At 33.3% G+C, this 67,326-nt stretch overlaps 3 protein-coding genes across 4 annotated transcripts; 2 read left to right on the top strand and 1 right to left on the bottom strand.

The window, feature by feature from the left end:
* The first annotated feature begins 23,528 nt into the window (after window positions 1–23,528).
* On the top strand, window positions 23,529–27,311 carry LOC107843696. Of its 2 annotated transcripts, none has more exons than XM_016688062.2 (4): window positions 23,529–23,586; window positions 24,241–24,287; window positions 25,705–26,334; window positions 26,877–27,311. In XM_016688062.2, the coding sequence occupies exons 3-4, from the start codon at window positions 25,741–25,743 to the stop codon at window positions 27,087–27,089; spliced, it is 807 nt and encodes a 268-aa protein (XP_016543548.1). In that variant the 5' UTR covers window positions 23,529–23,586; window positions 24,241–24,287; window positions 25,705–25,740; the 3' UTR covers window positions 27,090–27,311. The 2 variants fall into 2 exon arrangements, with proteins under 2 accessions (XP_016543548.1, XP_047253265.1); XM_047397309.1 differs by lacking the exon at window positions 26,877–27,311 and adding an exon at window positions 26,413–26,682.
* Window positions 27,312–27,599: 288 nt separating this feature from the next.
* On the bottom strand, window positions 27,600–31,414 carry LOC107843695 (small RNA-binding protein 11, chloroplastic). Its single transcript, XM_016688061.2, has 4 exons — window positions 31,193–31,414; window positions 28,243–28,311; window positions 28,045–28,151; window positions 27,600–27,958 (listed from the first exon to the last, which is right to left on the bottom strand). Exons 1-4 carry the CDS (start codon window positions 31,380–31,382, stop codon window positions 27,854–27,856), a joined length of 471 nt encoding a protein of 156 aa, XP_016543547.1. The 5' UTR covers window positions 31,383–31,414; the 3' UTR covers window positions 27,600–27,853.
* Window positions 31,415–41,071: 9,657 nt separating this feature from the next.
* On the top strand, window positions 41,072–43,160 carry LOC107845117 (casparian strip membrane protein 1). The gene is made up of 3 exons (XM_016689375.2): window positions 41,072–41,481; window positions 41,681–41,804; window positions 42,553–43,160. Exons 1-3 carry the CDS (start codon window positions 41,183–41,185, stop codon window positions 42,766–42,768), a joined length of 639 nt encoding a protein of 212 aa, XP_016544861.1. The 5' UTR covers window positions 41,072–41,182; the 3' UTR covers window positions 42,769–43,160.
* Window positions 43,161–67,326: the final 24,166 nt, after the last annotated feature.

Raw genomic sequence — 67,326 nt, 5'->3', positions numbered from 1 at the left:
AAAAAGATTTTCTTTGGTAATCATAGATTTCACTTTGTATGGGGATGTTAAAGCTAAAAAATTCAAAAATATTTTCGTCAATTCTTTTGACAAATTGTTATTTTCTTTTCTTCTTAAAGTTTCGAGGAAAAAAAAAAGAAAAAGAGTTCAATTGGCCATTTTGGCATGACTTCACGAACTACGCACACCTGATTCTCCCCTTTCGGGGGTGAGATACGTAGGCGCCCTTCTAGGGTTCGGTGATTTTTTTCAAGAAAAAAAAAGAAGAACTGGTTTTGAAAAATCGTTGAACTCTAACGCATTTGCTATGTCTTGTCCAGTTAGTTTAAGGTGGTTGATTTGTGGCATTTTGGCTGGTCCTCCATATTGCTCCAAGTCACAGTGAAAGTTATGGGCAACAAGGATACCAAGTTTGTTATCACTAATCAGATAGGGAGTTTGGGGAATGAGAATGTATGAGCTAATGAAGAGATTCGGAAATTGAGACAACAAATGATAGAAATGCATCGAGCTTGGGCTAATAGGTTGCCGCCTTCTCCATTTCTAGCAAATAATCTGGAATATCTTTCTAGTTTGCCTCCAGTGTCACATGCACAATTTCCTATTTTGGTCGACACGCCACAACATACATCAGGACCTACTCCGGGGCAACAGTATCCAAACACTTCCAATATTCATAACCTCACTCCTCAATACAAAATTACCACATGCTCGGCTCCGCCTGCTATTCATGCTTTTTTAGCCCTACTCTGGTCTGAAGCTCCTACTTTTAATGTCAATCCAACGGTTGTGATTCCTCACTCTACAAGCGACCCTATATTGAATATTCTTAGTGATCATCGTTATGCTCCCGAGCCCACATTTAAGTCGACTGGTCCTTACGATTGCCCTCAACCGCCTGAATTTCCTCCTAACACTGAGAAGCCTGTTATGACAGAAGAACAAGAGGAAATAGCCAGAAAATTAAGAAGTTTGAAACTGACTATGAAAAACTTGCAAGGACTTGGGGGGTACAAAAGTGTCTTATATAAAGATCTGTGCATGTTCCCAGGTGTACATCTTCCTCTTGGTTTTAAAATGCCGAAGTTTGAGAAGTATGATGGACATGACGATCCTGTAGCACATTTGAGACACTATTGCAACCAACTAAGGGGCGCTGGAGGGAAGGAAGAATTACTCATGGCATATTTTGGTGAGCGTCTTTCAGGTCTAGCTTCAGAATGATTTGTTGACCAAGACATCGACAAGTGGAATAGCTGGGATGACCTGGCTAATGAATTCGTGCAACAATTTCAATACAATATGGAGTTGATTCCTGACGAGAAATCCTTAACTAATATGAAGAAAAAGAGTACTAAAACTTTCAGAGAGTATGCGATTAGATGGCGTGAATAAGTTGCTAGGGTGAAACCGCCAATGAAAAAAAGTAAGTTAGTGGAGGTGTTTATTCAAGAGTAGGATGAAACATATTATAAACACCTGTTACCTGCATTAGGCAAGCCATTTATTGAGGTCCTCAAAATGGGGGAGATGATAGAGGATGAAATTAAGATTGGTCGCATTGTGAGTTTTACAACATTGAAAACGACTACTCAAGCAATTCAAAAAGGTTTAGAAAGTGTGGGAGGAAAGAAGAATGAGGAAGATGCATCTGCCATTGCTGTTGGACAACAGACATGGGCAAGAGGACCACACCATCGTTGCCCACAGGCTCAAACCCAAGTTTATGCCCAAGCTCCACAGAATCTTTACCAAAATCCATTATATCCCATTCCCAACCTCCATATCAAGTGTATAATGCGTAACCTTATGTTCAACCTCCATCTTACCCACACTGGTGTGCGCCAACTCTGCCGAGTCATCCTCCAACTCCACATACATACAGAAGCCTTTCTAGGCCTGATTTTCAATTTAAGCCAAATAATGAAATAAGACAGAAGTCGAGGGATAGCTTCACACCCATTGGAGAGTCGTATGCTAGTTTATTCTAGAGATTGGTACAGCAGGACATAATCACTCCTCTCCTTGGGTATACTCCTGACCCATATTCAAGAAGTTTTGATCCTAATGTACAATGTGCAATCATTCCGATGTTCAGGGTCACAGTATTGAAGATTGTCGTGCTTTGAAAAGAGAAATTGAAAAGATGATTCAAGATAAATCAATCATGGTGCAGAACATTGACAGTGAGGGAAGCTCTAGTCATGCTGATATGGAAATCAGTGGCTAAGTTGTCAGGCTGAGCAATTGAGAAGTCACCCATCTCCTTACTAGGAAGGGGTTTGGTAGCTTATTTTGTTTTATTTTTTGTTCTCCGAATTATTTCAAGGTTGTAGTTCGGGATCTGTCTTGTTTTGTCCTTTTGTTGTTTATGTTCAAACCCTTCTATCTTTTGTTTCGACTAAATGAAGTGTCTCATTTTCCTTTGTGTTTTAAATATGTGTTGTATGTTTGTTTTCTTTACATAGTACATTTTGTGTTGACTCTAGTGATATGACATGCTAGTGAAATTTTCAATCAGATCTTAAAATCCAGTTTAAGCATGAACATTGAATCAGAGGGTTAAAATTAGAAAAAGAGAGCATATGAGAAAATAGATAGAGTGCTGAGACATTTGGTGAAAAGTTAAGGCAATTATTTTGAGAATCACAAGACCAACTTGGTCATCGATCGAAAGGCAAGTCCCAATTAGGTCAAATAGTGGACGTGTGATCTTTATATCAAGAGAAAAAAGAAAATAAGTAGCTCCACGAAAGCATGAGTCATTCAATGTGAGGAATGTATAACAAAGGCTGAGTTTGTAGAAGAAGTAGTGACGCACAGACTCAATCTGCTTAAAAAGTTGTCGCAAATGATCTTCATCTCTCACTTTCATATTACATGATATGTACTTGCATTTTTAAGGATTGATATGATGAAGGTATTTCATTCTGCCATCCAAACATCATGTCATCATTTGTTTTCCCCATTTGAGCTTTAGTCCTATTTTACTCTTTTGGAATCAATATAGTTAGCAAAGCTCAAAAGAAAAGTATCGAGCAAAATAATAGATTCAAAAAAAGTTCAAAAAAAAAGAGAAGAAAAAAAAATATGTCCGAAAAGAAAAAAAAGTGTCAAGACAAAGAGAGTCAGAAAAATCCAAAGAGCAAAGAGTCAACAAAAGAAAAAAATTAGAATCAAGTGAAAGAACAAGCTGCCAGAACTACGCATGACCTGATTCTCCTCTCTCGGGGATGAGATACGTAGACTGCCCTACTAAGGGCTCGGTCCAACCAAATAAACAACTTAGAATCACCCAGTCAAAAGAAACTGGGGTATGAGTTAATCCTCATTGTTTGAGCCGATTCCAAAAGTTGTAAGTCCTAACCCACTTCAAGTGTCGTTTGGGCCTCACGCCATCCTTTCTTTCTAACCCTATTCAAAAGCCAAGTTACAACCAAAGAAAAGACCTTCAGATCAATCTTTGGGGATGTTAAGGCAAAGCATGCAAGGGATATGATGATGCATTTAGGAACTACCAGTCTTTCTTAGCACAAGGAATTAAGAAAGAATTAAAAATGAGAGAGTCTTATTGGTGAAAACCACCACGGGCACCGTGAGACGATTGTTAGTTGGTAGAAATGAGAATAAGAGAGTCTCATTAGTAAAAACCCTCACAGACGCCATAAGACAATGGTGAGCTGAGGGAAAGACCCTTCAAAGTGTCACTAGCCAAATGTGGTCTGAATGCAATTGGTCTAAGAAAACAACTCATTTTCAAGGTCATTAACTCAACAACAATTGGTAGAAAGTTGAATAGAAAGATTAGGTAGTTTAATCCAAAATGCATGGCATAATCATTAGATTTGACTGTCATTTTTAGAAAATTTTTCATTTCTTTGTTTCAAATGGGGACACTCATTGTTTTTTCTTTCTTCTCTTTATTTTATTTTGTTTTCTTGAGTCAGTGGTCCAAATAAAAGTCATTGTTATTTTTCTCTTGTTTTTGAGTCAAGTCCATATCAAAACAAGTGAGAAAAGATTTCAAAACTGGCTACCAGCTTCTTCAATTGCACAATGCCAGACAAAGTCAGCATCTGAAAAAGACATAATTATGAGTTGAAGAAGGCATGCAGAAAGCTGTCAACAGACAAGCTGGGGAACTTATGAAAATACCAAGGTTTGAAGGATTTATCTGAGAAGCATGACAAAGCAGAGATACTGTGTTTATTTTAGAGTCACTCTTAATAATCTGAGTTTGGGTCAATGACACGACAAAGCAGGGGCAAATGCCAGCAATCTGAAATAAAATGAAGGGAATGAACACTAGAGCAAATGCCTAGAAAGCCAAGTGCTGCAAGCTACCACTAAGTTTTTAACTGACAAATTTTCTTTGTTGAAATAGGGGTAGATTCGCTTCACTTAATTCAGCTACCATTGGAAATGCACATCCGTGGGATTTTACTTTCTATTCAGGACCCTCCTGAAAAATAGGATTTTACTTTCTGTTCAGGACCCTCCTGAAAAATAGGATTTTACTTTATGTTCAGGACCCTTCTGAAAAATGAGACTTTACTTTATGTTCAGGACCCTTCTGAAAAATGGGATTTTACTTTCTGTTTAGGACCCTTCTGAAAAATGGGAGTTACTTTCTGTTCAGGACCTTCCTGAAAAATAGAATTTTACTTTATGTTCAGGACCCTCCTGAAAAATGAGATTTTACTTTCTGTTCAGGACCCTCCTGAATAATGGGATTTTACTTTCTATTCAGGACCTTCCTGAAAAATGAGATTTTACTTTATGTTCAGGACCCTCCTGAAAAATGGGATTCTACTTTCTGTTCAGGACCCTCCTAAAAAATGAGATTTTACTTTTTGTTCAGGACCCTCCTGAAAAATGGGACTTTATTTTATGTTCAGGACCCTCCTGAAAAATAGGATTTTACTTTATGTTCAGGACCCTCCTGAAAAATAGGATTTTACTTTCTGTTTAGGACCCTCCTGAAAATGGAAGTTACTTTCTGTTCAGGACCCTCCCGAAAATAAGATTTTACTTTCTGTTCAGGATCCTTTTAAAAAATGATTTTACTTTTTGTTCGGGTTCCTCCTGAAAAATGGGACCACGCTTTCAAAAATGAAATACTGCCTTATGATAATCCTTGTGTGGGAAATTCGAGCAATATTTGTAAGGAGACGCACTTCCTTATTTGGTAAATCCAGCAATATTTGTGAGAAAACACACTTTCTTGTCTGATAATTCAAGCGGTATTTGTAAGAAGATGCATTTCCTTGTGTGGGGAATTCAAGCAAACATTTATACGGAGATGCACTTTCTTGTTTTATAATTCAAGCAACATTTGTAAGGAGACGCACTTCCTTGTTTGGTAATTCGATTGGCACTCGTAAGGAGACGCACTTCCTTGTTCGGGTAATTCCAGCAACATTTGTAAGGAGACGCACTTCCTAGTTCGGCTAATTCCAACAACATTTATAAGGGAACGTACTTCTTTGTTTTGATAATTCAATCAATATTTGTAAGGAGACATACTTTTTTATTTTGTTAATTCAAGCGCTATCATAAGGAGACGCACTTCCAAAGGAGACACACTTCCTTGTTTGATAATTCGATCGGCATTTGTAAGAAGATGCACTTCCTTGTTTGGGTAATTCCAGCAACATTTGTAAGGAGACGCACTTCCTTGTTCGGATAATTTCAGCAACATTTGTAAGGAGACGCACTTCCTTGTTTGGTAATTCAAGCAATATTTGTAAGGAGACGCACTTCCTTGTTGGGTAATTCATGTGATATTTATAAGGAGATGCACTTTCTTGTTTGGGTAATTCAAATGACATTTGATAAGGAGACATACTTCCTTGTTTGGGGTAATTAAAGCAACATTTTTAAGGAGACACTTCCTGGTTTGGGCAATTGAAGAAACATTTGTAAGGAAACGCACTTCCTTGTTTGAGTAATTCAAGAGGCATTGGTAAGGAAATGCACTTCCTTATTTTGATAATTCAAGCAACATTGGTAAGGAGATGCACTTTCTTGATTGGGTAATTCGAATTTTGCTTTTTCGGTGATGCACTTTCTAACTTAAGTCTTGATTCCTAGAAGATGCACTTTCTAGTCGAGTTATCGCACTTAATCCTAAGGAGACACACTTCCTTGCTAGTTTTCATTTGTCAGGCGGCACACTTTTTAGCTTAAACTTGTATCTCTAGAAGACACACTTTATAGTTAGAATCCCTCACTTTAATTCTTAGGAGATGCACTTCCTAGTCTTGGTTATTTGATTTTACTATTAAGAGATGAATTTCTTAGTCAGAGTCTTAATTCAACATTGCAACATGCAAGTAGGTATGATGTGACTTTTCCAAAAGTCTTCTGATGATAAACTGGGGCAAAAATTCAATTTCTGTTTTTGAAACTTTACTTTTCTGGCAAATAAATGGAATTTCTCTTTATAATAATATTTGTTTGGGATAATTTTCTTTTTAGTTTTGATGTGATTTCAGGAGCCTGCCCGAAGCACAGGGCGAATAAATGGAAAACTAAGCAACAAGGTGAAGAAATTGAAATTTAAACAGATTGAAAAATAGCAAGTCAGGAGCCCGCCTGCAGAACAGGGTGAAGAAGTTGAAAGGCAAGCAACAAGTTGAAGAAATTGCAAGTCAAGAGCCCGCCTGAAGAATAGGGTGATGAAGTAGCGAGTCAGGAGTCAAGGAAAGCTGCATAGATAGAGTTTTGTAATTTTATTTATTTTTAACTTGTAATTTTAATTTTTGATGTAATGACAGAGCCGTGGACCAGAACCTTGATAGGACCTCACACGACCCTCCAACTCGGTAGTCCTTCTTCCTTCTATTTTCTTCCTTTGAATAATGGTCGGGTCAAAATTTGATCTCGTTGTCTACTTTTTTTTTTTTGAAAACACTCGGTGTTTACACCCAAAAAGGGGCATGATGTACACACCTAATTTTGTCCCTCCCGAAGTACAATTTTATTCATTTTTAGCTCACATTATCATGCACCCTCACCCATGTAATTATCCCTCCATTAAATAACAAAAATAATAACCCCTAACTAATTTTATCTTAATCTAACAACCCCTCCCTATTAAATTTTAATACCTCACATACCCCACCTCACCACCTACCCCACCTAACCCCTACCCCTACATACTATCCCTCTTTCACAGGATACATACAAAAAAAGACTCACTGAAGGCCCACCACTATCAAAAATAGGGGGAATCATCACATAAATACAGAGATATATACATAGGGGGGCTGGATCATCATCTTGACCAAAAGGCACACAGAAGAGGCCATTTTTTAGGGATTTTTTTCTTTTGCTTCATCTTCATCATCTACACACATACCTGCACACACTAGAAAATAGATATCACAGAATCGTCACTGAAAATAGTACATACACAAACTTTCTCTATTCCTGAATACATATAGCCACGCCTAGACAGGCCTCGATTAAAATTTTGGAGAGATGGAGAACGGGTAGAGAAAAATTGAAACAAAATAGAGAGGATCGGAGAAGAAGATAAAAAGAGAGGCGATAGAGAGAGACTGAGCGAGAAAGAGAGAATAAGAGTAAGATTGAAGCAGCCAGCAAATCGGGGAGAGAGAGAAATCCAGAAAAACCTACAGAGAACAGCGTCACCAGCTTTACTCCGACTAAACTCACGTCGGAATGCCATTCTCCCCTTCATTTTCTAGCTTAAATCTCGTCGGAATTCCATCCGCAGCTCAAACGGATACAAAAATCTCGTTCTAGATTCCAGTTTTGGTAAGATTCGATTTAGTTTTAGGATTTAGAGCTGAGAATACTGGTTTCAGGTTTGTTCGTCCTATTTTTTTGGATTTAATTCGATTTGGTGTTCGTCTTGACATTTTTCTGTTGATTTTGGTCTTGTCAATCTGTTGGGGTTCGAACGAAGGTTTCGAATCGAGGTTCTTCGACGAGGATTCTGTTCTCTCATTGAAGTATTATTGAATTTCAAAACCTTTGAATCGAGGTCCAATTCTATATCTCTTATCTTTCTTTTTCGTGAATATTTTTGAATGGTGTGATTTTTGGTTGAATTTGGTTGAAGTGATTTTACTCGCCATTATCTGATTGTTAATCCTAGTGTGAAGTATGTTAATCACGTAGTTGATTTGGGGTTAAGTTGGATTTTGGGGAAAAAGATCGAAAATTATTAAAAGCAAACGTTGATTTATGTTGGTTCAGCCATGATTGCCTGATTCGGAATGAACGTCGACTACGTTAAGCTTGATAGTATCATGTTTTAGGCCGTGGATTGTTAGGCAAGCAATAAGTTGGGTAAGCAAATTTAGGAATAACGATTTGTTGGACTGTTTGAATATGTGCGTGAATGGTACTTTCTACTTTATTGCACGAAAAGTTTAAATTGTACTCATTTGACAGGGGAATACCCCGAAAGATTTGTATTGATTTCTTCGAGGAATGCCCCGAAGTAGCATGTACGCAAAGGAGGCTCGTGATCAAGGCCCGGAATGTCGGGTGGAGTTTAGTTTAGGATTAGTTTAGGATATAATAGGTTTTATATTTCAGCTCCTCTTTTATTTTGGATTGTATAATTTAGACTGAATATTATTTTGGTTTGTTTTGAGTTTTGTGTGATTTGTTTGTTTGCTTGTTTTGTGCGCTTATGTGGTTTGTACATTTGTAATGTCAAATTAGCCGATATACCCCACGAAGCGACCGTGGTCGAACCACGGGATTAAGGGGTGCCTAACACCTTCCCCTCGGTCAACAGAATTCCTTAGCTGGAATCTCTGTTCGCGGATCAGATTTTTTTAGAGTCAAATCGTTTTGAAAAGGATTTTCCAAAGGTGACTTGGCACACCGGATTTTGTCAAGTGGCGACTCTGAGTTTTGAATATAAAAGGTCCTTTTCGAAACAAATCTTCATTTTGTCACTTTAAATAAAAACTCTTTCGAACCTTAAAATGATTCTTTTTTTTGAGTTGAAAAAAGGGGTGTGACAAATGAGATAGATTATAAATTTTTTCAGACTTATCACAAATAACCAAAGAAGAGGGAGCGAAAAATATTGTGAGGGAGCAAACAAGTTGCGGATTAGTCCAAGGTTTGAAAGAAACGAATAAAAAATGAGTAAGTTTAGCTACTCGAATTTATGAGAGACAAACCAACGCCTTTAACGCTAGGAGATTTTTAAAGTATTTTTTAAATATTTGTCTTAATAAAGAATTTGGTGTACACATATTTTCGAGATATTTTAAAATTCAAGGATGCAAAAATACACTTTGGTTAATATTTTTTTAAAATTAATTTTCACACGATTTATTTAATATAAGATAATAGACAAATTTTAGTATAATTAAAAATGAGCGAACTAAGGCCTACTAACATAATATGTCAAAATAGTTTAAGTTAAAATAAGTCAATAAAAGTGACCGTGCTAGAACCACGAGACTCGAGGGTTCCTCACACCTTTTCCTTGGTCAACAGAATTCTTTATCCGGTCTTCTGTTTTCGCAGACCAACAAAGAGTCATTTTCCTTTGATTAGGGATTCAAAAAAGGTAACTTGGAACACCATAAGTCAATTCCAAGTGGCGAATCTGTAAGAAATTAATCCCTATTCAATACTGTCACTTTAATTGGAAAAATCCTTCGAACTCGATCCCCTAGATCTTAAAAGGGGTGTGACATCTCTGACGACTCTGTTGGGGATTAACTAGAATTCGAGCTTTTGGTATTGAATTATACTTGTTTTAATTATTGTTGATATTGTGTTTATTGGCCTTATGTGCTATTTGTCGCTTATTTATCGCTTTGATATTATTTGGACTGTATTATATATTGTTTTCTCTCGCGTACCCCCTCCGAGTCTCTGAAATAGGATAGAGGGAATGCATCATATGCATCCCACTTTCATTTTGAGATAGCCAGAGTGTCAAGGCACCTGGTGAAGGATATAGTCACATATGTTAGGCGGGGTTCGGATTGACAACGAAGGCGGTGTTGCCCTGCTACCGATCAAGTTGTCCCTCCCCGATTTGAGTGTCCGCTCAGGTAAGCCAGTCTAGACACCTATCCTTATTAGGTTTTAACTTAGAAGAACTGAAAACTTAGAATCTGATTATCCCTATTAAGTGCCGCTTTATTTGTATCATATGTATTTGACTTAGCGGGACTCGACATCGTTTTTGAAAGAAAAATTTTATTTTTAAATAAGGAAAATTTTTAAATATACAGCAACATAGTTTTTACAATCTTTATGAACTACGAGGGTCTGATTCTCACTCTTTATTGAGATACGTAGAAAGCCCTTTTTCGGGGTACGACCCTATCTTTTGAAAAATTATTCATAGATTTATTGGAGAATGTTTTGAAAATATGATTACTTTCATAATTATTTTTCTTATTCTCAAGTTCAATTTATATATATATATATATATATATATATATATATATATATCTTAATAGCCCAGAATTTTTAGGGATCATGAGGCTAAGTTTTACAAAATAAAAAAAATATATAAATCTCAATAGCCCTGAATCTTTAGGGATCATGAGGCTAAGTTTTTACAAAAAATATAAATAAATCTTAATAGCCCTGAACCTTTAGGGGTCTTGAGGCTGAGTTTTGTATGACATAATTTTCAAGAACTATGCACACCTGGTTCTCATCTTAGTGAGATACGTAGGCAATCCTCAATGGATTCGGTGATCTTAAAAAAATGATTGTATTTCCTTCTAAATAAAAAAAATGCAAAAATAATTTTTTTTTTTTATAAATTCAAAAATAATAATAATAAATTGTTTCTCATTATTCAAATAATTAAAAAAAAGGATATGTTTCTTTGTATCTTCAATTTTTTTCGAACTACGCAAGATCTGATTCATGTCTTGGCATGATACGTAGGCAACCCTCCAAAGGGTTTGATCATAACTTTTGATAAAATATGCCTAGAAAAGCCGGGATTAAACACAAAGTCTTCCATGATAGGTTGGAAAATGCATATAGAAGCATGACATATAACTTGGCATTATAATGTATTAAAAATATAACACTCACCCGTTTGCTACTTGGTTACAGAAAGATAAAGTAATTGGTCGTTGGTTTGTGGTTTAAACTGGCATCACATCCGTATAATACCAGATACAAGGGTAAAACAAAAATAACCCGCAGAGAAGGTATAGGGTCTGACAGTGAAGAAGACCAAAATTAGTTGATTTCGCAGGAAGTAGCATCAATGGAAGAAATAAAGTCATCAAAACAACAGATGGCAGAGAAGTACCAAGCTTGGTTGAATGGACAAGCCCCGCCTTCTTCAATCCCTGGACTTTCGACTTCGAATGATCCAAATTCTGACCCAGCTTGAACTAGTGATCAATTTTCCCCACCAGGATTTGGCTTATTTGCTAATATGTCTGGAGTTGTTGATACTTCTACTATGCACCCACCGAATTCGTCTGTCACAAATAACCCAATTTTTACTTCTGTAGCACCAGCTGCTACGGGTACTCAACCGACAGTGCCAAATAATATAGGAAAACCAAGTCATGATATGTTATATCCTCCTGAAATGACTTTCAAATCTCAAAATCCACCTTATCATGTTCATCAACACGATACTCCTATCGTGATTGAGAAGATTGCTAAGAATGAGGAACAGGAGGAGATGACTAGAAAAGTTAGAAGCTTGGAGCAGAGTATGAGAAATATGCAAGGATTAGGTGGACCAAAAAGTGTTTCATACAAGGATTTGTTTATGTTTCCTGATGTCCATTTGCCGATAGGGTTCAAAATGCCAAAGTTTTACAAATATGAAGAACATGGTGATCCTGTAGCTCATTTGAAAAAGTTTTGCAATCAATTAAAGGGAGTAGGAGGAAAAGAAGAATTATTGATGGCTTACTTTGGAGAAAGCCTTACATGGATAGTTTCTGAATGGTTCATTGATCAAGACATTTCCCGTTGGCACGTATGGAATGACATAGCTCGGGATTACATTCAACAATTTTAATATAACATTGAGATAGTGCCAGATCGCACTACGCTTGCCAACATGAGAAAAAAATGACTGAAAGTTTTTGAGAATATGTCGTTAGATGGAGAGAGCAAGCTTCAAAAGTCAGACCATCGATAAAAGAATATGGAATGATTGATATTTTTCTGCAAGCACAAGAGCCTGATTATTTCCATCATTTGCTCTCTACTATCGAAAGCACATTTGCCGAAGTTATCAAAGTTGGAGAGATAATAGAAAATAGAATCAAGTCAGGAAAGATTATCAGCCAGGCCACTTTGAAAGCAACAACACAGACAATTCAAAGTGGTACAGGAAGTTTCGGGGGAAAGAAAAGAAAAGATAATGTAGCAACTATCGTGACAGGTCCACGACAAAATTGGAGAGGTGCGCATCAACCATAAGCATAAAAGTCATTATATTTTGTTCCATCCCCCCAATATCCTATTTATAATGTATAATCAAATGCTCGGGCTCCTTTTTAGCTGCAGTGGCGTGCACCAGCAATCAAAAATCATCCAATGGCCCCGCAAATTCAAAAAGGCCCTCATAGGTCTAATTTTCAGCCTAGAGTAGAATTCAAAAGCGATAACATGGTAAAAGATAATTTCACTCCTATTAGAATATCTTACACCAGTTTATTTTATAGGTTGAGAAAAATGAATGCTCTAAACCCAATTAAGAGAAGGACCTCGAACCCTCCTCCAAAGAACTTGGAATATTCTAGAAGATTTGAATACTGTTCTGATACCCTAGGGCACGACACAGAGAAATGTTGGTATCTGAAAAGATTCATTCAAGAGTTGATCAATACCCAACAGATCATGGTAGAAAGTCCATACGCTCCAAATGTTAATCAAAATCCGTAGCCAGATCATAATGAAACAAACATGCTCGAAGTGATACTCAGTGGTGAAGATGCTACGATTTCCTTTAAGTCGATCATTAAAATTAAAACTGATTCAGAAAAATCAGCAAATGCTATGGATTTGACAAAAGAAAAACCTGCAGAAGCAGAGGTAGTGATAACAAAGCCCGAATCATCAAATGCTCCCTTGGTGGTGGGGAAAGAGATTTCAGAAAATATTGCGTCAAGTTAAATAAAGCCGAAACTCATTATTCCTGGAAGATCTAATAAGCCTCTTTTAATCATAAAAAGAGCTCCCATAGCTTATGTTGTTATTAAACCAGTGTCACAACTGCTTATGGTTGATACTAACGCAATTCCTTGGAATTATGATCGCGTTGTGGTGATGCACAAAAGGGAAAAAGTGACTGAAAAAGTAGATGAAATAGGGGGATTGACTCGATCTGGAAGATGTTATGCTCCAGTAGAGTTAAGAAAGAATAAACAAGGCGGTGAAGAATGAATGACAGTCAAGAATCCTGTCACTCATGAAGAAGCTAAGAATTCTTAAAGAAAATGAAATTGCCAGAACATTCTGTTGTAGAATAGTTGAAGAAGACAGTAGCATAGATTTCTTTATTTTCTTTATTGATACATTCAGAGGAACACCGCAAGGCTATAATGAAGATTCTTAATGAAGCATGTGTCCCCAGTGAGATTAGAGTGAATCAGCTGAAAAAAGTTATTGGAAGGATCCTTAAAGCAACAAAATTACTTTCTCAGACGATGAATTGCCTATGGAAGGTACTGAGCATAACAAAGGTCTGTACATTTCTGTGAAATGTGAACAGTCCATCGTCACTCGAGTATTAATTGATGGAGGATCAGGCGCTAACATTTGTCCTATGTTAACTTTTCAAATGTTGAATGTTAATGTGGAAAGGATCCGACCTAATAATGTATGCGCCAAAGGTTTTGATAGATCAAAAACTGATGTCATTGGTGAAATAGAGTTCATATTGACAATTGGACCTGTGGAGTTTGCTATGGATTTCCATGTGCTGAATATTGAAACTTCATATAATATGTTATTGGGAAGGCCGTGGATTCATAGGGCTAAAGCAGTCTCATCAATGTTGCATCAAATGGTCAAATTTGAACATGGCAGGCAAGAAATAATTGTTCAAGGTGAAGGAGATTTATCCACGTATAAAGACTACTTCGTTTCCTCCATCGAAGAAAATGCTACAGATAATGTATTAATTCATCAAGCTTCTGAGGTAGTGGCTGTTGAGCATATCCTCGAGGGTAATATCATCGCGAGATAACAATTGTCCTCTGCATCTGTTATGGTAGTGAATGAAATATTGAAGCATGGTTTCGAACCAGGAAAAGGTCTAGGGATGTTTTTGCTAGGCATAGTTCATCCGGTAAACCTCTATGAGAACTTTGGTACTTTTGGTTTGGGATACGAGCCTACTGCTGAAGATATAAAGAAGGCTAAAATGTGTAAAAAAGATTCATGGTCACTTACCAAGCCGATACCTCCACTTCACGAGTCTTTTATCAAATTCAGTATTGTTGGATCCTCCAAGTTACCTGCTGCAGAATCAATGAATGATGATGATATAGAGTTGATTGGCCTTTTTCAGAATATGTTCATTGAAGCTGATATGGTTGAAATTGGGGAAGGCACCAGCAATGTAGATGTGCAGTTTGTCGGCCCTGATTTCCAGCTTAACAATTGGGAGGCCACACTTCTCCCTATTATAAAGGAGTCTTGGTTGTTTGTTTGTTTTTCTTACAGTCTTAGTAGTTTGTTTGTTTTTACTCCTGTAATTTGAATCATTCTAGGATTGTAATTCAGAACTTTAAACTTGGTATTTTAGGTTAAAACTCTTTCTATCTATGTTTTTAATAAAGCCCAGTTTTCCTTTGTTTTATTTTGAGTCTGATTTTTATTTATTTATCTTCTATCATACAGTTCTTTCAATGTCGATCTAATGATATGACATGCATGAAGAATTGTCAACCAGATTTAAAAACTCAATCTAATTATGAAATAATGAATAAAGAAGTTGAATACGATGAAGGAGAAACATTTGAGGATATAAGCAAAGATTTCAAACAATTTGAGAATAAGACAAATCCCAATTTGAAAGTAACTGAGGCAATCATGAAAATATTAGGGAGACTAAGATAAGTGTACATGTTCAACCACAACAAAATAAAGCTATAATTGAAGCTTTACATGAGTATAAAGACATCTTTGCGTGTTCTTATGATGATATGCCCGATTTGAGCACTGATTTGGTAGTTCACAAATTGCCAATTGATCCTGTTTTTCCACCTATCAAGCAAAAGCTAAGAAAGCTCAAAACTAACATGAGTGTAAAAATTAAATAGGAAATCACGAAGCAACTTGAGGCTAAAGTCATTCGAGTGGCCCAGTATCCTACTTGGTTGACAAATATTGTCCCTGTTCCAAAGAAGGACGACAAAGTTCGAATGTGTGTTGATTATCGTGATCTAAATAAGGCGAGTCCGAAAGAAAATTTTCCACTTATTAATATTCATATTTTGTTGGATAATTGTGCCAAACATGATCTTGCGTCTTTTGTGGATTGTTATGCAGGGTATCACCAGATCATTATGGATCCAGAAGATGCGGAGAAGACATCATTTTTTACGCCGTGGGGGACATATTATTATCGAGTCATGCCTTTTGGACTAAAGAATACTGGGGCAACTTACATGAGGGAAATGACCACAATATTTCATGACATGATACACAAAGAGATTGAAGTTTATGTGGACGACGTGATCATTAAGTCGTGAGAGAAATCTGATCATGTCAAAGATTTGAGAAAATTCTTTGAAAGGCTTTGGAGGTATGATCTCAAACTTAACCCAACAAAATGTGTATTTGGAGTTCCATCAGGAAAACTTTTGAGTTTTATAGTTAGCCGACGTGGCATTGAGTTAGATCCTTTAAAAATAAAAGCTATTCAGTAGATTCATTGCTCAGCTTACAACAACCTGTGAGCCAATATCAGGTTATTGAAGAAGAATGCTAAAGTTGAATGGATTGAAGAATGTCAAGAGGCATTTGATAGAATTAAGAGGTACTTATTGAATCCGCCAATTTTGATTCCTCCAAAGCCAGGAAGACCCTTGATATTGTACATGTCTGTGTTAGAAAATTCTTTTGACTGTGTAATTGGTCAACATGATGTTACGGGCAGAAAAGAACAAGCCATCTACTACCTCAGCAAAAAGTTTACTACTTATGAGGCTAAGTACACTTTTCTTGAGAAGACGTGTTGTGCCTTAACTTGGGTAGCCCAAAAGATGAAAAATTACTTGTCATCTTATACTACTTACCTTATCTCTCGTATGTATCCTTTAAAGTATATTTTTCAAAATCCTATGCCTATAGGCAGACTCGCAAAATGACAGATGTTGCTCACAGAGTTTGATATTGTTTATGTGACACGAACTGCAATGAAAGCTTAAGCCTTGGCGGATCATTTAGATGAAAATCCTATTTATGAGGAGTATGAGCCATTGAAGACTTATTTTCCAGATAAAGAGGTATTGTATGTTGATGAAGTTATTTCTGCTGATTGTCATTCAGGCTAAAAGTTATTCTTTGATAGAGCTGCTAATGTAAAAGGAGTGGGGATAGGAGCAGTTCTTATTTCTGAATCAGGAAAATATTATCCTATAACAGCCCAACTTCGATTCTATTGTACCAATAATATGGCAGAATACGAAGCTTGCATTCTGGTTTTGAGATTAGCTATTAACATGAGAATCCAAGAACTGTTGGTATTGGGAGATTCATATTTATTAGTCCACCAAATCCAATGAGATTGGGAGACTCGTGATTTGAAACTCCTACCGTATTGAGGTTGTTTGCAAGATCTTTGTCAACAATTTGTATCAGTTAAGTTCAAACACATTCCTAGAGCTCATAATGAGATTGTTGATGCTTTAGCGACCTTATCTTCGATGCTTCAACATCCCAACAAAACTTATATTGATCCTTTGCATTTACAAATTTATGATCAATATGTATATTACAATGTTGTTGACGAAGAACTTGATGGAGAACCGTGGTTCTATGATATCAAAGAATATATTCAGACTGGGAAATATCCTGTACATGCTGATGGTAATCAAAAGAGAACTATTAGACGTTTGTCTAGTGGATTTTTCCGAAGAGGAGGAATCTTGTATAAGAGGACTCCTGATTTGGGACTTTTGAGATGTGTAGATGCTAAAGAAGCTTCAAAAATCATGACTGAAGTACATTCTGGGATTTGTGGACCACGCATGAGTGGGTATGTTTTGCCAAAGAAAATACTCCGAGCAGGCTATTATTGGCTCACCATGGAGAGAGATTCCATCAATTTCGTTTGGAAATATCATGAATGCCAGGTACACGGAAACTTTATTCATTCTTGTCCATCTGAGTTGCATTCAATGACTGCTCTATGGTCTTATGTGGCTTACGGAATGGACGTAATTGGACCAATTGAACCAAAAGCCTCGAATGGACATAGGTTCATCTTGGTAGCCATTGATTATTTCATGAAGTGGGTGGAAACAACAACTTTTAAGTCAGTGACCAAGAAAGTGGTGGTTGATTTTATTCACTCTAACATCATTTGTCAGTTCGGCATTCCAAAGATAATTGTCACGGATAATGCTACAAATCTCAACAGTCATTTGATGTAAGAAGTGTGCCAATAATTTAAGATTATGTATCGAAATTACACTCCTTATCGCCCAAAAGAAAATGGGGCTGTAGAAGCTGCCAACAAGAGCTTAAAGAAAGTACTTCGCAAGATGGTGCAAGGTTCCCGACAATGGCATGAAAAGTTACCTTTTGCTTTGTTGGGTTATCATACTACAGTTCGGACTTCAATTGGTGCAACTCCTTACTTGTTAGTGTATGGAACTGAAGCAGTTATACCTACAGATATTGAGATTCCATCTCTTTAAGTAGTTGTGGAAGCTGAAATTGATGAAGACCAATAGGTCAAGACTCGTTTGGAGCAATTAAGCTTGATTGATGAAAAAAGATTGACGTCCAGAATAGAATGGCACGAGAATATAACAAAAAGGTGCGTCACAGATATTTTGAAGTTGGTCAGTTGGTACTAAGACGTATTCTACCTCATCAGATTAAAGCCAAAGGCAATCTTTCTCCTAATTGGCATGGGCCATTCATGGTGAAGAAAGCGTTACCTAATGGCGCGTTATATCTGACTGATGTAGAAGGAAAAATAAAAGGAATGTCGGTCAATGTTGATGCAGTTAAAAGATATTATGTCTGATATTCATGTACAATTATGTTATGTATGTTTTGTACTTACATTTTTAAAGATTTGAAATGATGAAGGCATTTTGTTCTACTATTCGAATAATATATCAACCTTTGCTTACCCCTTTGAGCTTTTATTTTTCATCGTACCCCTCTTTTGGAATCAAATTAAAGTCAGAAAATTTGAAAAAAAAAGTTGAAAAGAAGAAGAAGAAGAAATCAATCAAAAATTCAAAATCAAACAAAAGAATGATGTTGCATGAACTACGTTTGACCTGATTCTTGCTATGACAAGATACGTAGGCAGCCCTACTCCGGGGTTCGGTCTAACCAGAAGAAAATTCAAATTACCTAGAATGAAATGAAATTGGGGTAAAAATTTATTTTCTTACAAGAATCGATTCTAAAAGTTGTATGTTTCACCTAATGTTATATAAATTTTTGAGTCTCATACCGACCTTTCTTTCTAACCCTATCCAAAAGTCAAGTTACAATCAAAGAAAGGCCTTCGGATCAATCTTTGAGAATGTCAAGGCTAAACATGTTATGAGTGCATGATATTTCATATTTTGGGTGTTTATTTAAAAAAAATGATGAGAAATGAAAATGAGAGAGTCTTATTGGTGAAAACCCTTTCAGGCACCATAAGATGACTGTGAGCTGAGGCAGAAATAAAAAGGAAATAGGCTTGTTGGTAAAAACCCATTGAGGTGCCACTAGTCGAAGAAAGGTTGTTATCAAGAAGGAACAAATTCAAGATTGACTTAATTTCAAGCTCAATAAGTGGACAAAAGTTATAATGATTGGTGTGGGTAGATCTGGTTGTTTGATTCAAAATGCATGTCATAATAACCAGAATTGGTTTCTACATTCCGATATGTTTTCTCTTTGTTTTAAAAAAGAGATGCCTATTGTCTTGTTCTTTTTGTTTTATTTTAATTTTTGATTTTTTGTGTCCTTGTCATCAAACAAAAAAATTTTGTTGTCTTTTGAGTTAAATTCACGTCAGGTCAAGTGAGAAAGGACTCCAAACTCGCTACCAACTCCTTTAAGGGTACAAAGCAAGACAAAGGGTCGATACATAGAAACAACGTTTCAAAGTAAAAGTAAGGTACTCAAGATGATTGTGATTTGACCATTTTAAACTCGTGAAAATCTAAGGGATGTATTGAAAGCTAAACTCAGAAGCATCATGCAACAGAAATATGATTTGAGTTGAGGATTTCAGTAGTCAGAATTCTGAGTCAGAAGTATGACAATTCAATGAATATTATCATGGATTAGAAAAGAGTTGAGTATGGCAAGTGAAAGAGCGGCTACTTCAAAAGCTGAATGCCACAAACCAACCACTATATGTTTTAAAACTCACAATTTTTTTTGTTTGGAACAGAGATGAAATAATTGTTTTCAGATAAAGGATGCGTTCACACTTCTCAATGCAAGAAGCATGGTTACAGCATCCGATACTGGATCTCGGTCATGATAAACTTTATTCTTTGTGAGATATATTAAGATTCAGTGACACATAAATTTTTTCAGTACAAACTGGAACAAAAATTTTATATGTGTTGTATGGAATTTATTTTTTTCTCAGGACCCTCTTGAAGAATGAGAATTTATTTTTTGCTCAAGACCCTCCTGAAGAATGGAAATTTATTTTATATCCAGGACCCTCCAAAAGAATGGGATGTTATTTTTCTGTTTAACTATTTGCTTTGAGTTCAGGAGCCCGCCTGAAGAACAGGGTGAAGAAATTGGAAGTTCAGGAGCCCTCCTGAAGAACAGGGTGAAGAAGTTGCAAGTCAGGAGCCCGCTTGAAGAACAAGGTGAAGAAATTGTAAGTCTAGGAGCCCGCCTGAAGAACAGGGTGAAGAAGTTGCAAGTCAGGAGCCGGCCTGAAGAACAGGGTGAAGAAATTATAAGTCTTGGAGCCCGCTAGAAGAACAGGGTGAAGAAGTTGTAAGTCTAGGAGCCCTCCTGAAGAACAGGGTGAATAAATTGGAAGTCTAGGAGCCCTCCTGAAGAACAGGGTGAAGAAATTGTAAGTCCAGGAGCCCGCCTAAAGAACAGGGTGAAGAAATTGGAAGTCCAGGAACCCGCCTGAAGAACAGGGTGAAGAAGTTGCAAGTCAGGAGCCCGCTTGAAGAACAGGGTGAAGAAATTGTAAGTCTAAGAGCCCGCCTGAAGGACAGTGTGAAGAAAAAGAAAGTCTAGGATCCCGTCAGAAGAACAGGATAAAGAAGTTATAACTCAGGAGCCCGCCTGAAAAACAGGGTGAACAAATTGGAAGTACAAGAGCCCGCCTGAAGAATAGGGTGAAAAAATTGAAAGTCCAAGTGCCCGCCTGAAGAATAGGGTGAAGAAGTTGTAAGTCCAGGAGCCCGCCTGAAGAATAGAGTGAATTTTTATATTCAAGTCACGAAGGTTTGAATCAAGATTCTAAAGATTGCAATTTTTTGTATTTTTCGTTTTTGATCTTTATTAGTCAATTGAATGTAAAGGCAAAAGTCGTCAACCGGAAACTCGACGGGATTGAATGTAAAGGCAAAAGTCGTCAACCGAAAACTCGATGGAATCCCACTCGACTTTAAATTTTTCTCTCATCAAATTACTTTTGAACTACTCGTGATCTGATTCCCTTTAATCCGGGATAGGTAGCCTGTCCCAAAACGGGACTCGGTCACATTGTTTTCTTTTATTTTAATTTTATTTTATCCTTACCTTTCAAATAATTGAAGGGTAAAAAATCATGTCTTGTCTACTTCTTTGTATGAAAACTCTTTGAGATTCTACACAAAGAGGGACAAAAATATAGACACATGATTTTTTATCCTCTCTAAATTTTAAATATTTAATCATATATTATTTTTTGATTATTATTTTTATTTTTAATAAATTTTTAGTTAAAAATAAATAATTAAGTAAATTTAATTTTGAGATATTCAAACTAATAATAAAATAAAATATATATTCTTATTTTCTAAATTTTAATAAATTGATAATTTTGGTATTATTTTATTTATTTTAACTATTTGTAAATTTTATTATATTTTTCTTAAACATAAAATTAATTAAATGTTACAATTATAATAATTATTATTTTTATTATTGTATTCTATTTTAAAATAATAATAATAATTTATTTTAAAATTTTAAAACACATTCCTATCCTAAGTAACGGTTTCCTCCCCTATCCCCCCCCCCCCCCCCCCCTCCAATAATTTCCTATTTATAGGAATCTCAGCCCCCTAGGATTCTATGTATTTTTTATCAGAAAAACCAGAGAGAGACATCAAACATTTTAACAGAGTGAAAAACAAAGAAACAAAGAAAAATTAACAGAGAGAAAACACAATAAAAAAAACTTTGAAGAAGATCAGACGAAAGAGAGAAAAGAAGATAGTTGAGTTTGGATTTTCGTTCAAGTTATCGGTGATGATGTTCTTGCTTCTATATTTAGTCTAGTTCATCAAACAGGTTCTTATTTAAACCCTGTTTATTTATTTTTGTTATAATTATGTCACTGAAATATGAACGAAGCTATTTTTGATGATTTCATGTGCCATTTGATGTGTAAAGATTGATCGTCTGTCAAAAGTTCAATTTTGCCTCTACTTTAATTTTTTAATGTTATTTAGTAGTTGTTGAGTTTGTAGTTGATCCATTTTGCGCGACAACGAATACATATAAGTTGGGAAAGTAGTAATTATTTCATATCATTTAGAAACAAGAATCCTAATCATCTATTAAATGTCTATTAATGTTAGAGTAATGAATTTACCTGAAGTTGACATGCTAAATTTACTTAGTTATAGGAGTGTAAGTATGACTGTATTTTTATATTTTTCTTTTTCTTGGTCACATGCAGTTTGTTTGTTTTAATATTTGTAATGTGTTTTAGTATGTTTTATTATTCCTAAATTTTAAGCATTTCAAAGTCATGAAATCAGTGGCTTAAATGTAGTTTTCATGTATATATATTGAATTGACAGGAATTAAAAATTTAGTGGTTAAAGAAATATTTCAACGTAAATCATTCTTAATTTAGTCATTAATATGTTAATTAATATGATAACTACTGCATTAGGTATTTTCTTAGATTACTACTAGACTTCTTATCTTATTCCATATCTCTTTAATGATTTATCCACTTAATTATATGAATTTTCTTGCGTATTATTATCCGTAATTATCATTTAGTCATGTGAGAAGGATGAAAACAAGTTTTTATTTTTAAAAATAAATTAAGTTTCAACATAGAAATAAAATTGTTTAGCGAAATATCTTTTGGACAATTTTTGAAAAATGAATGAGATAGATTATAAATTTTTTCAGACTTATCACAAATAACAAAAGAAGAGGGAGTGAGAAATATTGTAAGGGAGCAAACAAGTTGCAGATTAGTCCAAGGTTTGAAAGAAAAGAATAAAAAATGAGTAAGTTTAGCAACTCAAATTTATGAGAGACAAACCAACGCCTTTAACGCTAGAAATTTTTTTAAGTATTTTTAAATATTTATCTTAATAAAGAATGCGGCGTACGCATCTTTCGAGATATTTTAAAATTCAAGGATGCAAAAATGTACTTTGGTAAACATTTTTCTAAAATTAATTTTCACACGATTTATTTAATATAAGATAATAGACAAGTTATAGTATAATTAAAAATGAGAGAACTAAGGCCTACTAACATAATATGTCAAAATAGTTTAAGTTAAGATAAATCAATAAAAGCGACTGTGCTAGAATCACGGGACTCGAGGGGTGCCTTACACCTTCCCCTCTGTCAATAGAATTCCTTATCCGTCCTTCTGTTTTCGCAGACCAACAAAGAGTCATTTTCTTTTGATTAGGGATTCAAAAAAGGTGACTTGGAACACCATAACTCAATTTCAAGTGACGACTTTGTAATAAATTAATCCCTATTCAATACCGTCACTTTAATAGGAATAATCCTTCGAACTCGATCTCCTCGGACTAAAAAGGGGTGTGACATTAATAAGTGCACAATGTGAACTTTCACTTTTATCGTCAGACGTCTTTCGTTAAAAATTTAAAGGTATTGTATATTAATAAGTGCACAAAATCTATTTTGATACTTTTTTCTATATGACATAAATTGATACTTTTTTTAGTTGTAGGACATATTTTGGTTCCGGACTCATGGTGTCTATACATTTCAAATTAAGGAGAATTTTGTCTTTCCAAAATAGGTAGCTCAGTACGTGTCTATGCATTAAGTAAATTTGATTAGAGCATTACACGTGTAAATTGGGTGGGAGAACCAAGACAAGGTAGTCACCTTCTACACTTTTCTGCATCTATATATACTTCCAAAATTTCTCATGTAAACTCTTCATCTCTGGCTTTAATTTTTCTTTCTAAGGTAATATGATATTAATTATTTTAAGTTTTAAGTTTGATTTTTCAGAATTTGATTTGTACGGTTAGGATTTTTTTTTTTTTCAGTATTTATTAGTGAGTTGAAAATTTTTATCAGTAATTAGGGATGCATAGAACCTTACAAACTGCTTGTAACATTAGAAATTACTTTCTCCATCTATTTTATGCGACATACTTTGACTTGATAGGGTAAATATTTTATTTTTTTTTTGAAATTTCTGATTCAAAATATCCATGAATATGTATGGTGATAAATCATTTTATTAAGTATGTCCGATTATAAATTATTTTATTAAATATAAAGGAAAATTTTAAAATTTGACTTTTTTTTCCTAATTATATTAAGTGACATTTTTTGGGAAGTACTAATAAGGAAAGTATTTCACATAAAATGATAAAATGAGACGGAAGGAGTGGAGTGGTATATTTAGTTCGCTCTTATTTTGTCAATTCGTTGGTTGTAATTGTATTATATCACATTCAAAAGATGCATTATGTCTATTAGTTCTTTTGTTTTTCAATAGCACGTTTGATACTGATTTTCTTGCTACGTACTACTTTATCTATTACTTAAGTTTTACTTCTTTTTTTTTTTATTATTTATTTATTTCATTTTCTTGCTCTATTATTTTTGCAGTCCGAAGTTTCGTCTGAAAGAGTTCAGACACTTTCTCCTATGAAGAGGTGAGAAACTTTACTTCCTACTCCGTCCAAATTTACATTACGAAATTCAAATATGTTTATCTTAACAGTAACTTTTCACATATGTTTCAAATATTTTGAATAGTTAATTATTGTAACTTATACTTTTTTTTTTTTTTACGTAGTTTTTAACTATATAAATTTTATTTTACAAAAATTGATGATTTTCCATGGTCAAACATATCTTGTTTGAAAATCGAGAAGCGAACCGTGTCACATAAATTTGAATAGAGGGTCTAATTTGTTTAGATCCTTATTTCTTAATTTCATTGACACAATATGACCAACAAAATATAATTGGGTCCATTATTTTAATCATGACGTACGCGTGGAATCTTCTTTGTTGCCGAAGTTAGACCATGATGGAAGGATGGTGAGTTATTGTAAAAAAGTTCAACTTGCAAATACCTTTGCTAGTGCCTGTGAAGACACTAAAATGAAATGAGTTGTACATGGTTTGCTATTTTATGCATGCATGAAGATGTTAATATTCCTTCAATATCTTTAGATTCTTTATATTAGCTTCTTGGTCCAGTGGACATTGCTTCTATCAAAAAGATTCGTTCTTATCGAGCAGTTTTCAAGTGGTTAAAAACGTAGAACAATAGTACTACTTGGCATGTTCCCACATGAGTAAAGTTTTGGACATTGGTTGAGAGAAGAAACAAATAAACTAAAGAGGCTAAGAGTAGTGAAACTCTAGGCATAACTTTTCGCTTAATATTAGAATCGAGAATTGAAACATAGCAACATAGCATCTGCGGTTGCATTAATTGATTGAGTTTCCTCATCACTCAATCATCAGATACGGCATATAATTCATATGCGCTTAAAACTAAACTGAACCATAGAAAAGCTCTGTTTCAACATGTTAGTTTCCAATCAATAAATTTAGATTGAGTGGATATTGAACACTTGGCACGTATACTGACCCAATTGAATAGCTTCCCTTCATGGGTACGAGCTTAAGGTTTAGACTAGGGGCGGAGCTAGAAAAGGTTAAGGTTACTAAAAAGGTTCGACCGAATCCAATAGTTTAGTCCAAGTTTTTTTTATTTGTATTAAGAGATTGATTTCTATATTTATATTAAGAATTTGACTACAAAAATAAATTTAAATATAGTTGAATCATATTTGGTTAAAAAGTATAGTTTCAATTTTTATTTTATTTTCTTAAAAAAGAGAGGGTATCACAAGAACAAAGAGATCAAGCTTAAGGTTATATCTTCAGCTTTTGGTTGTAATGACTTTGTAGATAAATTAATTGCAAGTGACTCTGTTAAATGCAAAACAAAAATAAGTGACTTTTAATAAGTCACTTTGGTTCATTGAAGGTTAAAATCTTTTCATCACATAGTACTAAGAAGGTTAATTTTTTTTTTTCATTTTTGAATTACAGGTAATTCAGGAAAACTAGAATCTGAAGGCAATTAAAATGTCAGGGATAACATTAGCAATGGCTCCTCGTTCGGAGCCAGATGAGACGACATCTTCTGCAAGAAGGGAACGAAATCAAGCTGTTGTGGGTGTAATGGGACCGCTTCGAGTCATCGAGCTACAATTAGTAGCTTTCATTATGGTTTTCTCAGCCAGTGGTCTTGTACCTTTACTTGATCTAATATTTCCAGCTCTGGCATCCGCATATCTTTTGGTTCTTTCGCGATTCGCCTTCCCATCACTTGGCACGACCACTTCTACTTCCCCTTCCCCGGAAATATTTCAGGGCGGTAGGTTTTTCCGTATTTACGTGGTTGCTGGGACTACTATTGGATTGTTCTTGCCATTGGCATATGTTTTAGGTGGATTTGCTAGGGGTGATCAACACGCGGTTCGCTCTGCCACGCCTCACTTGTTCTTGCTATCTTTTCAAATTCTAACTGAGAATATTATAAGTGGATTGCCCCTCTTTTCTCCTCCGGTTCGAGCTCTGGTTCCCCTACTTTATACAGTTCGGAGGATCTTTATCTTGATCGATTGGATACAAGATGTGTGGATCAACAAGACTTTGCCCGCGAATGCACTATTCAAGGTACTTCTTGTTTAATGCCTTGCACATTTTTTAAAATTTAGAGGGGTATCAAAATTCAAATGGGGATCTGTTTAACAGCTTGTGGCCGTTGTTGGGGTTAAATTAGAAGGTCAAAGAGTTAACCCGTCCGAAGTGTGCTAGACTCGAATAGCATTGAGTCAAGATGGTCAAATAATCGTCAACTCAACAACCCATGCCAACCCGTGCTAGACTCGAATAGCATCGAGTCAAGATGGTCAGATAATCAACAACTCAACACCCCGTGCTAGACTCGAATAGCATCTGAGTCAAGAAGGTCAAATATTCGTCAACTCAACAACCCATGCAACATGACCAGACCTTTGATTTTACTTTTTTTAAAAAAAAAAAAAAAAAGCTAATGTGATTTTGGTGAAGAATTTATTGTATTTTTTTTTTTTAAAAAAAAAAGCTAATGTGATTTTGGTGAAGAATTTATTGAATTTGTGAACTTGTTTCAAATCTTTTAGAAGCTAATTCCATGAAATTCGTATTAAGTAAAAATTTTTTGGGTTATTTTTCAGGATGTTACATGGTATTGGTTTGGGAAGGGACTAGCAGTGGTTAATCTGGCTTATTTTGCAGTCAATTTGTTTGGTTTCTTGATTCCACAATTTCTTCCACGGGCTTTTGAAAGGTACTTCAGGGAGAAGAGTGAGGTTAATTCAAAGTTGGCTGAAGATAAGCACTCACAAGCTATGAACAGGATAAAGCAAACAGACAAAAGGACAGATTAATTAGTCAATATGTATGTGTAGTGGCTTTTTTCCTTCTGATTTCACTACTATAAAAGCTAAATGGAATTGGAATTTTTTTGTTTGAAGTTGGATGTTACACTTGTATTTGACTTTGTTGTTAACATGATATGATTGTGTGAATATTATCATTTGTCGCGACGCTGGAAAGTTACTTTTCCTAGTGTTACTATTTTGTTCCTGAGAAATACTATCCAAGATTTGGGAAAACTAGCAACAAATAATACTACTATTCAATTTTAATAATTTGTGTGGAGTTACGATCTTTGTAAAAATTTTATTTTATATTTCTCCTCTTCTTTGCTTTGTTCTTGAGGAATATTTGTTGGAATTTCACCATGAATGCGAAATATCATAACTGTGGAGGTATGAAAACTCATAAATGAAGAGCAGAGCATATCCAAGTGTAATTAAACTTCAATTAACTAATATAATTTTAAATTACCACGTCAATTTAATTATATTAATCAATTATTCAATTTGGCCACCATATCATGAATTTAAGATTTAATTCAAATTTTGATATGAATTTATCCAATAAAATTCGCTATGCTTCGAAGCTTGTTGGTTGCATATTGTCACGATCCGAGACAGTGCCCGGAACCAACTGCTTTAGACTAAATACAATACAATATATTCGAGTAGTTCTTGACTGCTGGCCAAATGCTAAGACGAATCATTTTGCAAGAGCAAGGCTTGCAACTCCGGCAGCACAAAGAGTCATAGTGGTCTGTGTTTGATAACTCTCATTGTTCTACTGGTGGTTCGGGGGGACCTCGGGCTATTGGCATACCGCCCCCATCAGTTTTAGGCTTCGCGTAGTCCACAAAGATAACGCGTCCATTGAGAGGCTGCACCATTCGTCGTACAAAGATGAACGATAATGAACATAATAGTAGACATCAACAACAGATACACTGATAATATGGATTTGTACCTTGCCATTCATTTCTTGCAACGCCTTCTCCGCTTCATCTTCAGATGCATAGGTGACAAATCCAAAACCTTTGGATCTCTCTGAAACTTTATCCGTCACTATTTTCGCTGGAAAATAAAACAAGGTTAAAATAAAGGTGCTAACTCATACTATATACACAAGTAGAGATCAATCTATGTTATTCACTTGTTTGTGCACCTTCAATAACTTGACCATGTTGAGAAAATGCCTCTGACAGTCCCTTCTCTGTGGTGTAAAATGAGAGTCCTGTAAATAGCAATATCTCATAAGCTTGTTACGTTGGATAATGATCTTCTATATTGTTCATTTCTCTTTCATATCACGTAACTAGGATGGGATTGTCAGACTAACACAGTCTCTAGCGCAGTTCGCCAGCAACTAACATTTTTTTTGTGAGATAGTACCTCTGCTAACAACTTGTTTCTGCCGATAACAAAATAAACTTCAAAACCTAATAAAGTGTGGTACATGTTTCTTATTTTTTCCATCTGCTGTACAATGATCGAGGATAAGGAAGCAGCACGTCAACAAATTCCGTGTTAAGTTGATCGACTATTTCTGAGAAAACAGGAAAAATACATTTTTCCATTTTTATTCACAATACTGTCCTAGTAAAATTAGAGACTCCACATTGTGAAGTGAGCAAATCAATGGGCTTCTCTGTGTTTCATGAAAGTGATCAAGCATAAAATCATGAAACACACAAACTACATGCTAGCTAAAATAGCAACAGAGGACAAGCTTTATGATGTTGCTTGGCTGCAGTTTAAAATTAAGATCTTGATAGCTCATGTCAGACAATTTACAACAACATACCCAGTGTATTCCCACAAAGTGGGGTCTGGGGAGGGTAAAATGTATGAAGTCCATACCACTACCTCAGATGAAGTAGAAAGGCCGTTTCAGATAAACCCCTAGCTCAGGACAAATACCAATATAACACGCACATGTCAGACAATTTGTTATTAATATATGCCATTTAACTATGTAGCAGATCCAATCAAGACAGAATTCGGACCACCAATAAAACTGACAGACTATTGTTGTTTCAGTCCAATGAGTTGTTAATTGGAAGGCTGCTACGGATATCTAGCTAAAGATTATTTATACCTGCTGAACTAAAATGACTCAACAAACTGCTAATATATATATATATATATATATATATATATATATATATCAAGTACTCTATACATATACAAGCTTTTGAAGATTCATAGTGTTCTTTATTTGAAATGCCATAAATGCCTAGAAATTACATTAGATATTCTGTTTGTCGAGCTATAAGAATAGCTGCATTGTTAGAATTCAGTTTAGTTTGCAAACATTAATTAGCAGATTGACTTTAACAGGATTTTATTTCTTTTTTGTGATGATAGTGTCCAGACCATCATGCACGCACCTCAACTAATTCCACTGAGTACAACTATCTCCACCAACACAAGTACGGGGTAGTTTCAGCCACCAACGCTTGGGCAGATAGGAAGAAATCATGTATTTTTTTTTTTTTGTCTCCATTGGTACTCGAACCTAGGACCTTAGGGTTCTTACCCAATTCATCGACCACTAGGTCACATCCTTGGGTGAGGAACTTAACAGAATTATAACAAATCAGATTGTAATAGGGGTAATTATAGTATACCAGGAATCCAAAAATCTGATAGCTGATACGGAAGTACAAGAAACAACAAACAACAAAAACATACCCAGTGTATTCACACATAGCGGGATCTGAAGAGGGTAATGTGTACACAGTCCACACTACCTCTCAGATAAAGTAGAGAGCCTATTTCCGATAGACCCCGGTTAAGGACATATAACATATAACAGTACAACAAAAAATAACATAAAAACATACAACAAAATGGGATAATACACTGCTAGCTAATACAGGAAACAAGAAAAATAGCAGATAGTAAAAGAAAATAAGCAACGCTGAAGTACAAGAAACAACAAACAGTACCAAAAATAGCAGATAGTAACAAAACATAAGTAACACGGAAGTACAAGAAACAACAAACGGTACTAAAAACAACAGATAGTAATAGAACAAAGTAACGTGGAAGTACAAGAAACAACAAACAGTACCAAAAATAGCTGATAGTAACAAAACATAAGTAACACGGAAGTACAAGAAACAACAAACAGTACTAAAAATTACAAATAGTAACAGAACAAAGTAACGCGGAAGTACAAGAAACAACAAACAGTATCAAAAATAGCAGATAGTAACGGAACATAAGTAATGCGGAAGTACAAGAAACAACAAACAATATTAAATATAGCAGATAGTAACAGAACATAAGTAACGCGGAAGTACAAGAAACAACAAACAGTATCAAAAATAGCAGATAGTAACAAACAGAAATAACACGGAAGTACAAGAAACAACAAACAATATCAAAAATAGCAGATAGTAACAGAACAGAAGTAACGCGGAAGTACAAGAAACAACAAACAATATAAAAAATAGCAGATAGTATGAGAACATAAGTAACTTGGAAGTACAAGAAACAACAAACAGTATCAAAAATAGCAGATAGTAACAGAACAGAAGTAACATGGAAGTACAAGAAACAACAAACAGTATCAAAAAATAGCAGATAGTAACAGAACATAAGTAACGTGGAAGTACAAGAAACAACAACAGTATCAAAAATAGCAGATAGTAACAGAACAGAAGTAACGCGGAAATACAAGAAACAACAAACAGTACTAAAAATAGCAGATAGTATCAGAACAAAGTAACACGGAAGTACAAGAAACAACAAACAATATCAAAAATAGCAGATAGTACCAGAACATAAGTAACGTGGAAGTACAAGAAACAACAAATAGTATAAAAAATAGCAGATAGTAACAGAACAGAAACCGCTTAAGAAAAATACAATAATTGAGGTACAAGAAACAATAGATAATAATAGAAATCGAAGGACAAAAAACTAACGCTAGACAAAGCGCTATCAACAGCTATGGGGAAAAAAAATCCAAAAAAATATAATCCTTTTTATCAAATAATTACAAATTCAATACAAAAATCAGCTCTTTAATATGAATTTTTTAAACTCAATCATCTATACATGTGTTATAAAAAAAAAATAAAAAAAATAAAAATAGAAAGAAATACCTCCAACAAATAGCTTAGAAACTATGCCTCTACGAGAAAGGTAAATTGGAGAGGTTGATATTACAACACTTGTATTTTTGGGTAATAATAATTTTCTCAAAGCAGCCATCGCTTTACTGTGTTGATGGTAAAGACAATGAAAGCTGAATATCAAATTGAAGAAATAGGTTTTTGGGCTTGAGTTTTGCATTTGAGAATTTGGACTTTTGGCCCATTAAAGTGAGAAAGAAAAGCTTTACGCAAATAGCTGATCGAATTTATATTTAGAGAGGGTAGAGTGTAAGTAGACTATAGGCCTACCAATACCGCATGAAGGTAGAGAGGTTATTTTTAAAAAATTCTTAGTTAATTGAATTTATCATTTATTTTAAATAGATATACGTAAATTATATGTTGTTTATACAAGATTAGGAGAGTCCGATGCACAGATTGAACAACAAGAATCTATATGCAACCTTACCCTGTATTTTTTTACTAGAGATTTGTCTTCACAACTTGAATTATGACTCGCTAATCATATAATAACATCTTTATCAGTTATTTATACATGATTATATACATATTATACATACTAGTTTAATCTCACGTGTTTCACGCGTGTAACTTTTGATTATTTAAAATTAGATAATTTTGTCTATTGCATAAATTTTTAATAAAGTGGAAAAAGTTCAAATCACTTCTCAAAAATCCTTCACACATTAATATAATAATGTACATAGTGGTTAATAGATCGTCATTTTTGCATTTTTCATGCATCACCTCTTTTCCTTGCTACTAGAGGCTAAGAGAGACACATCGATTTGAATCATATTTGTAGTACGATTATTTTTTTCTATGTTTAAAATATTTTCTTATTTTTTAAGTTAAATTTTTAGAAAATCTTTGATTACTTAAAACTTTTAAAACTTTGCTATTTTCTTATATCTTTCTTATTCTAAAGCTTTCATATTTATTTCTAGATTTCTCAAATCTTCTTAAAATCAACTTTAGTTGATATGGAATTCTAAAACTAATGAAAAAAGTATTAGTTGTCATTAATTTTGATGACTTCTAATAAGAAAAGGTTTTATTATAAATATTTAATTAATTTTTAACTCTTAAATATTAGAAAAATAGTGAAAAAAATAATTTTGTTTAAAACAGAAACTCTTAATGAAGGGTAAAAAGTTCAAACAGTATTTCTAAGAGCACACTTTTAATATAGTATGGATTAGAGCTTAGAGGTTAGAAATAAGCATGGTTAAGTACATAATTGTCAGTGAATATGAAATAATCTCAACATATTAATCACATATAACTAATCATAACATTACTAATTTTAGCATTACTAATACATCATATTTAGTATTATTCTAATATATATATATATATATATACTTCTAATGTCTTCTCTAGTAAGGTTAAGATTTAAATAGATAATTACATAGAATGATATATCCTGATATCAAAGAAAACTTATGAATGCTGTAAATCTCCAGTTTTATCTTATACCTGAACTTAGACTCTCGCGCATATTCGTTTTTACATAAATAATATTTGATATCCAATTAAACTTTATTGTTATATATTTGAAAAAGAAAGTGTAGTTCTTTTCCTAGAGAGTACATGAAAATCTAAATATTTTAAGCTTTTAATATACATAGTAATTGTAACTTTTTTCTTCTGAAAGCAACTTATTCAAAGTTTTGAAGTTATAAAGCCAATGGAATTAAAAATAGTGATTTTATAATACCATCAGTTAAGCATCAGATTAACTTGTCCAAACAAATTAAGAAGATTAAAATATATGACTAATCATTTTTTCTTCTTTAGTGTTAAATATTTTCTTCATATACAAATAATTTAATATACTAAGATATAGATGTAATTTTGGATAGTATCCAATTAAATCTTTATATTTTGGGATTCGACTCAGCTGATTAAATTTAAGTAACAAATAAATAAAATTATATATTAAATATATTAAAGATAAAATATTTCTGAGGTAGTGGTATGGACTGCGTACACTTACCCTTCCCATAGCCCATTTGATGGAAATATACTGAGTATTTGGTTGTTATATATTGAAGACAAAACATTAACGAAAACCTTAATTAAATTGTCTACTCTTACTTTTTCTCCTTGCATAAGCAATTTTTTTTGTTATTGTTTAAGACTTTGTAGTAGCCTTAACCTAGAATCTAATTAAATTCTATCAATTTTAAATAATAATTTATTGTTGTGAATTTTAAGAATATATTAAAATTTAAAAAAACTTACTTCAAATTACAAGAAAATTTGTTCCTCAAGAATCTCCTACCAGATTCCTTTTGGTGGTCTATTCAAGTCCAGACCATTTTATAATTTTGATTTGATTAGGATATATTCTTGAAAAACACAGAATCTACTCCTCATCCCATGAACATCGGATCTCCTCCCAATCACCTAACCACCATGAGCTCTTCGTAGATTTTTACTTTAGAATCAAAATTTAATTGGCATAGACAAGATAAAAGATATAAGTTGACATCAGTGACCTCAACACCACCAACAACTATCAGTTTCACCTTCTTATACACGTAAAAACTAACTATAGCTAAATAAATGCCGAATAATAGACCTAAAAAGAATCATTCCTGCTAACCTCAGATACCATTGCAACTTAAAATTCATAGAAAGATCAAAATAAATCTACAAATTTATGCTATCATAATAAATCTCGAATTAGTCTTTGAACAGATACATTGTTCAACTTAAGAGACAACAAATAGTAATGAATCCAAAACTACAATAAAATAATATGATTAAACCTAACCTTTCACAAGATTCCTCAAAGCCTGACCAAACATTCATCAACCATCCTATAAACCACAATAAAACAATACGATAATTGAGGTATCAAATTGTATTAAGCAGAAAAACAACAATTAGCAATAAAACAAAAACTACAATAATCTAGATATTAGAACAATTAATCAAACACATATGGAATAATTTGCAGCCAATAGAACCACAAAATTGAAGTCCAAACCAAGGCTTATCCATATACTAGTTTAGGTGTATGCGCCTTCCACGTGTATCTCACTTTAATGAGTTTAAACGTTACACTAAATAGGATATTTATTTAAATAATAAACATGAATACAATAATTAAATTCAATATATTTTGAGCATGTAAAGATGGAAAATTTATTTATTAAACCTAACATTTACCAAAAATATTTTTAAAAACCGATCGACATTCATCTTCCACCTATAAACTGCAATAAAACAATAAAATGATAGAGACATCAAAACAATACAATTAAATCTAACTCAAAGCGGTCCAACACTCATCTACCACCTGTAAACTATAACAAAATAATACGATAATAGCGATATTAAAATAATACAACTAAACCTAACTTTTACATAAAAAAAAAATTTCAAAGCAGAGATATTTTTGAAACAATACAATTAAACCTAACATTTACCTAAAAAAAATTCTCAAAGCCGACCAACATTTATCTACCACCTGTAAATTACAACAAAATAATACGATAAAAGAGATATCAAAACAATAAAATTACACAAAAATTCCTCAAATTCGATCGACATTCATTTACGAACTGTAAACTACAACAAAATAATAACCTATAGAGATACTAAGGCAATACAATTAAACTTAACCTTTACCTAAAAAGATTCCTCAAAGTCAGTCGACATTCATCTACCATCTGTAAATTAAAATAAAACAATAAGATAATAAAGGTATCAAAACAATACAATTAAACCTAACCTCTACACAAGAAATTCTTTAAAGCCAACCGACATTCATCTACGACCTATAAATTAAAATAAAATTATACAATAGTGATCACAAAACTGCGATTTTGATGAAAATAATTCTCGTATGAGCGAAAACTTTGACCCTAAAGAATGACTTGAATGAAAACAAAGAAGATACATATATACACACATGTTGAATTCTACTATGTTGACAAAAACAGTGAAGAAGTTGAGGGTTAGAAAATAGTGATCACAAAGCTGCAATTTTGGTGAAAATAATTCTCATCTGAGCGAAAACTAACCCTAAAGGACTTGAATGAAAACATTGAAGATACATATATACACACACGTTGAATTCTATTATGTTGACAAGAATAGTGAAGAAGTTGAGGGTTAGAAAATCAAGCATCCATCAATCTAGACCTGCAACCGAATCAAATTAGATGAGACAAAAAATAATAAACTGTGTTGAGACGGAAAACAATGAAAGATCGCATCTGTTTATAATAATGAACAATGAATAAAAACTCAAGCATTTATATATAAGGAAAAGAAAAGACGTTGTTGAAAGAAACCAAATAGGAATCAAATAAGATTAAAAATAAAATAAAACGGGTGAAGAAAAATATTAGAGAGAAAAGCTAAATATGGTTAAAAAACGGAAAACGAGTAAAGGAAAATTTGGGTAAAAGAGAATTTTAGTTAGGAAAATTTTGTTATATGAAAAATACGGGTAAAGGAAAATAAATTTTATTATTTGGGTAAAGGAGAATTTTAGTTAGGAAAATTTTATTACATGAAAAATACGGTAAAGGAAAATTTGGGTAAAGAAAAATTTTATTATATTTATTTTGTAGAATTTAATTGTAGGGAAAAGGGTAAAAGACGATTTTGTCTAAAGCGGATTATTTTAATGAAGGGCAAAAAGTTTAATTCACTTTTCTAAAGGCATTCATATTTTTAATATATTATAGATATACCAACAAATTAAAGTACAAACATAACTACACCAAATTTAAGTGGTGAAAGAAAGAAAAAAATAAGCCACGTATTAATCAAGTTAAGTAATAATGTAAAAATAAAATTGAAATATCTAATAAAAAATAAAGTAAATCCGTAATTAAAAATCAAAGAATTGAATCTATAATAAATATGAAGAATGTACTCACCTAAAATTTGTAACAGTGCACAATATAATTGGGTCTTCTAATTTTTTTTCTTAAATATTTAAAAATAAATCTTCATTGTCAAACTTTATTCGGGAGATTTTTTTTTTCTTTTAAACAAAGTTTCTTACCTTTTCTAAGTAAAATTTATTTTCCTTTAAAAGAACGTTTGCTACCTTTTTTAAGTAGAATTTTATTTTCCTCTTTTTTAATTTAAGTGATGAAATAGACTTTTCTTTTAGCCTTGTCTTTTCCTTGTTATTTTCTGTTACCATATTTTAGGACTCTCTAATTTTAAATATTATAAATATAATAAATTAATAACTTGAGTAAAATACTAAAAAAATGATTTTGTCTAAAGAATAGATTTTTAATGAAGGGTAAAAAGTTCAAATCACTTTTCTAAGGTCTTCACACTTTAAATATACTAGTTTAGGTGTACGCGCCTTACGCGTGTACCTCACTTTAATGAGTTCAGAGGATATTTGTTTAAATAAAAAAATATGAATATAATAATTAAATTTAATATCTTTTGAGTATGTAAAGATGGAAAATTTATTTATTAAACCTAATCTTTACTAAAAAAATTCTTAAAAGTCGATCGACATTCATCTACCATCTGTAAATTGTAACAAAATAATATAATGATAGAGACACAATATAATACAATAAAATCTAATTTTTACACACAAAAACTTTCTCAAAATCGTCTGACACTCATCTATCACTTGTACACAATAATAATGAAATCTAATCTTTACACACAAAAACTTTCTCAAAGTCGTCTGACACTCATCTACCATTTGTAAACAATAACAAAATAATACGATAATAGAGATATCAAAATAATACAACTAAACCTAACCTTTACATAAAAAATTTCTCAAAGCCGACCAACATTTATCTATCACCTGTAAAATGCAACAAAATAATACGATAAAAGTAATACCAAAACAATATAATTAAACTTAAATTTTACACACAAAAAATTTTCAAAACCGATCGAGATTCATCTACGAATTGTAAACTACCACAAAATAACAAACTAATAGAGATATTATGATAATACAATTAAACCTATCCTTTACCTATAATTTTTTTTTAAAGCAATCCACATTCATCTAGCATCTGTAAATTAAAATAAAATAATAAGATAATAAGGATATCAAAACAATACATTTAAACTTAACCTTTCCACAAGAAATTTTTTAAAGTCAACCGATATTCATCTACGACCTGTAAACTATAAAAGAAAATATAATAGTGATCATAAAGCTTCGATTTTGATCCAATTAATTCTTATCTGATAAAAAAATTTTTACCCTAAAGAATGATTTTGAATAAAAACAAAGAAGATATATATACACACGTATTGAATTATATTATGCTGACAAAAAGAGTGAAAAAATTTAGGGTTAGAAAATCAAGCATTCACCATGTAGACATGCAATCGAATCAAGTTAGATGAGCATCAATCATATTCTCCCAATAGGCAAACCGATTTGTTCTTTAGTTTAACGTACATCTCAATATTTATAGAAATATTTCCTTAATAAAGTCCTATATTAGAAGTATTTTTATAATTAAACAGTAGAAAGAAAAATATTAATTTAATGCAAATCATTTTGAGCAAAAACAAAAAAAAGTTGGAACTTCAAATATTACTTTCGTTAATCTCAACCAAATCATGAATAAACTCTTGTTAATAGCCTATATTGACATATTTTTAAAATTAACTTGTTTCAAAAAGTGTGTATTTTTTTAAAAATAATAATTTAAATTATTTTTGAGGTTGTTAAGGTTACCTTAATTGTTAATTGTTAATATACGTGTATATATATATATATATATATACTAATTTTGTCACGTGTGTCTCAAGTCAATCAATAGAATTATGTATAAAAGGAACGGTTTAATCTCTAGTTTAACTACATCTCAATATTTATAGAAGTATTTTCTTAATAAAGTCCTATTTTAGGAGTATTTTTCTAATTAAATAGTAGAAAGGAAAATATTAATTAATTCTCCTACCATATATTTTAGGAAACGTAGTAGAAAAAAATATTATTAATTCTCTTACCATATATTTTAGGAAGTCTGGTTAATATAATAAAAAAATAATTAAATAATAAATTATAAAAAAATAGTGAAAAGACAGTTTTGTCTAACGATGAGTCTTTGAATGAAGGGTAAAAAGTTCAAATCACTTTTTAGGGGTCTTCACACTTTTAATATATTATAGATTATAGATTATAGATTATAGATTATAGAATATAGATATAGATATAGATATAGATTATAGATTATAGATCATAGATATATTATAGATATAGATTATAGATATTATATATTTTTTTGGCTGGTTAATAGTTAATACCGCTCAAATAAGGAGACATACAAGAATGGTGGTGATTTGTTTGTGATACAAAGTAGCTTTATCGTATTAAAATTAAACATACAAAATGATTAGGTTTTTATTAGATGTATTTTACTAGGCTTAGGTATTTTTAGATTACCTTGGTCTTAGAAGTGTTCATTAAAATAAAGTGTTTATTTTAAGACAATGAGTATAAATGTTAGATATAATTATATCATGACGATTTTATACAATATCTAAGATTTTAATTAAATTCTTAATAATAACAGAATTTTAAATAATTAAGCTACATTCATATTTGATTAAATATTTATAGTTAATAAATGATTTTTTTTTTTTGCTTTTACATTAAAGAATTAGCTCAATATAACGATAATATAATTTACGGACACTTCAATCATAATGATAGACAAGTAAGTTTAACCGGAATTTATTTAGCTTTTAGTTTATCACATAAAAAATATTTTTCTATTTTGGAGTATCATATCATATTCCAGTGATTTGCTTTAAAGTTGTGAAAATATTTAACTATCTCAAATTTAAACTAAAAATACATAATTAGTAACTTTCATGCGAATCTTGTATTTATATTTAGAAATTTAGTAAATATTTAATAATTATAAGTTGAAAAGGGAAAATACATCATTTCCATCCTAAACTATACAAGAAAAGTCTAAGCCACACCTAAACTATCTAAGTGACCTACTACACACCTAAACTATATAAAAATAATATTTTTTACACCCTATAAAACATTATACCACTTGTATGTGGTGTGATGTTGCACACGCGCCTGCCACGTCAGCATAATTAAAAAAAATAAAAAATTTAATATTTTCATATTTTTTTTTTAATTTAAATATATGAACACACAAAACCCTCCATTTTTGGGATGAATTAACAACACACTCACAAAAGAGAAAAGAAGGGATTAAAGCAAGAAAATCAAAGCTAAAAAAAGTTGGCAGCTCAGCAATGGAGGAAACTGAACCAGTAGCCAATGAAGCCTTAGCAACGGCGGAGAAAGAAGAAACCTCCGTTGATGTTGCTTGACTTACTTAAGAAGGGTCATTCAGAACCAGAAAGGAAGATTGGTACAAAAGTCCGTGCTTTCCAAATCCAATATCATCCAAAATTCAAGAGTTGCTGCTTCTTTGTTGTTAGGGAGGATGATTCTGTGGATGATTTAGTTTTAGAAAGTGGGATTAGGAATGCATTCTCGTCAAGTGTTTGATGAAGTGTGACAAAAATTTTGAAATTTGCCCGTTTAAATAGCAAATTCAATTTGATTTTATTCATGGTGAAATTGACATTGATTCGATGAAGATGGAGAATGTGGTGTGAAGAAATTATTTATTTGGGGGTGGGGTGATGAAGAAGATGTGTTGGTTGGGGTGGGGTTGAATTTTTGGGGTAGGGATGATGAAGAAGAAGATGTTTCGATGAAGGTGGAGGAGAAGAAATTGCTTATTTGGGGGTGGGGGTCGAGTTTGGAGGTGGGGGTGATGAAGAAGAAGATGTTTGGGGGTAGGGGGTGATGAAGAAGAAGATGTTCGGGGGGTGAAGGAGGGAAATATTTAATTTTTAATTATTTTTTTCAATATTTTTTTTTATTTAGACACGCTTTTTTAATTTAAATAATTATGTTTTTTCCACATTAGATTTAGGGGATAAAAAATATCACTTTTAAGTAGTTTAAGTCTGTAACAGGTCACTTAGATAGTTTAGATGTGACTTAGACTTTTCTTGTATAGTTTAAGATGAAAATGATGACTGTGTTGACCTCCCCTTATTTATTATATAATTTATTTTTATTGATTTTTTTTTATCTAATATAAAATATATAAACTTTAAATTCTGAACTAGCTTTTCATCTTACATAGGCCTCACATAATTAAGCTTCATACGTGAGTCTTGGGAAAATCACAATAAGGCCTTGTAAAACAAAGGTTGGACTTTCTAAAAGTTGGGGTAGGTGTTAAGAGGAGTGGGAGAAAAAAATAAAATTTGTTCACCTTAATGGATTAGAGTACAAGTTCATTGTTTAGTTGAAAACTCACAATGATTTCAAAAGAATTTTTCTGTCCTTTACTTTCCAATCTATCTGCTCCATCATCTACATATTTTTGCTTTATTATTCAAAAGTTGACATCATTAATAATCAAATTTTCATACGCTTGTTACTAACTCTCCCTCCTTCGTTTTTAAATAAGCGATTGTTTTGGCTTAAACATATTTTTTAAATAAGCGATTGTTTTAGCTTAAACATATTCCTTAAGAAATTTTTCTATAACTTATCCTCAATAAAAAGATTGAAAAATATGTAATTCATTTTTAAATAAATCTTTTATTTAAAGAAGGATAAAATTGAAATAGTATTAATGTCGTCTTGATTATCTGAAATAACACTTATTTAGAAACAAAAATAAAAATGTTAAACACCACTTATTTAGCATCGGAACCGTGGAAATATTTAACTAAACAACTACTCTTCTTGCTCCATTACCAAAATATTAAAAAATGGCCATTAATATAATAAGTCCACCCTACAAAAGTCCCTATATAAGTACTACCCCATCTTTGCTATATTCACCACAAACAAGCAAATAGCCACTCAATCAACAACAACAAGGAAAAAACAATACAAACTTCATTTAAATTCTAGCCACTTTTGTTCTAATTTTCTTCTTTCTTTACAAAATGGAGAAAAGTGAATCAACCAAAGTTGATGTTGTGGAAAACACCAAAGAAAGGAAAGGAAAAGCCCCACTATTGGGAACAGCTGCTCCTGTTGCTGCTACTGCTGCAGCTGCAAGTGCTACTCATGCAAAAAGAAGTGCTAAAAGAGGCATTGCAATTTTTGACCTCATTTTAAGAATAGCCGCTTTTGCGTCCGCATTAGGTGCTACTGTTGCAATGGCTACTACTGATGAAACTCTGCCCTTTTTCACTCAATTCTTTCAGTTCGAAGCTAGCTATGACGATCTTCCAACTTTCACGTAAGCAAATTAATAGCCCACACCGCGAAATTTCTAAAAAAAGACGCTGCAGGCTATGTGGTCGGTGATGTAAAAGAGACCAATATTGGTTGCTTTTCTTACAAGTCATCTGTGTTCATGATGCGTAAATATATAATTATTCTATCAAATTATATATACACATATAGGAATTAATTAATTGATTTGCTATATGTTACAGGTTTTTTGTGGTAGGAATGGGAATAGTTGTTGCCTACCTTGTCCTCTCTGTACCTTTTTCAATAGTGTGCATTGTTCGACCTCATGCGGTTGTACCCAGGCTACTACTCATTATATTTGATACGGTATGAATACTTCTCTAATTTATTTATTAATTCTACGTATACAGGACTTTGTGCGAGCAGTATCGGCTTATTGTCCGAGTGACATTAATAATGTTTTATTAAATGTAAACCTAAAATTTAGATTACAACCATTGTGTTCAACCCAAGATTGGAAAGTCCAAATTTGCACTATAAATTTGTGAAATAGTTCAAATTTATCTTTTGTTAATAATTTGGATTAAATATGTTCTTGTTGTTTTATAAGAGTGGTTCAAATATGTCATTTTTCATCAACGATGGAATTTTTCAAACTCATGTACCTTTTTCACAAGGAAAAATTTGTGCTTAAATTTCGCAAAATAATTTAAATGTGGCCCTCATAATATCAGGTGGCAATGTTATTGCAAATAGGGACGGAGCCACCTTATGTTTAGGGAGTTCATCCGAACCTCCTTTAGCGAAAAATTAAACTATTCATACATAGTTAAAATTATTTTTTATGTATATATAATTGATTTTGAACCCCCTTCATCTACTTCGTGTGCCTAGTTCTTTCGATTTTGAACCCCCTTAGTGAAAATTCTGGCTCCGGCACTGATTATAAAGCGATAGCGAGAAACACATCTTATTCAAGAATGTTGAAGGACGTTTTTTTTTTAATTAAAGGGTGTCTCTTCCACTTATCGTTAGTTCTAATAAACGTATTTAAAATTTTGCAGTAAGTGATTAATTTTTTTTAAAAAATGTTATGTTTTTGACAATTTTGAAGGTTATCATTGCATTGACAACCGGTGCAGCAGGATCAGCAGCAGCCATAGTATATTTGGCTCACAATGGAAACCAAGATGCAAATTGGCTAGCAATTTGCCAACAATTTGGCGATTTTTGCCAAAGGGCCAGTGGAGCCGTGGTGGCTGCCTTTGTCACGGTGGTTATCTTGATTCTCCTGGTCGTTCTGTCTGCTTCATCTCTTCGAAGACACTAAAAATGAGTTCGTCTTTATGAAAAAAATATTCACTACTTTGCACAACGCCTTCATTTACATGTCTCTATATTTCGAAATTAGGCAAAATGGTGAAAAGTACTTGGTATGTCATCCTTGTATATTGGAAAAAAAAAAGAATAATAGTGCTATTGGATTTTATTGTTGATGTCTTTCCTTTGTTTTGTTAAGGTGTGGATCTTGTGTTTCTGTCTTTATTTAAAAGGGGAAATTTGAAAAGTCTTGTAAATCACATTGGTAAATTCAGGGAATTTATGTTCCAAAATCCAAATTATGTTGTAATTTTCAAAGTGAATTTTGTATGTGGTACTTTTCACCCCATGACCCATGTATTATGTCTCAATTCCTATATTCATCTTTTGTTGTCTGTCTAATCTTAACTTCCAAATTCCAATTATTATTATTTTTTCAATTAAAACATGTATCTCTCAAATTATACATTCAACCTGAACCAAACATGTAAAGGTTCATCTCCCCATTATTCCATGTTAAAACGAATTTTCAAAAATAACACATTCATGTATATAATCTCTCTCTCTCACACACGTGCTTAAAAGTGTAAATATCCTTTGAAAAATGATTTGAACTTTTTGTCCTTCGTTAAAAAGACTCTCTCTTAGACAAAATTGTCTTTTCAATATTTTCTTCAATTTATTATTTAATTATTTTTATGATGTTAACTAGATTTCTAAAATATATCGCACTCCTAAAATATGTGGAAGGAGAATCAATTAATATTTTTCTTTGTAATGATCAATTACAAAAATACTCCTAAAATAGGATAGAAAAATACTTAGGACTCTATTAGGGAAATACTTCTATAAATATTGAGATGCAAGTTAAACTAGAGAAAGAAACTGATTTACTTATTGTGAAAATATGATTGATGTTCATCTAACTTGATTCGGTTGCATCTAGATTGATGGATGCTTAATTTTTTAACCCTCAACTTCTTCACTATTTTTCTCAACATAATAGAATTCAACGTGTGTATATATATATATATATGTTTTCATTCAAGTCATTCTTTAGTGTCAAAATTTTTGCTCAGACAAGAATTATTTTCATCAAAATTGAAGCTTTGTGATCACTATTATTGTATTATTTTATTGTAGTTTACACGTCGTAGATGAATTTACAGCTGGTAGATGAATGTCGGTCGATTTTGAGGAATTTTTTTAGGTAAAGGTTAGGTTTAATTGTATTGTTTTTATATCTCTGTTTGAAGATTTTTTTTTTTTTGTGTAGAGGTAAAGTTTAATTGTATTATTTTTATATCTCTACCCGAACCAACATTCGCCTCTCCATTTCAACATATCATAATTTTATCACATTCCAACAATATTCATGCTCATTACGAATTAAACAAAACAACAATAAACCAAAGCTAATCTAAATTCAACTTTTTTTTTTATCAATTTCTCAATTTCATCCCCCAAATCCTTTTTTTAACCACATTATTAAACCAGTTCGACTATCAAATCACTTTTCAAAATCCGAAACCAACAACACATACTCCAACGAAGATTCAAACATTTAAGCATACCAATCATTCATATCCTTAACAACAATTAACATTTTTGCTCGAAATATTCAAAACCGCACCACAAAATCACGATATTAACCAACTTCGATATAATTAAAAGTAGAGTTGAGAGATAGACCTTTGAAGAATTGATTTTGTTGATAATAAAATGAAGAAAGCCCGGACTATAGAATTCCTAATAGGACCTCAACAATGACGAACTCCAACTCCGTATTAAAAAATTTGAGACTCGAAACTGAAGCTTCGTAAATCCAATCGAACCCAAAAATTGACACTGTTCGCGTATTGTTCACAACACAGTTCACGGTACTGTTCACGACACTATTCACAGCACCAAGCGATTGGTGTGGTTTATTTATGTTTGGTGTGGTTTATACATTCATAGTGTTCAAATTAGCCGATATACTCCACCAAGCGACCGTGGTCGAACCACGGGATCGAGGGTGCCTAACACCTTCCCCTCGCTCAACAGAATTCCTTAGCCAGAATCTCTATTCACGGATCAGTTTTATAGAGTCAAAACCATTTTGAAAAAGGAAATCCACGGGTAACTTGGCACACCTGATTTGTGCCAAGTGGCGACTCTGAGTTTTGAAACTAATGAATCCTTTTTTCGAAATAATTTTCATCTTTTGTCACTTTAATAATAAAACCCTTTCGAAACTTAAAAATTAATTCTTTTTGGGAGTGAAAAAAAAAGGGTGTGACAGCTCTGGCGACTCTGCTGAGAATCTTTTCAGAATTCGAGCTTATTTTTAGAGTTATATCGGTTTAGTTTTGACATTATAAGTGTATAGATATTGTTTGTGTTATTGTTTGTATTTGTTTATCGTTGTTGAGTGCCTACGTGCTACGTGATTACAGTTTTTCTCTTATGTGTTACCGCTTTATATCTGGCATCATTTGCATAACCCGAGTCAATTCTTTCTGCAACAAGTTCTGTAGTACATGCTGTGTACACAACCTATAGTTGAGTCACCCTTATTTTTTTAGGAGGGGGAGTCGTCGGCTTGTATGGAGTGGGTTGAAAGCTAACGCAGCCACTATCGACCATACGCTCCCCCTAGCAGCCTTGTTTGTGAACCCCAATGCAGGTCAGCCTTTAGCTCATGTATATTAGCATCATATTGAGATCTAGCGGGACCCACATGGCCCTTTGTTGGAGACTCACCTCTAAAGCATCCCTACATGCTAAATGTTACATCTTTGAGGGTAACGAAGTCATTTGACAGACTAATTTGGGCAAAAGCATGAGTTAGAAGCAAAGTGTGTAGGCAAGAAATTGTTGAAAAAAAAAGGGAAGAAAAAAAAGAGATTTGGTAGTTTTAGGGTTCTTTATGATTTTTGTTTTTTACAATTCAAAAAATAAATAAATATTTCCTTTCAATAGGAGCTTTGCACATTTTTATATAATGAAAATATCAAAAAGATTTTTTCTTTCATAGTTGTTGGTGTTAGTTTCTAATTTAAAATCCAAAAAAGATTTTATTCGTCTGTCTTTAGTCGTGTCTCTCAATTCAGGGTTTAGTTTGTCATTTAATCCTTAATTGTCCAATCTGGACGAACTACACACCCCTGATTCTCCTCTTTCGGGATGTGAGATACGTAGGCAGCCTATTGTTGGTTTGGGGATCGTATTTAAAAAAAATTCAAAAAGATTTTCTTTACTCTTCACTTAGAGTAGGTATTTCATATACATCTCTAAAAGAAAACTACAAAAAAAATTTCTTTAGTAGGTTCAAGTTTCATTTTCATATGAAATTTAAAACTGAAAATCCAAAAAGATTTTCTTTGGTAATCATAGATTTCACTTTGTAAAGGGATGTTAAAGCTGAAAAATTCAAAAACATTTTCGTCAATTCTTTTGACAAATTGTTATTTTCTTTTCTTCTTAAAGTTTCGAGAAAAAGAAAAAAAAAGAAAGAAAACAAAGAGTTCAATTGACCATTTTAGCACGACTTCACGAATTACGCACACCTGATTCTTCTCTCTCGGGAGTGAGATACTTAGGCGGTCTTCTTGGTTCGGTGGTGTTCTGTTGAGAAAAGCCTAAAAAAAATGAAGTTCATTGGCAGCAACAACATATACCTACAGATACCTTCACTGACGAGGACACTCACAGTAACAATACGAAGGAATCATCCATCAATACCCAATTACACACACCACAGAACAATACACCATTACATAAGATAAAAACAGAGACTCTATTCTCCCTTTTCATCGTCAAAACACACACATACACCACTACACGCGGAGAGGGAGGTAGATTATTGAGAGCTCAAATAGTGAGATTGAGAGAGGGAGAGACGATGAGAGAGTGAAATCGAGAGAGAAGGGGACGATCGGAGAAGTTCGATTCCTCCAACAATGAGTTCATCATCGAGAAACATTGAAACCTGCCGGAATAACATCGAATCCCCATTTAACCTCTAAAACCGGCTGCACCATCAGTTCATTCTAAAAAATCCGGCCAGTCCCCTTTTTTTTTCTTAATGTTGATGCCTGAGCTCACTAGAGCTCCATCTGGATAACGAAAATAAAATCCGTCCCTCCGGTTCAGATGAACTGTCGCCAGAAAATCGATCAAAACCCCCTTCTCCCTCACTAAACATCGAGAAACAGAGAGGTCGTCTTTGGAATTGTGTGTTTCGAGTTTGAGGTCTGTCTGTGGTTTGTTGGTCCATGAGGCTCTCGTCGTCGTTGAAATCAGTGAGAGTTCATGGAATAAAAACAATTGATCAGGTCCATCTCTATTCTTCTCAATATTTATATGATTTTGAATGTTTGATTGTTGTATCGTGTTCATTGGGTGATCATAAATTGCTGAGTTTTGCTTCAACTTAATTTGGGGTTTGGTATTAAAATTGGTTAAATTCGTAATTTCTGTTGGTTCACTTCTGTTATTGTCTTGATTAATTTGAACATATTAAACTCGATAGTATCATATTAAGATGAAATGGATAGGAGAACGGTAGTCTGAGTAGGTAAATTAAGGAATAACAATTTGTTGAGTGTTTGAATATGTGTGTGAATGATTCATTCTATTTTTATAGCATAAAAATTAAAAATTGTACTTATTTGGCTGGGGAGAGCCCCGAAGTATCATGTACGCAGAGAAGACTCGTCATCAAGGCCCGAGACATTGAGTAACGCATTGAAGTGCAGTTCATGATTAGTGCAAGTTAGAATAGGATTTATTTTCCGCATTTATTATTTTTTGGACTGTATAATTGGACTGAACACTATTTTGGATTGGTTTTGTTTTGTTTGTTTGATTGATTGTTTTATGTGTTTTTGTGTGGTTTATACATTCGTAGTGTCAAATTAGCCAATATTCTCCACCAAGTGACCATGGCCAAACCACGGGATCGAGGGGTGCCTAACACCTTCCCATCGGTCAACATAATTTCTTAGTCAGAATCTCTATTCGCAAACCAGTTTAAAGAGTCAAATTGTTTTGAAAAGGATATCCATGGGTGACTTGGCACACCCGATTTATGTCAAGTGGCGACTCTGCATAAAAAATTTAAATAATTTTTTTTCGAAATGAAATCTTCATTTTTGTCGCTTTAATAATAAAAATCCTTTCGAAACTTAAAATAAATCTTTTTAGAGTTAAAAAAGGGATGTGACAGCTCTGGCGACTCTTCTGGGGAAGCACAATCGTTATATTGATAGCCAAAGTGGAAGTCTTAGTAGAATGTTGAGCAACAAAAGCACAGACGGTATGTGGTGCTATGAATGTGGTAGACTTATACTGAGGAGCTAAAGAAAGAGTGGTGGAAGTATTGAGGTGCATTTGACGTGGAATGGATTCTGAGGCATATTGTGGTGCATCAACAACAGTAGGAAACGCATCAACAACAGTAGGAAACTGACTTTGTGATTTTGGTGGAAGACTTAAGGTATTTACAGGGTCAAAAGTGGGAAACGGAGGTGGAGGCAGCCCACTGGCCCAAGCTTGATACATTTTCATCATTTGTTGTCTCAGTCTCAAATTCTCTTCCTTTAAACTCTCAATTTCTTGACTCTTTGTTTCATCTATGGTGCCACTCTCTATATCCTTGTTGGACTCAACTAAACCTTTCTTGAATTTGGTGTGATATTGAGGACCAACCAGGAAGCCACAAACCAACTACCTTAAACTAACTGAACAAGAGGCAACAAATATGTTAGAGTTCAACATTTTTTCAAAACCTCTTTTTTTTTTAAAAAAGATCACCGAACCCAAGAAGGACGCCTACGTATCTCACTCCCGAGAGAGGAGAATCAGGTGTGCGTAGTTCGTGAAGTCGTGCCAAAATGACCAATTGAACTCTTTGTTTTTTTTTTTTTTCTTTTTCTCGAAACTTTAAAGAGAAAATAAAATAACAATTTATCAAAAGAATTGACAAAAATGTTTTTGAATTTTTCAGCTTTAACATGCTTATACAAAGTGAAATCTATGATTACCAAAGAAAATCTTTTTGGGTTTTCAATTTTAAATTTCATATGAAAATAGAACTTGAACCTATTAAAGAATTTTTTTTTTGTAGTTTTCTTTTAGAGATGTATATGAAACACCTACTCTAAGTGAAGAGTGAAGAAAATCTTTTTGAATTTTTTTTAAATACGATCCCCGAACCAACAATAGGCTGCTTATGTATCTCACATCCCGAAAGAGGAGAATCAGGGGTGTGTAGTTCGTCCAGATTGAACAATTAAGGATTAAATGACAAACTAAACCCTGAATTGAGAGACACGACTAAAGACAGACGAATAAAATCTTTTGTGAATTTTTAATTAGAAACTAACACCAACAACTATGAAAGAAAAAATCTTTTTGATATTTTCATTATATACAAATGTACAAAGCTCCTATTGAAAGGAAAAAATATTTTTAGAGTTTTTCAATTGTAAATACTTACTAAAGAAATAAAAGGAAAATCTTTTTAACGTTTTTGATTTTTTGAAAAATGAGTGCAAAAAGTACAAAAATAATATATTTTTTTTGAATTGTGAAAAACAAAAGTCATAAAGAATCTTAAAAACTACCAAATCTCTTTTTTTCACTCTTTTTTTTTTTCTTTCCCCTTTTTTTCAACAATTTCTTGCCCACACACTTTACTTGTAACTCATGCTTTTGCCCAAATCAGTCTGTCAAATGACTTTGTTACCCTAAAAAATGCAATATTTAGCACGTAAGGATGCTTTAGAGGTGAGTCTCCTACAAAGGGCCACGTGGGTCCCGCTATATCTCAATATAATGTAAATATACATGACCTAAAGACTGACTTGTGCTGGGGTTCACTAACAAGGTTGCTCGGGGGAGCGTATGGTTGATAGTGGTTGCGCTAGCTTTCCATCCACTCCATACCAGCCGACGGCTCCTCCTCTTAGAAAATATGGGTGACTCAACTATAGGTCGTGTACACAGCATATACTACAAAACTTATTGCAGAAAGAATTGACTTGGATTATGCAAATGATGCTAGATATAAAGCGGTAACACATAAAAGAAAAACTGTAATCACGTAGCACGTAGGCACTCAACAACGATAAACAAATACAAACAATAACACAAACAATGTCTATACACTCATAATGTCAAAACTAAGTCGATATAATTCAAAAAATAAGCTCGAATTCTGAAAAGGATCCCCAGCAGAGTCGCCAGAGCTGTCACACCCCTTTTTTTTCACTCCCAAAATGAATTAATTTTTAAGTTTCGAAAGGGTTTTATTATTAAAGTGACAAAAGATGAAAATTGTTTCAAAAAAGGATTCATTCATTTCAAAACTCAGAGTCGTCACTTGGCATAAATCAGGTGCGCCAAGTCACCCGTGGATATCCTTTTTCAAAACGATTTTGACTCTATAAAACTAATCCGCGAACAGAGATTCTGGTTAAGAAATTTGTTGACCAAGGGGAAGGTGTTAGGCACCCCTCGATCCCGTGGTTCGACCACGGTCGCTTGGTGGAGTATATCGGCTAATTTGGATACTATGAATGTATAAACCACACCAAACATAAATAAAACGATCAATCAAGCAAACGAATCCAAAAACAATGTCCAGTTCAATTATACAATCCAAAATAGAAAAAGAATGCGAAAATGTAAATCCTATTCTACCCTACACTAATTTTATACTATGCTCCCATGCTACCCGATGCCTCGGGTCTTCATCACGGACGTCCTCCAAATACAAAATACTTTGGGGCATTCCCGGCGAATAAATACAAGTGATCGCGGGGCATTCCCCGATTAAATGAATACATTTCCAAATGCAAGAACTAAAACTAAATCGTTCAACTCAAATTTTACATTCAAACATTCAACAAGAAAACTTATTCCTAAATTTTTGCCTACCCGAACCAATATTCGCGTCTCCATTTCAACATATCATAATTTTATCACATTCCAACAATATTCATGCTCATTACGAATTAAACAAAACAACAATAAACCAAAGCTAATCTAAATTCAACTTTTTTATCAATTTCTCAATTTCATCCCCCAAATCCTTTTTTTAACCACATTATTAAACCAGTTCGACTATCAAATCACTTTTCAAAATCCGAAACCAACAACACATACCCCAACGAAGATTCAAACATTTAAGCATACCAATCATTCATATACACAACAACAATTAACATTTTTGCTCGAAATATTCAAAACCGCACCACAAAATTACGATATTAACCAACTTCGATATAATTAAAAGTAGAGTTGAGAGATGGACCTTTGAAGAATCGATTTCGTTGATAATAAAATGAAGAAAGTCCGGACTATAGAATTCCTAATAGGACCTCAACAATGACGAACTCCAACTCTGTATTAAAAAATTTGTGACCCAAAACTGAAGCTCCGTAAATTCAATCGAACCCGAAAATCGACACTGTTTACGGCACTGTTCATGACACTGTTCACGGCACTATTGACGATACTGTTTCTTTCTCAATTTTTTTCTCTCTCGCGCGATTCTCTCTTCTCTCCCTCAATTTTTTTTTGTTCTTCTTATAAGGAAGATGATTTGGTGATTGTTGTTATTGTGGAGAAGATGATGATGAAAGAATGAGCCTCCCCTTTTCCTTTTTAGAATTTTCCTTTTATATTTTTTATTTGGTTTTTCTTTTTCTTTATTTATTATCCTATGTGGAAGCATATAATTGGTGGCTTGTGGGAATAAGTGTGCGGTATGTGGAAAAGTTAGTGTGGCATGTGGAAAGATGAGGGTGGAGTGTGGAAAAATCAGTAGGGCGTGTGCCTTTTGCATGTATCCAATGAAAAATGAAAAGTGAGGTGTTGGGGTGGCATACTGAGGTGACAAAGATGCTATGTATTTAATTATTTTCAATTTTTTTGGGGGGAAAAATTATCATTTAAACAAAAGTATGGTAAGGTGAATAAAATAAAAATAAAAATAAAAATAAAATAAAATAAAAATGATTAAAATATTTTTGGGAAAGTATAAAATTACGTGTCTACAACGACTTTGAGGAAATTTTTGTGTAAAAGTTAGATTTAATTATATCGTTATGATGTCTCTATCACCGTATTATTTTATTGCAGTTTACAGGTGGTAGATGAATGTAGATTGACTTTGAGAAATTTTTTTGGTAAACGTTAGGTTTAATTAAATAAAATTTCTAAAAGATATTGAATTTAATTATTGTATTCATTTTTATTATTTAAACAAATATCTTATTTAATGTAACGTTTGAACTCAATAAAGTGAGGTACACATGCGAGACACATACACTTAGAGTATATATATATATATATATGTATGTATGTATATATATCGAGTATTTAATGACTACGAATGATGATAGCCAGGCGGATGAATTTAAACATAAATTAAAAATAAAGGAAGTCAATTCTTCATTACTTGGTCCCCTTTGATGTTGATTATTTCGACTCGGGAAAACAAACGGATTATTTGGTGCTCGTTTTTCCATATCCAATACGGATTAGGCTTTAATTAATAAGATAATTAGCAATTATTAGGAAATAAGGTAATCCTAATTTGAGTTGATAAAAGGTTAATAGTTCATCTATATAAATAGATAAACATTCTAACTATTCTTTCACCCTCAAAATACATCAACTTCAATAGTAATCGTTTATTTTTGAGAATCAATGGAGAAATCAACAAAGAACATCGAAATTGAAAATCCAACCAATGACCCGAAGCACTATTATGTGGCCTTGGGGATGGTGATCGGACTGATTTTAGCATTGGGTGTTATCCAAAGTTTCGTCTTATATCGTCAACCTCACATACTCATTGTGTTATTATAACAAGAAATTTTATGGACGGTATGATCTTGCACAATCCCGACAGTTGGAACCTCACTTTCATGATCAAGAACCCTAATAATAATTATATTCTCTACTACGACGATCTTGAGGCGCAGATTACATACAATGACAACGTTTATTGGCAAGCCAATGTTTCTCCTAACTTCCATCAAGTGGAAAACACTCAAACCCTAATTGATGCAGTGTTTGGTGCTTGGAATGATACTAATATTGATTATATTGTTGACTATGTTGTTCGTGATGTTCATGTTGGTCATCCAACTAGATTTTCAGTGAGTTTAAATGGGAAAGTTCAGATGACTCATCGCAAAGCACATAATCGCTTAGACTATGGAAAACTACAGATTTCTTGTGAAGGTTTGAAAGTTGAGTTTTTATCGAATGAAAATATTGGAACGTTAGAGATTACCTCAAATACTTGCGATGTACTTCTGCGACCATCAGTTTGTTGATTATCATGGCGGATCTAAAGGGAGTGTAATTGGGAGCTACAATAGAGTGATAAAGCTAGAGATCACGTAGAATTTTTATATAGAGAGGGCATAAGTGAGCCAAAAATGTAATCAAAGGGATATTTTTTTTTTTGGGTAAACAACATAAATTCCAACACTTTGCTATCTAATTACTCTCTCTCCCAACTTTTATATTAATTACTTAATATCCCGGATATGATACATAAGTTTGGTCCGAATATATAACCTACAGATACATAACTACCAAACTAATTAACTATAAAAAAGAAAAATAACAATAAAAGAGTAAATAACGGAGCAATTAATACGATTATAATTGAGCAATTATATCTCTTTAATTCTTCCATCACAAGCCTTTTATCTTGCCCTTTATATTGCAAAGCTTTCTCCTTAACCTTTCAATAGCTGTAACAATAATTAAAAACAATAAATAAATAATTAAATTTCTAAAATAATTCAGAGAATTGAAAAAATAGAAGAAAAAAATTGACCATCCTTTAGGAGAACCATACAAAAGGACAGTTCACGTTTGAAAGCTTCGATTTTTCTGAGTTCTTCTAAAGCAACAATAAATTGATTGAGCTTTGTTAATTTGTTGGAGATGTCATCCATGACAGAAACTTCAGTTAAAACATCTGAAATTATTTTTGGGACATAAATAAAGTTCAAATAAAGTTGAATGTATCGGATGAAAAAAATAATACAAATCAACTTCAACATTTACTATGTATCAGAAGTAATGATATATCTCATACTTATGTATCATACTCATAATGTTTAATGTATCAGATGTAAAACAAACTAAAACTCACATACAATTTTCAGAATGTATCATATAAACCTAAAATCTCGACAAAATTAGCTCTATGTATCATAATAAGTATATTACATGTATCAAGTATAAAACAGAACCATAATCACATATATGTTGTATTATGTATCATAAATCATTAGCCTTGAATCTATGTATCAGATGCGGTATATTAACTGTATCAGATGCAGTATATTGAATGTATCATATAGAAACAAAAATCACATGTAAAAATTTATGATGTATCAGAACGCATGCATTGTCACGAAAATTGATTTTTTGTAACTTACTTTTTCCTCTTTACAGATGCAATAATCGATAACTTCTTCATCATAGCCGGGTTATTTTGATATTTCAATCGATTTTTACGAAAATTAATGTCTTTCTTATCATAATGAAATGGTGGAAATTAAAAAAGAAAGTTAATGGTTGATATATTTGCATCGTCGAATATTTGGATCGACCATTGCTATCTTGCACGTTACACTGATGGATTTATTGACGTTATTCATAGACTACTGGTGTTACCATTTCCAACAACTACTTCACTCAACATGATAATGAAATTGTGGAAATTAAAAAAGAAAGTTAATGGTAAAAAGATGGAGTGGTTAGATTTAATTTAGTAGATGAGAATATGGTGAAAATTCAAAAGAAAATTAATGGAAATTGTAATTTGAATATTGAAGTAGAAGTTGAAGATGAGAACATGGTGGAAATTCAAAATGAGTGAGTTGAGAACATGGTGGATTTTTTAGATGTAAAAGAGGCAACTATTTTGAGTAAAAAGAGATTTTTGTAATTAGTTTGGTTGGATGAGATTTTAAGTAATAATAAAAACTTAAGGTGTGATTATAAGTAATTTATCCATATTTTTTTTTAGCAAAATAGGTTGAAAAAGGGTATAGTTAGATTTTTCCCTTTACTCCAAGAGCATCTTTTATCCTATTCCGTAAAAGTAATCTATTTTATTTTATTTTTCACAAATTTTATTCAGCATATACTGTATAATTAATCTATAATTGATATAAATCATATAATTTGCTACATAAAATTATACATTGTATTTTTACGGACGATGACCACCAAAGTTAGACGGGTGAGGATATGGCTCCCCTCCATTTCCACTCTGTTCATTTTCTTCAAGTTCCTATCTTGATTGATAACATATGATATGGTTCAAATGAATGAATAAGATTTAATTATTCTTAAAAAACAACTCTAACTATAGTTTAGACAATAAATACATTATATTTTCAGTTTAAAAAATTATTATAATTCCACAATCTTAATAACATGTCCATAAATAAAGCAACAAAAGATTTTCTCTTCCTACCTTTTTTTCCTACCCAAGAATTTCATCTTTTAATTTTTTTATCAATTGATTTTTTTTTAAAAAAAAAAACTTTTTGTTTAACAATTAGATATTTTATTTTCTTTAAAGTAGATGAAATAAAGTAGGAGAAATAATCGGCCCTTCTATTTTAGATTAATTTTTTATCACTTTTTTTGAAACTTTTTTCTTTAAAATTAGATATTTTAGTTTCTTTAAAATAGGTGAAATAAAATAGGAAGAAAATGAGAGAAATCTCTCGTATTCTAAATTAATTTTTTAATTTTTTCTTTTTGAAACTTTTTCTTTAATAATTGTCTATTTTATTTTTTAAAAAATATGTGAAATAAAATAGGAGAACTTGTAGACTCTCCTATTTTATTTCGCCTATTTTATTTTGAAAAAATAGCTAGTAATTATTAAAGAGAAAGTTCCCAAAATGCAATAAAAAGGTTAATTTAAATAGAATGTAAGGAATGGACCGTGCGTTAGTAACAAAATTGTTTAAACAATTACTTTTCATTAAATCAATTGATTTTTTTCATGAAAAATAAATTTGAAGAATATAAATAAAATAAAATAAAACAAAGTGGGGTAAGAGGGCTCAGGTAATTAAGTGATCAAAAAAATCGGATGAGTGAATTATTTAATTGAGTCAAAATTAAAATTGAACCAGAAATAGAATGCATTAGACAAAGGGCATAAGTGAGCCAAAAATGCAATCAAAGGAATATTTTTTTTAGCAAAAGAGGTTGAAAGAGGGTATAGTTAGATTTTTCCCTTTACTCGAAGAGCATTTTTTATCCTATTCCGTAAAACAATTAGTGACTTATTAAACAAGGAACAAATTACGCATCTCCTATGTGAATTAGGTTTTGGTGCTAGTGTTTCCATCTCCAATACGGAGTAGGCTTTAATAAGGTAATTAGCAATTACTAAGAAATAAGATTATCCTAATTTCAGTTGACAATGGTCAATATTTCATCTATATAAAGAACTAAACATGCTGTCTATTCTTTCACTCATAGTAATTCCGTCTTATTTTCTTTCCAAATAAAACTTTCTTAAAATTTGTTTTGTGAGAATCCATGGATACATCAACAAAGAACGTCGAACTCGAAATTGATAATCCAACCAATGACTCAAAGCACTATTATTTGGCTTTGGGGATATTGATCGGATTGACTTTAACATTGGGTGTTATGCTAATTTCTTTGTTGTTTAGGGGCATTACAGAATTTCAAAATCTTAAGGTTTCGACTTCACCATCTCCTAGCGTTCATGTAACTCGTAATTTTATGGACGGTATGATCTCTTACAATCCCGACAGTTGGAGCCTCACTTTCATGGTCAAGAACCCTAAAAATATTTATATTCTCTACTACGACGATCTTGAGGCAAAGATTCATAAAATGACATCGTATATTGGCAAGCCAATGTTTCTGCTAACTTCCATCAAGAGGAAAAATCTGAAGACTTCATTGATGCAACATTTGGCGCTTTGAATGATACTAATATTGATTATATTGTTGACTACGTTGTTCATGATGTTCATGCAGGTCACCCCACTAGGTTTTTAGTGAGTTTAAATGGGAAAGTTCAAATAAGTCATCGTATAGCTCACAATCGCTTAAATTGTGGAAAACTACAAGTTTCTTGTGAAGGTTTGGGAGTAGAGTTCTTACCATTTACGTATGTTTTCTTATGCAATTCTTCTCTTCAAATTCGCATATGTTTAGCAAGTCCCTTTCTCTATTCTTAAATGAGGTATCGATCTTGACATGATTTTATGCTTCTTCAAAATCTCCGGAAGATAATTTTATTAGGAAATTTTTTTTCTAGACTGTATTTTATCTTGAGTCGAGGGTCTATGAAAGACAGTCTCTTTCCCACTATATATGCATATTGCATTTTTCATTTTTTCGAGGGCAAAGGTTGAGGGGCTTGCGTCTTGGGTCACAAATAAGCCCTACGCCAAGCGAACTAATTATGGTATTTAAGTGGAGATGGGCAGATGAGTGAATCCGTTATCCCCGAGTTTCAGAGGTTGTGTGGTGGGCTCTAGACTAATTTCTGTATAGCACTTTCTTGATTAGCATGAGAACATATGCCATGTTTAGCCTACAAAAATCAATCAACTCCATTTTAAATCTATTTGGATGAAGAAGGAAGAAGATTATGCTAGTACTTTAGATGCACTAGTGCTCTAAAACAACCAGTCTTGGCATCAGGAAAGGATAAAAAGAAAAGTTTAAATCAAGTTTCTAAGGTATTTTACATGTTTAATATAGTACTAGCTTCTACGTACGTGTGTTGCATGAATATCCCTCACCAATTACTATATTTCATTTATGTTAAAAATAATTAATTAATTAAATAACTTGCATATGATCACCTAATATTTAATTTTAAGAAATTAAATATTGTCACAACTTTAAAGCAAATTATTGAAATATGATATGACACTCTAAATTAAAAAAAAAATATTTTTATGTGATAAATTAAAAGCTAAATAAATACCGGTGAAACTTACTTGTCTATTGTTAGGGAGTTGAAGTTTTGATGATGGACATACTAATGAAACATGTTGTGCAAGCTGGTCCACACAAGTGAAGAAAGAGAAGCTACTGACAAGTGGATGATAAACTCAAGTGGTTGAAATCAGGACTGGTTAAGGAAAGAAATTCAGACATGCTCTCAATACTTATCACATACAGCAAGAGTTGAGGAGAAGATAAATACAACACTTAGAGATTGAGTTGATCAAGGATTCCTGCCAAACTGGGAGATAAAGTAAAAGAATTCTGTCCAGCCAAGGAGACAAACGACACTGAGGAGTGAAACCTCCTGAGAGTCCTATTAAAGAAAGAAGAGCACACCATCTAAAGGACTCAATCAGGAGTTGGCTTAAATACAAGACACGACATTCAAGAGTTTCACTCACACACTGATAAGAAAAGCATCAATCAACAAATCAATCCACTAACTTAAAGAAGAACCCGGTCCTTTACTTAGCAAGTCGTAGACTTTGTGTAATAGGTCGGTTGTTTGAGTTGTAATGAGTCTTTGTTCTAGTCTCAGTGAAATATAAACTGAGTTAGGGGTGTGTCTTCAAGTTAGGGAACTCGAAAACTTGGGAACACTTATCTTGGGAAGATTTGTGTTATTGTAGAATTAGGAGTTAGAAGTTTTAATTCCTAGTTTACCAGAAGTCTTGTAATTTGTTGATTGTTGAGGCTCAAGAGTATTAGTGAAGTTGGTGTTAAATTCAGTAGAGGTACAGGTCGTAGTTTTTGACACCTTTCTTGATCCGAGTGATTTTACTTCAGAGTATTGTCTTCATATTTTACTTATGTGAACCACGTTAGTTTACTTGTTCCACTGCATCTATTAGAGTAAACCACTAAAATCAGTAGGGTACGCACTCTAACAAGTTGTATTAGAGTGAGGTATACTTAAATAAGGTTAGCACCTAAGAAAAGATCACTATGATGAATTTCGCATCTCCTACTGGTTACAGTGAAGGCCAGTCAACTACTAGACCTCCACTCTTTGATAGTTCTCACTTTATCTGGTGGAAATCCAGGGCAGAAATGTTCATTCAAGGTGAAGACTACGAATTATGGGATAGAATCACTGATGGTCCTACTATTCCAATGAAGCTAGTTGATGGTGAACAAGTCAAGAAAGTAAAGAGTGAATTTACTGCTGATAACTTAGTGGCATTAAAGAAACATGCTAAGGCTAAGAATATCTTAGTCTGTGGACTAGGACCGACTGAGTACAACAGAGTGTCAAATTGTACCACTGCTAAGCAAATTTGGGATGCTCTAATCAATGCACATGAGGGTACCTCTCAGGTAACGAAATTCAGGATTTCTTTTCTTTTTACTAAGTATGAAGCATTTAAGATAAAGGAGAATGAATCCCTGCATGAAATAATGACAAGACATACTGCCTTGACAAATTAGTTGACTTCCTTAGGAAAAGTCATCACTGTGGAGGAACAAGTTGAAAAAGTGTTGAGGGTACTACCAAAATGAAAATGGAATGTTAAAGTGACTGCAATTAGGGAAGCAAAGGATCTCATAGGTATGACACTGAATGAACTGGTAGAAAACCTGAGGACTTATGAAATAGAAATTGATGGAACTAAAGAACAAGCAGCCCCTGAGAAAATCTTGGCTTTGAAGGCTTCAAATAGTGATGAATAAATTGAGCTTGACAAGGAACAAATTGCCTTCCTAACTAAGAACTTCAATAAATTCTTTAAAAAGAAGGAGGGAATAAGTAGCAAGAAATGTTCCAATTACAATCCAAATGGATGCTACAAATGTGGTAAGACTGGTTATCAGATCAGGGATTGTACTGTCTGGGAAATAGAATGGAGAAACGAAAGGGCTGTAAGAGAACTGAAAGAAAAAACCAAAAGAAAGGAGAAGGATGAACATGCAATGATAGCAGCATGGGGATCTGATTCAGATGATGATGAAATTGATGAAACAACATTCATGGCTACTGGAGATTCAGACTTGGAGGAAAAAGATATTGCTTCTGAGGTAAGTATACTTGAACTTAAAGAAAAGTTGCATTTATTTTCTAAAACAAAACTTGTTTCATTGATGAGTGCTCTAATTGATGATTTCTAAGAATTAACTTCTGATAGGGATGAGCTGTTCAACAGTCTTGCAAGTCTAAAATTTGATCTCATTGATTTAAAAGCTTGCAATAACACTGTTGAAGAAGAAAATTACACTCTCAATAAACAAGTTGTACAACTTGATTCTTCAAATAATGACCTTAAGTCTGAAGTCCTGAAATTAACACTCACTGAAAATGGAAAAAAAGTCATGAGTAAAGAACAAGAAAATGCTGAACTTGAATTAGTTAAATACAAACAAGAATGTAATAATGCAAAAGAAATGGTAAATAAACTAAGTCAAAAAGTCTCTAAACTGAAACTTGATCTTGAAAGAGCAAGCAGGTGGACAAATTCTTCTAGAATTGTTCACAAGTTGAGTGAAAGGAATCACAGTGAAAAAGCAGGTTTACGTTTTCACAAACATCCTGATGATCCCCAAGACTTGTGCTATATCTGTGGTAATCTTGGACATCCAACCACTGAATGTTCTGTGTCTGCCAAAAGTAGATCTAGCAGTCAAAACTTGGTAAATAAATTTTCTCAGACCAAGAAAAAAAGAACTAATACTGGTCAGAGAAACAGGTTACATTACCTGTTGCCTGCATGGACTAGAAGAAATTTATTTCATCTATTTACTCATAAAACTGGATCCAAGGTTGTCTGGGTTCCAAAAGCTAACTATTCATTTCTTGCAGAAGAAAGTGAAAGTAAGAAAAAAGCATTGGTATTTGGATAGTGCTTGCTCAAGACATATGACCGGTGATAAGAAAAAGTTCCTTTCACTCTCCAAAGTAAATAGAGGAGGGGTTTCTTTTGGTGATGGAAAAAAAGAAATCATTACTGGAGTTGGCAAAATTGGGACATCTGAATCAAGAGTATTAGAAGATATCTATCTTGTGGAAAGATTTAAGCTCAACCTCCTTAGCATATCACAACTGTATGATAAAGGTAATAAAGTTATTTTTACTTCTGCAGGAGTCAAAGTCAAGAGGATGGATACCAAGGAGATTGTGCTCACTGTAAGAAGATACAGGAATGTGTACAAAGCTGATAAATGGCAATACTAGGAACAAAACTGACCTTCCTGAGTGCTATGGAAAATGATCCCCTCCTCTAGCACAGGAGACTTGGACATGCAAGTCTAAAACAACTTAACATGCTTTCTTCCAAAGATATGGTATTGGGCCAGCCCAAAACTAAATTCAAAGAAGAAAAGGTATGTAGTGCTTGTGTAAGGGGAATGCAGGTAAAATCTTCTTTTAAATAAAACAACCATGTCAGCACTACCAAGTGCCTTGACCTGATCCATATGGATCTGTGTGGACCAATGAAACTTCAAAGTAGAGGTGAAAAAAGGTACATTTTTATGATTGTTGATGATTATTACAGATTTACCTGGACATTGTTTCTAGCTTCCAAAGAAGATGCCTTTGATGTCTTTTCCATATTTATCAAGAAAATTAAAAAGAAACTAGGCATTTTTCTAATTTCCATAAGATCTAACCATGGTACAGAGTTTGAAAATGTCAAGTTTTTAGAATTATTCTCCTTAAATGGTATAGATCACAACTTTTCTACTCCCAGAAAACCTCAACAAAATGGAGTAGTAGAAAGAAAAAATAGGACCTTGGAGAATATGACTAGAAAAAATGATGTTTGTAGGAAATCTTGCTAAAAACCTTTTGGCTGAGGCAATTAGTACTGCAACATATATCATAAATAGATTCATGATCATACCTATTCTAGAGAAGACTCCCTATGAATTACTAAAAGGAAGAAACCCAAACATTTCTCATTTTAAAACTTTTGGTTGTAATTGTTTCATTCATAATAATGGAAAAGATCAATTGGGAAAATTTGATGCTAAAAGTGATGAGCGAATCTTCTTAGGTTATTCACATCATAGTAAGGCTTATAAGGTGTTAAACAATAGAACTAATTGTGTTGAAGAAAATGTGCATGTAGTGTTTGATGAATCTTGTGCAAAGACTAACATGCAGGAAAGAAGTGATTCTGAGAAATAGGTTACGCAACATGGTCCATCAGAAGAATGTGTCAAATCTGGAGGCACACTAAAAAGGGGAACTAATTCTGGAGGCACACTGACAGGGGGAACTGATACAAGGGAAATAGAAAACAAACACCAAATCAGTCCACAAGTTTAAAGAACTGAGGATCCCTTTGGTAACCACTCTCGGATTCACAATAACAACAATGAAAACACAGTAACAACAAGATATTGAAGGTGTAAATACACCAAAACAACAACAATATGATGAGATGGACAACAATAACAAGATAGGAGCAACACGCGGTTTTACTAACTAGAGATAGAAATGGTTACAAGAATACAAACTACTACAAGATTACTATAAAAGTAAAGGGATAGTTAGATAGACTTAATGAAGGTATAATCTTAAGAACCCAAGAGCACATTCCACTCTTGGATCCTTAACACTACACACAATATTTACCTATCTCTTATGAAAACACAAGGTCGGAATCCACCTCCCAAGCATCACGTTTCCAAGACATGAGATCAACAAGAGTAATTTCACACTCTCTATGCCTAATTTCGGTTTTCATGCCTCAAGGAGGGAGGACTTGTGTTTCTTTGTTTTTCAAGACTTACAACATCATGAATAATCTAAGTGTAAGATATCTACAATGTTCTATTTATACAAGGTTACAAATAAAATACAAAATATCCAAAATGCCCTTTTCAGAGCTAGGCTCCCTTCAAGTGTGTTTAGGGGCTGCCTTGTTGTGCTCCAAGGCTCTTCTTTACACTCTAAGTGTGAGATTAGGGTCAGTTTGGTGTGTTTTAAGTCCTTTACTCGCACACTCCAAGCCTCGAGTTCATTACATTCTCATATGCATCCATCTTTGTGGTCGTACTTGTATCAAGAACTGAACCACCAGCCACCCCAAATCAGAATAATCATAGTGATTCTAGTACTTCACAAGGATTGATTCCAATAGGATACAAGTATCAAGGATCTCATTCTTTTGAAAATGTGCTCTCTAATCTCACCTCTGGGATCACTACAAGGTCAGGGTTGAGGAGCATATGTGCTTTCATGGCATTTATGTCAGAAATTAAACCAAAGAAGGTGAATGAGGCACTTCTTGATGCTAACTAGATCATAGCCATGCAAGAGAAATTAAATCAGTTTAAGAGAAGAAAATTCTGGCACTTAGTTCCTCTTCTAAAAGACACAACAGTGATTGAGACTAAGTAGGTGTACAAAAATAAAGTTAATGAGCATAGAACAATTACAAGAAATAAGGCAAGATTGGTGGTCCAAGGATACAATCAAGAAGAATACATAGATTTTGATGAGACTTTTGATCCTGTAGCTAGAATTAAAGCTATTAGGCTACTTGTAGCTTTTGCTACTTATATGGATTTCATTCTCTATCAAATGGATGTTAACAGTGCATTCTTGAATGACATTCTCAAGGAGGAGGTGTATTTTAAACAACCTCCAGGATTTGAGAGTAAGGAGTTTCCAGAACATGTGTATAAGCTTGACAAGGCCCTGTACGGTCTGAAACAAGCTCCCAGAGCTTGGTATGAAGGATTGTCAAAATTCTTTCTGGAGCATGATCATACTAGAGGTAAGATTGATAATACTCTTTTCTTAAAAACTAATTGGAAAGATTTGTTGGTGGTGCAGGTATATGTAGATGATATCATTTTTGGCTCTACTAACATAAGTATGACTCATGACTTTGCAAAACTCATGAGCTGTGAATTTGAAATGAGTTTAATGGGAGAGCCAAACTTTTTCTTAGGATTACAAATCAAGCAAACAGCCTCTGGAACTATGATACATAAACAAAAGTATGTCAAGGTAGGTATGGGAATAGTTGTTGCCTACCTTGTCCTCTCTGTACCTTTTTCTATAGTGTGCATTATTCGACCTCATGCAGTTGTGCCTCGACTGCTTCTCATTATATTTGATACGGTATGAACACTTCTCTAATTTATTAATTCTATTTAGGTATATAGGACTTTGTACGAGCAGTATCGACTTATTATCCGAGTGATATTAATGTTTTATTAAATGCAAACGTAAAATTTAGATTACAACCATTGTGTTCAACCCAAGATTGGGAAGTACAAATTTGCATTATAACTTTGTGAAATAGTTCAAAATTTTCCTCCGTTAATAATTTGGATTAAATATGTTCTTGTTGTTATAAGATTCATTCAAATGTGTCATTTTTCATTAATGGTGGAAGCTTTTCAAACTCATGTTCCTTTTTCCTTAAATTTCGCAAAATAATTTAAATGTGACCCTCATAATATCAGGTGGCAATGTTATTGCAAACAGGGGCGAAGCCACCTTATGTTTAGAAAGTTCACCCGAACCTTCTTTGGCTAAAATTAAACTACTTATACATGATTAAAATTATTTTTTATGTATATATAATTGATCTTGAACCCCCTTCATCTAGTTCGTGTGCCTAGTTCTTTCGATTTTGAACCCCCTTAGTGAAAATTTTGGCTCCGCGACTGAAAGTAAAGCGATAGCGAGAAACACCTCTTATTCAAGAATGTAGAACAATGTTTTTTTAAATTTTTAAAATAAAAGGGTGGCTCTTCCACTGATCGCTAGCTCTATTAAAGAGTTAATATCTCAAATGGTCACTCAACTTATGACTTTTCCCTCAGAAAGTCACTTAACTTCGTTTCTTACTCCAAAAGTCACTCAACTTAGGGGTTTTCTCTTAGAAAGTTACCCATCTTTGATTTCAAAAGTCACTTAACTAAGGATATTTTACTTACAAAGTCACTCAAACTATTTAGCGGTCACCGTAAGAGTTTGTGTTGTTATTTCGAGTCTTAGGGGTCTTATCGTTTGATACACTGTTTGATTTTTTTCTTGTAATCTCATATGTCAAGCTATCTATCTTAATTTATTTCATTTGTTTGTTATCTTGTCGCTCTTAGTCTTCATCTCTTTAGGTCATTCTACTATCATTTGGTATCAAGAGCGAGGTTTGATTTTATTCCAATAAAATCAATCTTGGGATTGCTATCTAATAAAACAATAAAAAAAAGTGTCAAAAATCAAAATTTTCAAAAAAGTACTATTCCCATATTTTACCCTAGGTCAAAATTTGAGTTTTTGATTTTGTGTTTTTCTTGTGTTTTTAGGGTTAGATTTTTGTTCTCTAACACTATAGGAGTCAAGATCTTGAATTTGAGCTATTTCTGGGTTGTTTTGAGCCATCCACCATTGTTGAAGTTGAAGTTGAAGAAACTTGAAAGGTGAATCTCGAAATTGGAAGGATTTTTGTGAGATTTGTGGCTTGAAAAATGTGATATTGGTGTTTGGGAGTTCAAAGTGTGCTTGAATATTCAAAAATTATTCAATTTGGAGTTCATTTGGGTTAGGTTCCATTTTTGAATGTTCTTGGTGTTCTTCATGTTCTTCATATGTTGTTGAAGAAGAACATTTAAAAAGTGGTGGTTTGATCCAAAAAGAAGAAGAAAGAAAGTGTGGTCCTTGTTTGTACAAAAAATATTCCAAGCATATATTCCAAGTCTTCCAAAGGAAGAAAGAGTCCAAAAGCATTAAAAAAGAATATTCTCAAAGAAGAGGACAAGGAAAAGTACAAGGGGGGACCACAACAAATTCAAACTCTTTTGAGCTTGGAAAGGGGTCATTCTTTGTGTTTTCTTCACCAAAACCAATTACCACACTATCAAGAAGAAGATTGCTGAATTTTAAATGGGAAACAAGTCAACTCCCAATAGTTGACCAATTTTGACCAAGGCTGCCACATCATCAATGTGCCACATCATCAACTTCCAAAATACCTTGAAGCTCAAATTTAGGTTCTAAGTTTCTTTTATTTGTTTCTTTAGTTTCATTTCTTGATTCTAGAACTAATTAACAACTAGTAATCACCTGCTTAGTTGTGAATTAGTTGTTTGAGTCCGTTTTCTTCGTGTTTTCGTTCTTTGTGTGCTTTTCTCATTTTGATTCGTTGAATTTCTTTGTTTCAAGTTTGTAGGTAGATTTTATTTTGTGTCTTGAGTCGATCAAACAAGAATCTATTCTGGCCGCTAAGTAGTGATTAACACCTTATTGACTACCGGAGTATAAGCAACTTTCAATATTCGTCGCTCCAATTGTCAGGATCACAAAGGTGAGTGTATATGAGTGTTGGTGATGAACTTTTACTACTAATCTTGTTTGTTCATTTTATAGGTACAAGGTGATATAAGGAAAACATATCTTGGTAGCCTCGGACTATTATAACTACAACATGGGAGACTATGATTGTAGTGAAGGATTTTATGGTTACGATGATATTGGAGATTATGAGGGCTATGAATATAGCCATGATCAAGACATAGGCAGAATTGAGATTTATGGTTTTGAGGGAGAAAATAAGGTGAATGAAGTTCCTAGTGCTTATGGTGAATATGGATATGATGTAGGGACTTGTGATGGTTCTTATGATGAAGTTGGTGCATGTGAGGAGTCTTACACTTCCCACTCCAAACCTAGAATTGGTGTAAGGTATAATCCTTTCCTTCGCAAAGCTTTGGAGATCCATGGTGAGAGTGCACGTGTGGAGCATGGAGATTCATATTCTTCACCTTGTAGTACATCTTATCAAGGTCGAAGTGGTGTGAATTAGAATACTAGCTATAATGTAGCTTGTCCCATGAGAAAAAGAGAAAATACATCTCCAAGGTCGAAGGGTACTCATGTGCCCATGGGTTGTCCTAAACTCTACAATGTTGATCCTAGAAGAAGTGTTCACTCCGAAAAGGTAAGCACTTATGGGGTACCAGACTGCCTCCTTGTGCTAGATGATTGGCACCATAAGAACTACATCATGCCACCCATGGTTGACTATTTGGGGTTATTTCGAGAACCTTTACTTGTTTCATATTCCTTGGATGGGTATAAGGTTACCGAGAGAGTGAGGATTGTCTTCACCCAATTTGAATACTATGAGGAGGTGTAGTGCGATATCTTCCCCTTAACACCAGGTCATGTATGCTTGGGTGCCGATTGGTTTGCACAACATAGAGTTCCAAATGTGCTAAATTGACCTAAGGTTGTAGTAGATCATTGGGGAAATTATCTATTTACCTCAATTCTTTCCAAACTGCAAGGAGATGTAATCACTTACTCCAAGCCGAATGATTATGAGAGACAAAAAATTGAGAGGAGTAAGGGTGTGCAAGGTGGTAATCCAAGAGTGGAAAAAGGAGAGGTTGTGTGGAGTGAAGTGAGGGGGTTGGCACTAAACCGTGATAACTATGTTTGTCCTTCTATTTCTAAGGATATTTGTGTAGGTACTAACATGGAAAGCGGAGGAGCACAAGGCCAAGGAGAAGTTGCTGCCGAAGCATGTAGGAAACCTCCACACCACGGCAAATAAGAATCTAC

The sequence above is a fragment of the Capsicum annuum genome, chromosome 10, assembly GCF_002878395.1.
Source record: "Capsicum annuum cultivar UCD-10X-F1 chromosome 10, UCD10Xv1.1, whole genome shotgun sequence".
NCBI classification, from domain to species: Eukaryota; Viridiplantae; Streptophyta; class Magnoliopsida; order Solanales; family Solanaceae; genus Capsicum; species Capsicum annuum.
Note: the sequence above shows the minus strand (reverse complement) of the source record. Positions and strands in the feature narration are given on the sequence as shown.

Excerpts from the sequence above, each read along its gene's own strand:
- LOC107845117 (XM_016689375.2), top strand. The coding sequence starts at position 41,183 with ATGGAGAAAAGTGAATCAACCAAAGTTGATGTTGTGGAAAACACCAAA. Across the intron at positions 41,482-41,680 it reads GACGATCTTCCAACTTTCAC|GTTTTTTGTGGTAGGAATGG; the intron begins GTAAGCAAATTA and ends TATATGTTACAG. Across the intron at positions 41,805-42,552 it reads TACTCATTATATTTGATACG|GTTATCATTGCATTGACAAC; the intron begins GTATGAATACTT and ends ACAATTTTGAAG.
- LOC107843695 (XM_016688061.2), bottom strand. The coding sequence starts at position 31,382 with ATGCAAAACTCAAGCCCAAAAACCTATTTCTTCAATTTGATATTCAGC. Across the intron at positions 28,152-28,242 it reads ACATGGTCAAGTTATTGAAG|CGAAAATAGTGACGGATAAA; the intron begins GTGCACAAACAA and ends TTTATTTTCCAG. Across the intron at positions 27,959-28,044 it reads TGCAAGAAATGAATGGCAAG|CCTCTCAATGGACGCGTTAT; the intron begins GTACAAATCCAT and ends CGAATGGTGCAG.
- LOC107843696 (XM_016688062.2), top strand. The coding sequence starts at position 25,741 with ATGTCAGGGATAACATTAGCAATGGCTCCTCGTTCGGAGCCAGATGAG. Across the intron at positions 26,335-26,876 it reads CCGCGAATGCACTATTCAAG|GATGTTACATGGTATTGGTT; the intron begins GTACTTCTTGTT and ends GTTATTTTTCAG.